At 38.3% G+C, this 68,381-nt stretch overlaps 1 protein-coding gene across 5 annotated transcripts; it reads right to left on the reverse strand.

Annotated features, from left to right (window-relative positions):
- Positions 1-3,548: 3,548 nt before the first annotated feature.
- KIAA0513 (KIAA0513 ortholog) lies at positions 3,549-59,583 on the reverse strand. Of its 5 annotated transcripts, XM_031950185.1 has the most exons (15): positions 59,408-59,583; positions 52,424-52,528; positions 36,268-36,313; positions 28,035-28,524; positions 27,565-27,664; positions 27,343-27,416; positions 25,337-25,407; positions 22,832-23,039; positions 21,690-21,727; positions 21,029-21,107; positions 18,388-18,465; positions 16,470-16,499; positions 10,858-10,938; positions 9,603-9,697; positions 3,549-7,835 (listed from the first exon to the last, which is right to left on the reverse strand). In XM_031950185.1, the coding sequence occupies exons 4-15, from the start codon at positions 28,361-28,363 to the stop codon at positions 7,786-7,788; spliced, it is 1,233 nt and encodes a 410-aa protein (XP_031806045.1). In that variant the 5' UTR covers positions 28,364-28,524; positions 36,268-36,313; positions 52,424-52,528; positions 59,408-59,583; the 3' UTR covers positions 3,549-7,785. The 5 variants fall into 5 exon arrangements, with proteins under 5 accessions (XP_031806045.1, XP_031806042.1, XP_031806043.1 ...); XM_031950182.1 differs by lacking the exon at positions 36,268-36,313; XM_031950183.1 differs by lacking the exon at positions 36,268-36,313 and having other exon boundaries at positions 59,372-59,583.
- Between the last annotated feature and the right edge of the window lie 8,798 nt (positions 59,584-68,381).

The raw sequence follows: 68,381 nt of genomic DNA on the forward strand, positions 1-68,381 counted from the left end.
TCTTCAAATATCTCTCCATTATGACCAAAAAAAAAAACCCCTTAAGCAGGTTGACTTTTTTTTAAAAGATAATTTATTTCTGTTCCCTCCCTTTGACAGTCCAAGGAGCTATATATATATATATATATATACATATATATATATATATATATATATTTTTTTTTTCCTTCACAACAGTTTGGATTCAAACACCGCTTTGCAGATGACCTTGAAACTGTCTCAACAAAATACAGCTTCCCTCCCCCCCCCCAAAAAAAAATCCAAAAAACAAAACACCCAGTATCCTTTGGGACACAGATTGGTACAATGGCAATATACATATCAATCCTTAACCAATGGTGGCTAGACTTAGAGAGGCAATTTTGGGATGTGGCAACACACAAGGTTTTAGTTGAGTAAAGACAAAACTCAAGAATGACTTGAGCAAAGAGTAAGGAAGAAATGCACACAGAAAAGACAAATCACAAACATCTCAAATAGGAACCACAGTTATAACACAGGTAATTAAATAATCAAACTATCACACACAAATTTGAACTTTTTTAAAGGGACAATAGTTCCCTTTGCTAGTGAGCAAAAAAACCTTTCAATTACTCTCACAGAAAAAGATCCAGTAAAATGAATACCAAGTCCATTGTATCTTTCATTCACTCGAGTCAGAGGAGATGGAAGAAACTTGGAAAAGTTACCTCTATTTCAATATGACTGTTACCTTTGCAGCCTTTTATATTTAGTTTTATGCATTTAAAGAACATTATTCTGAAATGGGGTCCATTCGCTTAACTAGATGCCAAAGGGTCCAGAAAACAAAGATGAAGCCCTGATCCAGTCCAACCCTTTAATTTTAGAAAAGAAATCGATGCCCAGAGAGAGAAAAATCTCTGGCTCAGGTCCAGACCAATAGAGGTGGGACTGGAGAAAGGAAGAAGCAGTAGAATCTTCGAACAAACCCAGGTTCTTTTTGGTGTCAGTTTGTTACCGGTCCCTCTCCAACAACCAACCTGAATCAGTAGCTCTCTTGCCTTAAAAAAAAAAAGAGCTGTTCAATTGTATTACTATTCCACATTCTTCTATCTGGGACAGGCAGAATATTTTCTTCTCATTACTGTGATAAGATATTCATACCGGGTTCCTGTTAACTTTCAGCACTTAGAAGTTGTCATAGAATTCAAATTGCAAGCTAAGGTCAGAGGAAGTGGAATATGCAAGGGAGTTAATGACTTCTTCCTTTATTAGGCTGAGATGTGATTATACATCTATTAAAGCGGGGTATTTTTTTTTTATTTTAATAGTATTTTGCTTTTCCAGTTATGTGTAAAAATAGTTTAACATTCATTATTGTCAGATTTTGAATTTCAAATTTTCCCCTCTCCTTATTTTTCTTTTCCTCCCCAAGACAGCAAGTAATATAATATAGCATTATTTTATAATCCAGCATTATTTTATAAATCAAAGAAGAAAACAATTGCTCGACAATTCACCTACATCATGGCATTTTATATTCTTGTATTAAAAGACTTCTTTAGATAATTACATCACCTACCAAATCGAGCTAGCACTATGTGGCTTGGGCAAACTACATGCTCAATAGGATAGAAGACAGGTTGGATTGGCATTCTATTAACCCCGTTATATTTTCACCTGTCTACAATGGGATTCAAAATAATAGCACTGAATGAACCCGGATTTCTTCTCTTGAGTCCAAGATTCAATAGAATTCGATGTGATTTTGATGTCGAGTGATTTCCTATTATGTTCTGAAAACCAGTCATCCATAGGTAACTTTCTGTTAACCTGAGTATATATTTAATTAACAAGCAATTGTATTCCCAGTCACTCCTGGTAACAAGGGGTAAGCTTTGATTTATTATTTGTACTTCTAGAAATCAGAGTCAATCTTACTGGCAAACTGGGAAATTTTAAGGTGGAAAATGAGTTATTAAATCAGTTGCATCTGACGCCTCCCAATATGCTCCTTCACCCAAAACTAGGCTCCGTGGAACTGGGCTGGGAAGAATGGAATCACTTAGGTTGAAAGTGAGACAAATAAAAGGGTGGCTGATGCAAGGTGAATGCATAGCATAGCAAAAGGGTTTCAAAAATGGGCAATGAAAACCTAGACTTGTGTATTGTAATTCTCTACTTTTGGTTCACCCAACCTTTTCATAATTCTCCTGTTTGACCCTCACAACAATCCTATGAGACAGGGCAGACATTTTCCCTATTTTTACAGATTTAAATAAAAATGCTGTTCCTGGCATTTTATGAATAATCCTATTCTGGAATATAATGGTTAGTGGACAACTCCACAACTCGCCGTTTCTCAAGAATGGATTGATTCAAAGAATGGATTGATGGATTATTGAAACTGGTCAACAGTACTGTGGTAAAGAAAATATCCAGGGGGCAGCTAGGTGGCAGCTAGGTGGCGCAGTGGATAGAGAACCAGCCCTGAAGTCAGGAGGACTCGAGTTCAAATTTGACCTCAGACTTTTCCTGGTTGTGTGATGCTGGGCAAGTCACTTAACTCCAATTTCCTCAGCCAAAAAGAAAAGGGGGGGAGGGGGGCAGAGAAAGATAAGATGCCCAAGTGGCTTCAGCCTTCTAAAAATGAAAACAGACCAGCAGGATGAATACCGAGAGGATTGGCGAGACTTACATGAACTGATGCCAAGTGAAATGAGCAGAACCAGGAGATCATTATATACCTCACCAATGATATTGTATGAGGATGTATTCTGATGGAAGTGGATTTCTTCGACAAAGAGAAGATCTAACTCAGTTTCAATTGATCAAGGATGGACAGAAGCAGCTATACCCAAACAAAGAACACTAGGAAATTAATGTAAACTGCTTGCATTTTTGTTCTTCCCAGGTTATTTATACCTTCTGAATCCAATTCTCCCTGTGCAACAAGAGAACTGTTTGGTTCTGCACACATATATTGTATCCAAGATCTACTGTAACCTATTTAACATGTATAGGACTGCTTGCCATCTGGGGGAGGAGGTGGAGGGAGGGAGGGGAAAAATCGGAACAGAAGTGAGTGCAAGGGATAATGTTGTAAAAAATTACCCTGGCATGGGTTCTGTCAATAAAAAGTTATTAAAAGAAAAGAAAAAAAGGAAAAAAAAATAAATATCAGAGGCAAAAAAATAAAATTAAATTAAAATTTAAAAAATGAAAATGAAAACAGAGCCCTTTGATTCAAGGGGTTGGAATGTGTGGGATTAAATCCTAGGGAATTTTACTGTGAAGAAGAGCAACTGAGTGCTGAGAGGGGCAGGAATCCTGATTTTGATTTTAAAAAATTCAATAACTCAACACATTGCAGACACCTCGTAAGCCTTAAATAAATGTTGACTGACTGAGAACTCAAAAAGGCAGTCAACCTGATTTTTCATGGCTTGGAACACACCCACCTTTATGACTGGTTCAAAGACCAGCATACTGCTTCCTCTAACACCAAGCTTAGTAATGTCAATAAAGAATGCAAAAATATTCCTACTTTCACTCAGCCCCCTGACTGCCCTTTTTTTTAAAACTCCAAACCTCCTCTTCTATTAAAAGAAGAAAAACCCTGCTATCAGCCAGCTACTTTAACAGCTAATTTAACATTATCCTAGAAAGGACAATGGTCTTTCTAGGTTAAGATACCTTGAGGGCTTGACTCTATACCTGGTAAAATGACCAAATCATACTGATCTGACCAATAAAAAAATCAAATCAATAAAACAATCCTATAAAATCTATAGGGGTAAAATTCATTTCAGCAATCCTACAATGTAAGGATACAGGTTTATTCTACAATATTTAAAATTTAAAAAAAAAAACCTAAGTATCATGTAGATTGTATAAGATTTTGCTTTCTGGAAAAGCTGACTGAATTGGTTGGAACAAAGATGGTTCCCCAAGGTCAGACAATGAAAATCTCTTACTGGCAGTGTTTGCACTGAGGTTTCTGAGCAGAAAGGTGCAAAGCCCTGAGCTCTGAAAGCTGTTCTTTTCTTGCCCTCAGAAAAGACATCTCCGGTACTGTCGGATGCTTCTCACACGGAGCCAAATGTCCCTGAGTTTTGCAACAACGGGTTATCACATACACTCATTCCAAAACATATGTATGCAATCTGCTTTTCTACAAACAGAATGTTTTTGAAATCTGCATTTGTTGAAGAGGAACATCCTAGGAAAGGGCAACTGTTTGGATCATCTGGATCTGTTCTGCCTAGGGGTAAACAAGGCAGAATCAGATTCCTGGGTGACATGACAGGACCGAGGAATGTAGATCAGCATATTTTGCACTACTCTTATTGTACAGAACAGCAGGCAACAGAGCAATAAATAGCCCTTCTCAAGGAGAGCTCGATTCCCAGCAGTCAGCACAGTCAAGCTCAGGCAAGCATCTAGCACAGGATTAATAGATTTTAAGCCAGAAGAGACTTCAGGAAGACCCAAATAAAATCCTGTACAAATCTCCCTTCCCTAGCCTTTGGTGCCATCCAGAAGCATGGACTGAATCCGGTAATCTATCTTTCCTACCCAATTCTTGGTTTCACTGGAGCTTCTTGGAATATGATTTAGATATAAATAAGGATCTGACAGAAGTAGCAACCAAGAGAAAGCCTTTTTCCTCTATTCTAAATTAGTTTCTAAAGATGTGCCTGAAGGCTATACTAAGGTAAAGAGGCTTTATTAAAAAAGAACAAATGTTCGAAATGTTCTAAAATGCAAAGGAAAATGGGAGGATGTCCAAAATCCTTTCCAAAGGGCAACTGTCCTTAGCACCCAGTCTCTCAATGGCAAGCTGGGTTTTTATAACCCATGAAGAAGGCATCAGGAGGAAAGAAAATCCAAGGAGATCCAATAAGAGAATCCAAAACCTGACTCAAATGTGCTTATGGATACAAAGCATTCACAGGGGAAAACTTCAGAGCAAAGACTAAACGCTATGGTAATCACAATAACTAGCAATTCTTCTATGGAAAACAGATCAAGACTCAGAGAAAGACTCAGAGGAGAAAGGGACTTTAGAGATTATTTTCCCCCAAACTATTTTATAAGTGGGGTTATTGTGCATAGAACATAGATGAGAATTAATGCCATGAAAAAAGTTTCAAAAAGGATGTTGGAGAAGGCAGGGACCTGTTGACTTGTTGGGGGATTCCCTACCATTGGTTACAAGATTTTTTTGTTGTCATGGACTTAGTACTCCATCTATAGGGCACTAGTGCCCATCATGGGCCCAACAATGAAGCTGGCTCAAGAATATCATACATGGCTTTTTAAATTGTGGTATTACTGAAAAAGAAAAATGAAGTGCTTCAAACCCCCATAATTTCTGGAGGTGATCAATCATACAAATACATTCAGATTGGCATATCCCTTTCTTAGGGTCACAAATGCCCAAAAGATACATCCTATTTATTGCTTATTCACTCTGTGCTATTTGTTTTGGGCTCACCTGGCCATGGATTATGGTCATTTTTAGAAGTGTCTATCAGTCATTTGTCCACGACATTCATGGGAGGTATCCAGGGTATAAAGTGGCTGGTTTGGTGGGAGTGCTTATCAACTGGAAAAGGAAAGGAGAAAAGAACCCAGACAAAATTATTTTTTCTTAATTTCTATAGAAAACCTTCCCTTGAAGTGGGAAGGAAGATGACTAGCTTTGTAACCAGGGAAAGATAGGAGTGGGTCATCACTAGAAACATTTACTCAAGGAGCACAGAACATGATTCGGGGGAACTTAAACCTTAACATATAACTAAATGACTTTAAAAATAAGAATACATCATGCACCTAAGTCTAATCTGGTGCTTCAGGCGGAAACCGGAAGCCAGAGCTTCCAAGGAGTATGGAACTCACTAGCATTTGCAGAGAATTGGAGGAAATGATTCAAGGTGCTTGAGGTGATAAGCAAGGAGGATGAACAAGCAGGAAAGCAGAGATCTCCATTAAATACTCTCTTCCTCCCCTCTCCCAACTATGGTAAGCCTGTGGCTCAGTGATATGGAAAAACACACTTCATTTATGTGCCAACAAGGGCACTTGGGAAACCAGCTTTTGACTTTCTCCATAGGCTGTTTTGTAAGTAATAACTGGAATATTGGAAGAAAAAAAAACATTAAACATCCACAATAATCAGGGTCACAACTTAAGAACTTATTCCATATATACACTGGTTCAGATACAAAGCTTTGCTCCATGGAGTCCTCTTGGGGGGTGTCTCCCTCCCCAAATTTGGCCAAGTTCCACCATAAGTTGCTTCTCCTTTAACCATCTCACACCAAGATTAATGTAACACTGAACTGTTTGATACTCTATGTACATATATAAATATATGATATTATATATGAGGGGAATGGGGGAAAGGAGATTGTGCCCAACAAGGAAAATTGCATTGATGTTTGATTTCAGGAAGGACAGCAGCTCTGGGTACCAGAAGAACAGACAGACTTCCTCTTTTGCATCTCCTTCGAAGCAGGCAGCCCAGAGCTGCCCTCAATATGTCATATACAAAAGAAAAGGGAATCACTGACCCTGAAAGCTTCCAAGGCAGTCTGGCACAGACACATCTGTGTTGATAGGATTCATCTCAAATAAGTCCACACAAATCCTACTGTGTCTCCAGAGCACTGCCTCATTCACACATCTAACTATAATTCTCCACTAATGATAGCCTCAGGTTCAATCCTTGCTGTCGTCAGGAAGGAAATTTTTCTGCCCTTATTTCTGCAAAATTGGAGGTTGTCCTTTCTTCTTGTGACTTCCCCAACTTCATTCAAATGAAGGAGAAGGAACAAGCAAAGGGGAGGTTTGCTGGGTTCAATGCTTCTCTCCTCCCAGGTAAGACTTCAGTGAGAAGTCCAGCTATTAAAGATGGCCACAATTTGGAATAGGGTCATCTGCCTGGTTGGGAGAGAGTTGACATCTCAAGCCTGTGGGAAAGGATGCTAGCACTCCAACACTAACTTATGGAATGTAGTCTTTCATATTAGTGGGCATCAGAGCTGCAATATCCCAAACCTGTAGACCACAGATTTATCTTTACATAAGAGACACTGAGGTACAACTTAAAGACCAAAAGGCCAGGGCTCAGCTCCTCTGATTCCTAAATCAACTTTAATATAAACAAGTCACTCACTTTCTCTGGGACCAATTTCCTCATCTGAAAAAGGCGAGCTTGGGTTAAATCTCAGGGGAAAGTTCCAGTTTTAATAATCTACATTGGAAGATCCTTTCTACAACATTCTATAATCTTACAACTACATGGACATGCATGCATTACATTCCCACCAAATCCACTCCCTCACCCCCCAGTTCCCAGCATTCAGTTTTGTTGGTCCAATGATCCTGCCCCCTCTTCCAAAGTCTCATAGCCAGCAACTAGCAAGAGTCCTTCAGGACCCTGTGGCAGTAAGGGGTGTTGCCCCATGACTTGCCCTTGCAAATAGTCCTCCCTTCCTCTTCTTTAAAGGTCTTCACTTTTTAGAGGGGATGCTTGGGTCTGTAAAGACAGCTCATCAATTCTGCTTTCACCATAGAAACTGAGGAGGGTTTCTGGTGTGTAGAACACACACAAGAGAGGATGAGGCAAGGGGAAAGGACAAAGTTTTTCTTCACTCCTATGTCTACTGGCAGATCGGGGCTCTAAGTATGGCTGACAGTCATGCAGGTTAATTGCAATGGTGCTAAGAGCTGGTTGTTGGTCCTGGGTGTTTGGGGAGGAGACTTCCACCTGTACTCCTCCCTCAGTAGATGCTGCAGATTTGGTCCTCGTCAGAGCTACTCCATAGTCATTTGCTCAATATGGTCACTCAGCAGCTTGTATTGCTCTGGAAGAAAGAATATTTCACAGAAGAAATTTCAGTCTACGTACAAACCTCAGAGAGAAAGAGACAGACTGTACGGAGGTGGAGACTCTCTAGGAAAACAAGAACATTAAGATGATGTTCAGTATATTTGGGATAGAGACTTAAGGTGCTTCTTTGTTATTAAATAATTAAGGTCCTGGAATGGATATATAGTAGGTGCTTAATGAGTTAAGAGTAAGTTAATAAGAGTTAAATTAGTAATTATCTTCATTAGAACCACTAGTTCTCCAACCAGAAAATGGGTAGTGTTGCCAACGGTTTATTAGAACATTACAGATTGAAGCTTGCTTTTTTTTTAAACTTTCTGTCATGGTTTTTTTGGGGGAAGGGGAAGGTGGGAAGATCTATGTTTTCTTTCAAAACATGACTTATGGAAATGTTTTCTATGGCTTCAAATGTGCCTTCTCAAGGGAGTGGGGAAGAGAGGGATAATCTGGAACTTTAAAACTTTAAAAAAGTTTTTAAAACAAATGTTAAATTGTTTAAATTAAATTAATTTGTTTTACATTTAACTGTGGGGGAAAATAAAATTTTAAATAATAAAAGTTTTTAAAATGAAATAAAAATATTATTTTCATTTTTTCTGTATTGTACTGATTCTTCCCTCATTCTGCTAATCAAAGAGGTTTTTTCATGATGGTTTTCATAGGGATGGGGGAAAATTTCCAACTTGTCTGTGTAGCTGTAGGATTATAAAATGCTGTAGAAAGGATCTTCCAATGTAGATTATTAAAACTGGAATCCCAGCTTATATTTTTCAGATAAAGAAATTGGTCCCATAGAAAGAAAGTCTGAAGAAAGACTTTATGACTGGAATGGGTACAGAGATATGTGATAAGCAGGAACATATTTTGGCAAGTAGAGGTCAGCAGGTCAAAGACTATCTGGTACTTGTTAACTGAGGTCTCCAACCACTCCTACTGTATGCCAGATTTAAATAAAATTGGGAAATATTTAACAAAATAAATAAAATATAAAAATTATTTACATTTCAAAACAAAATCATATGAGCTTTCAGGGATCCTTTTTATGGTTTGGTGGCCCATGTTTGTATTTGAACTTGACACCATTGATATAGAGGTATAAGATCTAATAACTAAGCATTCAACCTACAGTATTATGTGACTTCTAGACTGGAAGCTTCTTGAGGGTAGAGACAATCATGTAAATTCCACCTTCCTTAGCTTTCAGTCCAGTGCTACACAATAGGCTAGCAGACTAGTAGCATTGCACCAGGTCACAAGGGAGGTATAAAGTTAAATTAAAATTAATTTAAATTAAAATGCCTGCTTTAAGAGTTAAGGAGCTAAGAATACAAGTACAATCTCCACTGATAATAAACATGGAAGAGACAAGAAAAATATATAAAAATATCAAAACAAGGGAGTTGTTATACACAAGGTAGTTTGGAAAGATGGACAATTAATGGCAATCAAGAAAAACTTCATGTTGAGGGTGGTAACTATTAAAAGAACAAGTTTCCTTGCAGGGAAACAAATCTCACTAACTAGAAATGTGACTCCCTCAAAGGAAAACAAAAACCAACACAACCCCATTAGTCAAGTTTTCTAGAAAAATTCTAGAAAAAAAAAGAATATTTTTCCATGTATTCTTTTGCTTGGTCCCTGCCCACTTCCCCCCTTAATTCTCTATATACTTCTATATGTTATACTTTCATATATATATTCTCAGCAGCAATAGAGCCCATTCACAAACTGGTCCCCTTACCTTCATCCAGATTGCCAATCACCGCCTGCTTCTTCAGAAAGTCATTGCACAGCTTCTTGCTCAGCCCAAAAGCCAACATGTTGTGAGTAAATGTGCTGGAGGAAGGAAACCACACATTACACCCATTGGGATTCCTACCTACACCCTTATTTATACCTTTCTCCAGTGAGAAGCAGAAGATGAGTTTCTCATTGACCACCTTTGTCCATGGATAGATCCGGCCCTTTTTCAAAAGACCACATTGCTCCTTTTCTGAATTCCATCTATAGAAGCCCCTTCATTAACTTCAGGACACAGGAAATGAAGTATTCCCAGAATACTCCTATTTCTACTTCCTTCATCAGTTTCCCGTATTCCTCAAAGGGAATGGCAATTCTAGCAGTTTCTGTCAAATTGGACAGGACTTGAAGCCTACCTTTTTCAATCAATCAGTAAACATGTATTAACCACTGACTGTGTGCAGGGCACTAGGCCAAGTACTGGTGATGTAAAAGATTGCTCTGTCCTCAATCTAAGCCAGTGGTTCTCAAACTTTTGTTTTCAGTATCTTTAGCCTATTAAAAATTATTGAGGATCTCTCCAAAGCATTTTTGTTTATCTGGATTATATTTATAAACATTTACCATATTGGAAATAAAAACTATTTTTAAATTTGTAGACCCTCTAAAAGGATTTCAGAGATCCCCAGGATTCTCTAGATCACACTTTGAGAACCACTGATCTAAGCTATTTAAAAGCTAGCTTAATTAGAGTTAGAAATGCTCATCACCAGAGACTTAGCCAGTGAATTATGATTTGGAAAGGAGTGCAATGATTAATACAATCCACTGAAATAAGGAGGGATTGTGATTAGCATCAGGAAAGTTAATTCTGTCCCCTAGAGTAATAAAATGACAGATCCATGAAGTATATAATAAGTTAAGAGGATCATCAGTCTGGACCATCAAATCTAACCCACTCATTTTAAAGATGACAGAGCGCGATCTCACAGCCAGTAAATGTCCATGGTAGGATATGAACTCCCTTATGTCACCTCTCAAGGTTACCCAGTCAAAGGACATGGAATTGAAAACTGAATCCTAGAAATAAGAACTAGAATGGATTTTTCAGGAAGTTAAGTGAGTTTTTCCATTACATTATGAGTTCCTTGAGAGCAGGAACTGCTTTGTCTTTCTTTGTATCTACAGCATGGTACCTAGCACATAGTCGATGCTTTATATATGCTTACCAACCAATTGCTCGCCCAAGCTCTTACCCAAGCTGCCCAAAGGTAATGTTCTCATTGAATCGAAGACTGTCAGCCCTTTCCTCTTGGGTCATGTGACACCACTTCTCCCTGCAAGCACAGGAGGTAACAAAAGAGCAGGTTTTTGGAGAACTTAACCCATGGATCCAACCACAACCCCAATAATATTGACAGAAATTAACACCTACCCCATCATCCCCTGTACCACCAAATAGTTCTCTTCATGGGAGATCTTTTCACTTTGCACTGAGCAAAGAAGCTACTACTAAATTTACAAAATATACAACATCTAAATACTAATGCAATAGTGACCTGTTATTTTACCAATGTGGGAGCCTCCCTGTGTGGAAACTCCTTCCACCATTGTCTGTTACTTTAAAATTTACAGACATAAAATCTCTTGGAGAGATAAAGTGAACTGCTTGGGTCCACAAAGCTAGTATGTGTCAGAGGTCTTCCCAATTCCAAGGTTAATCCACTGTCCTCTCTAGCATGATTTATAAGAACAATAAAATTAGCAGATATTATTTCATCTCTTCTCTCTCATTAATCCATGAATTAGGGGAAGATAAGTTGGTGATTTCTCTAGTTCATAGATAGGGAAACTGAGAGAAAAAAAAAAACCCAGTGCCTAAGGACACATAGGGCAAGTCAGTTGGGGTGAAGTCTGTTATGGGTTCCTAGATCCTGGATTTGTGAATATTTACTGGTTTCCTCGTATAATAAATGTTGCCTCCTGTTTAGGAGGATTCAAAGAGAGACATAGATAGAGCCTGTATTATACCCTAACTTCAGAAAGAAAACATGTTGGCTTAGGCAACCCCTCCTGTTGGAGAACTAGGGGCTGACCTAAACTATAGACAGGGATATCCTGATTGCCTATGAACTTCCTTTGATCTAAGAAAAGCTCATTTTTCCTAGTTTTGGCTTCTGGCTATATCCTCCTCTGGATGGTTGGGCTCCAATCCACACCCAATCAATTTTTCAAATGTTTGCCCTCTGCTTTTATCTCCTTCCTTCCAATTCCAAAGAAGTCAAACAAAACATTCTTTATTCTAAAGCCATTAGAAAATGTTAGTCCAATACAGCCTGAAGACCTGTTTAAGACCTTAAAAGGGGCAGGAAAATGTGCTGAAAACCCCAACTAGGAAACTGATGAAGTTCCTATGTACTTTTATAAGATATACCCTTGATTTTTGAGGTTCCAAGTGACATTCTCTCTCATATCTTTACAATTCCTCTTTATATATTCTCCAGAAAAAGAGCACTCAAGGTTGGGAGAGGTGGAGGAAGGAAATGATATGAGAGCAGAAACCAAGCATGTTGTCCCAAGAATCCCTCTATATAGATGTATAGGGAACATTGGGTCACCACCTCCGTAGTGTTGTAAGGTTACAAAATGTTTTCCCTCACCCGAGGTAATGGATGGTGTAATATTTACAAATGTAAAAACAGAGGCTGAAAGATTAAGCTCGTTTAAGGAACTAATGGACAAATATCCTCCAACTCCTAGCTGCTAGTTCAAGGTCTAACTGATGGTAAAGGGTAGACTGATCTCACTTGAAAAATTCAATAATAAGCTCTGGTTTAATGATAACTCTTTCACATATGATTCTCAAAACAACCCTGTGCTGTTTTTTATAATAATTTTTATTATCAATAACTTTTTATTGTCTCTTGTGCTATTACTATCTTCATTGTACAGACGTGGAAACTGAGGCAACCAGAAGTTAAATGATTATCCAGGGTCACATAGTTAAATATGGCATTTATAGCATTTGAACTTGGGTCTTCCCTAACCCAAGTCCAAATTTCTATCTACTGCCCTATGTATCTTTTTTCTCATAACATTGTCTCCCTTTGTCTATCAGAACTTAATAATGCCAGATGGAAATGTGGCTCCAGGCTTCCTGGGCTTTATTCATTTGTCTTAATGAATGAAAAACACCGAGTGTCAGAACCAAGGAATTAAGGGCTTCCAGGGAGGGCTGCTGCATTAATGAGAACCAGGGGGCAGGCTTAAAGGAAGAATGCATTTTAACACATTGGTTACCCTAGAAAAATAAAGCTCTCGATGGATTAGTCAGGACTATATATGAGCTAAAATCAATATAAAAGGAAAAAAGAAAAAATAGTCTGAAGAAATAGGGGGTATGGAGGAGGAATGCAAGCACCAGGAGAATGAATGCTCTGGGGAGGGCAGTATCAAGTCAATGAGGTTCTTGGATACTCTGTTACATAAGGCTTAACAATGTTGATTGTGAGGATGGGCAGAAAGTACAGAAATAGAGACATACAGTCTGGAGGGAAGGCATAAGTGTGGAAGCTGCTAACAAATGGCTGAATAATAACGACTAACTAATAGTAATACCAATTTTAAATTTCTAGAGACACCCCTTGAAGATGCAACTCAAAGCAATCTATTACCTATCTTGACAAGGATTTTTATCCCCATTTTTCAGATTAGAAAAGTGAGACTCAGAAAAATAGTGATTTGGTAAGTATTACATAGCTAATGAGCATAGGAGAGGGGTATCTTCTGATGTCTTTCCAAAAGTCAAAAAATTTCTCTAAACAGGAGGCATTAGGTCACTCATGAGAATTATATTAGCCTTGTTTAGAGTCCCTCAGCAGAGAGAGCTGACACTAAACATCACCCCCTCCTGTAATACTCCATCCCCATAACTTTAATCCCCAGAGCGGCCATTATAAAAAAAAATTTTTGCTTTTTCAGAAATATAAGGTAATAGAGGTGTCTTTACTCAAGGTAACTTTGATCAACTGATAATTCAATGAAAGATTGAAATTAAAATTAAAAAAAAATTTATGCACATTCAACATATCAGATTGCTTGTAGTATTGAGCAGGAGGGGAAGAGGGAAGGTTTTGCAAAGGTGAATTCTGAAAACTATCTTTGCACGTATTTGAGAAAACAAAATACTATTAGGTTGAATTAAAAATAAAAACAAACAATGGTAACTTTACTAGCATCTGGTCATCAGACTTATGAAAAGAGTCAGATGGTTAATGTGTACCACACATGATCTTAGTCATACTACACATTTCTAAAGAGGTCTCCCTGTGCTTTATAATAATTGTCAATTGTTGTCAATTATTTTTAGAGAGAAACGGAACCTTTGGGAACTGAAGTAGCCAGACCATGGTCTCACAGCTCACCAAATCCTAGCCAGGAATCTGTTCCTAGTCTTAAACCAAGTCTGATTCCAGTATTCCATCTACTTCACCTAGACTATGCATTCAAAACCTAAATCACACTTTGAAAATGGAACAATCCATTTAGAAATAATAAAAATTTGATATTTCAAAAAGAAAAAGAATCTCCCCATTGGAATCTCAAGCCCCAACTTCTTACATTTTTCAACTTCTAATATTTCGATCTTGGGAGTTAGTGATAAAAGGAATCATTAAATTCATATGGCCAAACACATTTTACAGATCAGGAAACTGAGGCGTAGAGGGATTAATTAGACAACCCAGGTCATATGGCTATGCCTTGACTCTCTGGTACTCTTTCCACTATAATATAGCTACCCAACCAGAAAATCATCATCTCCCTTCAAAAATACAATTTAAAAAATATTTCCTGTACAAAGCATGATTTCAGTTTTGCCCTGGAGCCAAAAATCATTTTCTCTGGCAGAATACTGCTAATTTTATAGAGGAAGGAGAAATTATTTGATTTATAGAAATTCAATTTAAAAGCCAGCTTTTCAGCAACAGTGGTAATCTGTAAAATGAGACCCACCGGATCAGGACCAGAACAGAACTTGTTTCAGGGAAGGCAGAGATGATTGCATTTTATTCCCTCTATGAAAATCCCATGAGGAAGTGACAAATGGATAAGGAAAGAGGACAAATTCATTTTTTTCCTCTCAATGGGGAAGGGAATGCTTCAGGTTAAAGAATAGTCAAAGGAATTGTTTTTCTACATTGATAAAAACACTGTGTGTGTGTGTGTGTGTACACACATGGTATGTACATGTACATACTGTCAGGTGCGGTACCATTAGAATGCTCAAATCCCATGTGAAAGGCTTCCCTGATAAAAACAGAGTGGGAGAAGGAATCCACCCTTCTTTTCTGTGGCTTTCAAAAGAAGAACGAGAAGGGAAGAAACAACATTTCTTCTGCTCCTAAGTTTCTAGATCTGTAAAATCAGTACGATGAACCTGAACTTCTCTTTGAACAACTTTCCTTCCCTGCCAGCTATTTTCTAAATACCAAGAAAGAGTCATAAAGGGATAACTCAATTAATTTTTTTAAATAAATCTTTTCTATTATTTAATCTAATTAAAAGATGAAGAATGAGGAAATAGGGGATTAGAAAGATTTAAAGCTTAATTATGCTTAATTAAAAGAGGCAAATTCAGAAATTCAGTTTGGATGCCTTCTAGATTGTCAATTATCCTGAAATTATTTTCTATTGACTTACACCACTCCCAAGGCCAGCCCAGTCCCACTGGAACAGAATGTAAGTTTTAGGAAGTTATGTTTTTTGTCTTTGTAGATAGATCAGAAGTTTAATAAATTCAAACAAGCTCGAAAAGTTCCCAGACCGTGGTGCCTTAATTTAACCCTCAAAACTAAAATGCTCTTCCCCATCTTTAATAATCATGACCAACTATAAAGATCAGGTGAAATTGAGTCAATTAGCTTAAAATCAGAATCATGGCCCCAAAGGTGTATCACTACCATTCAAAAAGCCAAGGAGACAGAATCAAGGATACAGAATCACAGAAACTTAGAAAAAAATAAAATGATAGACCTGGATGAGAACTTCCAAATAATCCCATCCCTGTCCTTGATTTTAGAAATGAACAAATACCCAGGAAAGAAATAAGAGACCCAATGTATACTTGCTAGTAAGTGGCAGCTGCGGAACTGGGCAGGAAATAAATAGGGTTTGCTGCAGGAGGAGCTGACCATTCCAAAAAGGAGCTCTCATGAAAACTGATTTTTTTCAAGACAATTTAGAATCATCACATGAGGGAAGTAGGGTGTCTATAATGTCATAGAAGGGGCCATGGAGGAATACCACAGAAAATAACACAACATGCATCTATTGTGTCTTCTCTACACTTGCATATAGATCTTCTCAGTGTCTAGCACTGGGCTCTGAAAACAATAGACGTTTAATAAATGCCTGTTATCATTTGGTTAAGATTTATGATTCCATCCTCCCTTTCTCCATCTAGTCCAGAGGCCACATCTCACAGAATGTGAAGAGAATTGGATTCCCTCATTAAAGGTTATTTGGCTGGGGGGGGAACCTTTACATGGGACAGTTGGTTGAGGGCTATGTGCCTCCCAATTGTGGCCATCTCCAACTCCTGCATGCCCAGGGCCTCCCACAAAGACTTGCTGAGTATGAGTGATTAGCAGACACCATCTCTCTGCACTGTCCTCAACTCCACAGGTAACATCTCTACTACAAGAAACAACCTCCTGACCTCCACCTGGGCCTGTTGGGACCACAACAGCTAAAATTGTACATTTCCTCCCCCGCCCCACATCCCGCCCCCTTAGTTTTGCCCTGAAAAGGACTTTAAAGTGGATCAGAAATTACTATCAAATGGAACAAAGACCCAGGGGACACACACCTCTTTTCTTCTTCCTCTCCAGCATTCCCTCTGGAGTGGCAGCAGAAACAGGGTCAACAAAGGGCACATGTTAAGATCATGCAAGATAAATGAATGGAAAAAGAGAACAAGTAAAAGAATGAATTATTATAGACACAGAGAAAGGACAGAAGAGACACACAGAGAGAGGCAGAGGGAAAGAGAGAGAAGACAAAGGGAGACAAGAGATAGAGAAGAGAAGGAGAAAGAAAGAAAGAAAGGGGAAATAAAAAAGGAAAAGGAAAGGGAAAGAAAAAAAGGAAGAAGGGAGAGAAAAAAAAGGAGAGGGAGTAAGAGAAATAGGAAGAGACAGGATATTTAAAATAAACTTCTTTCCTGATAGAGAAAAGCCCCACTTGCCCTTAATTATAAAACTTTTCCTCAACATTATTTCTAACATAATACAATATTTTTTCTCCCAAATAGCCTGCAGCGAAATTTCAGGGTAGTTCCCCACCCCTTTTCTTCTCCCAGACTTACCCCAGAAGGTTAAGGTCACCCCAAGTCAAAGAGTTTGGGATTTCCTCTGTTTTACCCCACTCCCATGACTACCCTCCCCCTATTCCAGTGGTCCAGTATGCAAAAGCTATGCTAAAAAAAAAATCAGCCATTGCCTCTCCTTGCTGGGGCCCCAGTAATGGGTAATAGCATCATACCGCTGGAAGGGTTCATACAGGCTATATTAGTCCAGTTGTTTTTCAGGCCAATGACATGCCCATGGCCATACAAGCTTACCTCTAAGACTCAGACCCAAGTCTTCCTCATCAGAGAAATGAGGAAGTTGAGGTTTGGTGAAGGGAAGTATCTTGCCCTAAGGTCACACAGCTTGCGACTGGCAGAGCTGGGATTCAAACACAAACTTCCTCACTTTTAGAATGGCAGCCTTTTCCACTACACCATACTAACCACCCAAGTAGTGGCTGGGGGACATCAAAGAGCTCAGCGTGTCGGGCAGTTCAGTTAGGAAGAGTGATCTTAAGCAGGGGACACCAGCCTGGTTATGCCATGCAAGCCAAGCACTAAAATCCCCTTTTCAGAAATTGAAATTGGCCTGTCCTCCCTGCAAACACTCACCTGGGGGAGCTACTCCTTAAGCCAGTCTGGAGTGTCTTTGGAATAACAGACGTTAGAGAGATTGCAGAGATCTACCCCAAAGTCCTCATTTTACATAATGGAAAAATGAGGCTTAAAGAATACATGTCAGCTGCTGTAAATTGCACAGCAGTTGCCAAAGCCCAGGTCTCCAGCCTTTCAGTGAGGGGTCTTTCCACTCCTCTCCCACCTATCCCTTTGCCACAAGATTCTTCTGAATCTAACAGCCATAAATCAGCTTCTGGAAGCCCAACTTTTCCCTCATGGTGTCCCCCAAGACAGAAGCAGTAACACCATGAAAAGCTCTCACATCAGCATCTCCCTATTGTAGAATACTGTAGCCAACCTTCTATATAAACCAGAAGAAGGAACTCCCAACCCCGGCCAAACTGCTAATCATTGGATCTTGGCAAGACCAAAAATGGCAACTGGGTTCCAATCGAGGTTAAGCCTCATGATGGCATCTCCTTACAAGACAACAAGCTAGATGGACTCCATTGCAATGGCTTCACCTTTGGGTTCTAGTGTCGTAGTGAGAGTGGGTCCGGAGGGAGATGGAGAAAGAAGGTGATGTTGTCATCCAGTGTCTGGGAGAGTCAGGCCAAGTCATCTAATACTAACCCCAGGCAAGAAAGCATACATGCAGCTTCTGGACAATCAGCCTCCGTCACCTCCTTCTCAGCTATGTGTCCTTCCAACACAGCAGACAGAGAAGGTGGCAAAGGGATGGTGAGAGGGACGAGTCCCTTCCCCCATCTTCCCACTTACACAGAAAGAGGAGGGGCCCATGGCCATCTTTAGGTCCTACCTAGTAGTAGGCGATCTTTTCCTTCTCTCACAGTGGACAGCATCAAAAAAAGCTGCGTTCCAGAATCTCAAGGTATGCCTGGAAGAGAAGAAATCATTCTGGTGAAGAATAAATTATTTATTCCTTTACTAATAATAGAATTATTTATTCTATTAAGACCGGTATAGATTTTTGCACATTAGTTTAATACATCAATATTTCATGTTATCCTATGGGTTATTCCAATGTGAGTTGAAGTTCAGTAGCTCTGTGATCATATCCCAGCACCATCGCTATATCTATATAAAAAGATGGCACTGGCCTAGATCCTTCTGACATGGTCCTTCTTATGGTCTAGTTAGTTAGATGGCATGAGGTCCACATAAAGTCCAAAAAAGCTTAGCTTAGGATTCTTTATTAGAGTCAAGCTATTCTGGGGGTTCAGTTCCAAAGCACCATCATTGTTATGAATCAAGGAAATGCCTACTACTTAACAGGCACTAGGGATACAGATGGAAGGAAGGCAACGAGCCCTACTCTCAATGAGCTTATATTCTTAGTAAGAAGATTCAGTTGTTGTCCTCCATTGTCCAAGAGCACCAACATGACATCACCATGTTTGAGTTGTGTCCGACTGGGCTGATCAGACCAATATGACCTCAGAATGCTCTATCACAGATCAGACACCAATAGTCCCTATGAACATTTCAAGAGCTTCTCTTCTTCTGAGTTAATTCAATTCTGCTTTGCTGAATTCTGTTAGAGTCCTTGAGAGTAAACTTCTATTGCTTTTTCTAGCCACTTTGTGAGCACTTGTCCTGTATGATTTCTCCATAAAATATTTTTTAAAAAACTATAAAAAGGACACAATGATCTAAAATATTGTGAACAATGATGAAAGTCAAATAATAATAAAAGCAATTCCACTCATGGGGGTGGAGCTTTCCAGTTGAGAGTAAAGCCTTCATTCAAGAACCTTCAACAAACATCCAAATCTCCCCGGCTTTATAAAGCCTTTGCTTACTACCTACAATTCACCATATTAAGCACTAAAGAAACAAAACATTTATTAAGCACCTTTTGTGTTCCAGGAATGAGGCTAAGACATGGTCCCTCATCCTCATGAGCATAAAAGAGATCTGGAAGGACAGAACAAGGTAAACTATTTCTACCTATCAATGTCTATGTGTATGGGTAAATTGTTTAACTGCCCTGAAGTTCGATTTCCTTTTCTGTAAAAGAGATATAATTGCCTTACATACATTGCACCAATAAGATACAAAGGTTTTGCAAACTCTGAAGAAAGGGAAGCCATGAATTATTAGCATTCTTCTTCAATGCAAAGGGTCAAGGTTTGATGATGGCAAGGAAAAACCTTGTGGAAAGTTACATCTATTACCCAAGCGATGATGAGGCAGCTAATTCCCTGAGCTAGAAGCAGAGACACTCTCTCTCAGGGGGACCTGGGAGCCATCCAGGTCAACCCTCCTCATTTATCAATGAGGAAACGAAGACCTTCAGGGCTTAAGCAATTGACCTGAGGTCACATCCCAACTCCTCAAATGCTTTCCTCCTTGGAAACATTATTAATGGAGTCCTGGGAGAGACATATGATGTGGGTAGTTTAAAAACTCAATGTGAGGGAATGAGTCTGAAAGAAAACAGGACAGTATACATGGAATATTAATATGAAAATAGCTTAAGGTATCCAAGTCTGAAAAATCTTCTCCCACTTCCTTTTTTCTCCTTTGCTTTTTCACCAAAACTTGACTAAAGCACCCATATATACCCATGAGACTTTTGCTAACCAGCCCAGCTCAAAGGATCTCTCCCCACTATGAACTCCTACATTCATGCCATCCAACTCCTATGTGTGAAGGATCTAAGGCAATCCCATCTTTTTACATAGGAAAAAAACTGAAGAAGAAATTCAATATTTAATACATAATACTGAGATAGCCATAGGATAACATCATGGATCCCTGAAATATTGATGTATTGAACTAGTGAGTTCAAATAAAGCAAACTTGCCATCTCTCAAAAGGATGAATGGCATTTCCTCCAGTGATTCATAGAATTATAGTCCTTAGAACCAGAAAGGATTTAATCTAGTCCCTCATTTCACTGATGAGGAAACTGAGGGTCAGAGAAACTAAGTGATCAAAGTCAGGGATTTCAATCCAGGTCATTTTACTTCATATTCCATGTTTTTTTTTTTAATTGTACCACACACTAGCTATCAATATTTAAATATTTCTGTAGCATTTTCTATATGTGAAGCACTGTCCTAGGCACTGATAACAAGATAAAACAAACTAAAAAGGAAAAGACAACATAAAGCATATTATAAATATATTATATAATTTATACAAGTTTATATTATATAAATTATAATATTCCAAGGAATATGACATAAAAAGAGTATTACAAATGTCATTTGAGAAAGGATACCATGAAGGACTTAGAGGTGATGGGATGTTTGTAAACAGATGGATGGAGTGCATTTTAGCATAAACAACAATTTACACAAAAGCATGCTGGCTGGTAGGAAATGGAATGCAGCAAGTAACCCAGGAGAAAAAAAAGCATTAAGGAGATCCCAGAGTCTACTTCCTTTCAACAGTAACCAGGTGGTATGGAAAAGAAGTTGCCCAGTGCTTACCAGATAGGTTGTTGCTTCAGGTGAGTGTACAGATAGATCTTCTCCCCTTTCTTTTCTTCATCTGGGCTGTACATCGTCACTGCAGGAAAACATAAGTATTCCTAACTGTGGTCTCCTTTTGTTTATCCATACTGGCATCGGAGTGGCCCCTTCCCAGTTACCATTAGAAGTCTTCAACTACAATCAGGATCACCCATCTGTGTCTATCTCAAAGCTTCTAAAACTGTGGACTGTGATTGACTGAATGTACTGATTTATTATAAGTAAATATTTTATTTATATACTTATTTTATACCCCTTAATATATCTGGAGTCATGTAAAAATTCCACATGTCAAAAATGGAAAAAAGTGGAAAAATGGATTTAAAATTAATAATGGATTTAAAATTCAACCTACTCCACCAAGTAGCAAAAGAAGGTTTTATCAAAAGCAGGACAAAAGGATGTTGCTCTCCAAGACTTCTCTACTGAAACACTGGTCTTTTAAGTCTGGCTCCAGTAAAGAGTCAAGACGGAGATTCCACATCAAAATAGCATTTTTCACACATTATATTGTTTAATATACAATGTCCTCAAATATAAGCTACAGGGAAACTATTTGTCTGTCTCTGCACTAGAGTCTGAGAATTTATAAAATTTACAAAAGCAGGGGGATTCTCACCAGACTTCTGCTGCTTCTTCGGTTTATCTTCATCCTCCCTAAGGAAAAGGAAACCACAGCAACCATCAAGTTAAAGAACCTGCCTTCTCCAAAAGATGAAACTTCCTGGTGGTCTCATTTTACCCAATTCTTGAAGTTGATTGATCCCCAAATGTTTGAACCATCAGTAGTGAAAATGCTAAGATGCTTTTGGCATCAATAATGCCAAATGTTTGCATGCATCACTGAATTGCAGTGAGAAACTTGAGAAACATGATATAACTACCCCAAACCATAAAGATCAGATTTACAGCTGGAAGGGACCTTTGTGGCCATCTACTTCAAACATAATCTCTAATGGAGTTTTAAAGGTGAAAGGGACATTATAAACCATCTTATTTTACAGTTGAGGAAACTGAGGGTCAGTGGAGTCATTAAAGGGCTGTCCTATGAGAGTGGGATTCACCTCAGAAGATCATAGTGTCATATAATCCAACCCTTCCATTTTACAGATGAAGAAGGTTCAGCGCAGTTCTGGGATCTATTCTTGTAAGCATCTGAGGCAGAATTTGAAATCCTATCTTTCTGACTAATACTCTGGCTCCATGTAATCTGCCTTGACTCCAGAATCAAATAGAACTATAGATACTGGATTTGGGGATTTCCAGGATGCAGATTTGGAACAAATTTAACATTCAGAACAACTAGATCATAAGTTACTCTGATGGATGAGAAGGTCCCAATCACTGAAGCTCAGAATCTGAATGACCTCTTGTCTGTTTAGGAATTGGTAATTCGACGATTCTAAGAATATTTAAAGCAGGAAGCTGGGGGCCTATGAATTTTTGTTTCTAAAAAATATTTTGATAATGGCATTTCAGCATATTTGGTTTCCTTTGTCATTCTCTAAATATTCTTCTGAAAAGGGGGTCCAAATGACCAAAAAGATCCCTAATCCACACCAGAGTTAAGAAAAGACACATTTCTTATGTTTAGAATTGGAGACCATCAAGCTCTCAGGAAGCAGATCCAGAACAAAGCATCTCACTGGCTCTTTCACATCGCACACAAGAAGCTAATAACATCTTCCCTAAGGTCTGACAAGCCCATGTGACCATGTTCTCAAAATAGACCCAACAAACAGAAAACTAGGACAAACTTACTCATTTCTCTTGGTCAGTGGTCCCTTTAGCTTGGTTTCCAAGCCTCCAAAGAAGCCTTTCACATTTTCCGTTTTTGCAGATGTGTTCTTCAGGAGACGTTCTGCGATGTCCTTCTTTTCCGCCAGCCAGCTATTAGCAGACTTCAGGTAGGAGTCGATGCTGCCTGCAGGTTTCTCCTTGGATTCCAGAGGCAACATGTGAGGTTTACCTACCAAAAAAATACCCCCATAAACCTTCTGTTCTAAGAGCTCCAGTGATTAGGAACTCTCTACCCAATGGAAGAGGAAAAGGGAGAATTGAAACCATTTTTTGTTTTACAAATGTTTTCATAATATAGTTTTGGGTGGCAGGGAGAGCTGGGTACATCCTTGTCCAGCCTCCTCATTTTATATGGACAGCTCCTGAGGTCCTGAAATGGCAAGTGATTTGCTTAGGATTGCCCAACTGGTAAAACAGATCTCTCTCTGCACTGTATAAGACAAAGGGTTAGAATTAGAATACTAGACTTCAGAAAATCATAAGATTGATTAATGTAAAGATCATTCATCTTTGTATTACTGTGTAAACATATCATTGTATTATTCTATGACCACATAGAACAACAGGACTGCCTATTCTATGAGATAAACCAGGATAGTTCATGATGCCCTGGGATTGGCCATAGATTCCACTTATTAGAACGTTCCTGGAAGAAACATGCTTGGGGAAGATCACACATTCATGGCACTGCCTAGCAAAGGGGTCTTGTATTTCCATTCTCTACAGTGAATGAGTCTTACTTACTCCTCCTTCATCTCTCACCCAGAGGAGGGCTTATTTTGCAAGAATATAACTCTCCCATTGGTTATCTTTCTCAACCTGAGTATATCCTTTAGTTTCCTTTAAGAAAAGCTCAAGAAACTGATACTGGGAGAAGTAAGCAGAACCAGAAGGAAATTGTGTACAGTAATAGCACCACTGTATGAAGAACTATAATAAGGCCTGGTGAGCAATACTACAATCCAAGACAATTCTAAAAGACTCATGATGGAAAATACTATCGACATCCAGAGAAAAAGCCTTTTTCTTTCTCTGTTTTCCCCTTCTTGTTCTGATTCTTCTTTTACAACATGAATAATATGGAACTAAGTTTAACATGATTGTATAGCCTGTTACACTTCATTGCTTGTAGTCTTGAGGGAAGAAAAATTCAGAGCTGAAATTACATTTACATGTAATTTGAAAAAGATAAAATATTATTAAGCGAGGGAGAAAAAAAATCTCAAAGATGTATTTTCTTTTCTGGACAATGAACTTTTTCTACATCCTCCTGCCCAGGGAAATAGAGGATAACAAGAAAGATCATATATATCATACAATATTCACAAGAATTCTCTTTAAAGTACTAAAAAACTGGAAACAAAGCAGGTGCCTCAGTTGGGAAATCCATGAACAAATCATAAATATAATGAAATATTATTCCATTAAAAGAGTATGAGTATGAGGCATCTAGATAAATATAGGAAACACTATTTAAAATGATTCAGAGCAAAGAAGGTAGAATCAAGGGACCGATATACACAATAACTGTAATAATGTAAAGGAGAACAACGGTAAAATACTGATGATTCAGAGTAATTGCACTGGGCCAGTTGATTTCAGAAGAGATGTAAAGAGCTAAGGATTACGCATATGCTGTCAGATGTGATTACTTTGGTGGTTAGGTTTTGCTTAAATTAAATCTTTTTTTTTTAATTAATTAGGGATGGTTCAGTGGATTCCTCATTTCTCTCTAGGCTATATTCCCAACTTCTTCTACCATGCCCCAGTTCTTCCTGAAGCCTTACTCGAGCCTTAGAATTTCCTCTCCATACTCCAGTCTCTGCCTGGATTGCTTGCCCATTTAAGAAAACTACATAAGTAAATCAGGTCTTCCATGTACTCCCAATCCCAACCACCAGTGTAATGGTAATTACAATTACCCTCCCATTACAATTTCCATAAGAATGAGAATTGGTGTTTTTTTCTGCTTGGTATTCTCAATGTTGGGAATTCCCAAAGCACACTGACTGACTTTCTTCCTTCCCTATTAGAATATAAATTTCAGAAGTACAGGAACTGGGTCTTATTTAAGGCTCCTATACATAGTGGGATATTCATTTATAGGCAGTGGACTCAATTGCCTGCCACACTTCCATTACAGCCAATAATAATTCAAAAGGTGACAAATGATAAAACCCAATTTGGGGCTCAGGGATTATGAGATCTGGCAACATAAATCTCCACATTGGGGAATGACCTAGAGCTAAGTAACAGGGTTATTGAATCTCCATCACATCTTTATTGTAAACTAAGTTTCTTGAAGGCAGGGACCACATCTCATTTATTTTTGAATTCACCTCAAAAGAAGCATTTGGCACCAGGTCTTGTACCTGATGGCTAATGAACAAATACATCATTTGGTTATCATCAATCAAGTCCTAAGGACTACTAGAAACCCAGAAAAAATAAAGCCCAATGACTTACCAATGTGGTAGTATGTGAAGCACATGGTCATTAGATTCTTCGCTGGTCCAAAGTCATCCATCTGATGACACCTAATAGGAGGAAGAAGATTGGTCAGTAAATTCCAATTCCAATCTTGATAGGGAAGCCTACAACCCCTTAAAATGTGTTTTTGTTAACCTCCAAAAAGATTGTCTTAGAAACCAGGTTCAGAAAATCTCTTTGCCACTATTATAGCTAAAATTCAGACCTCCATCCTTGCCAGGACAGAGGACCATTTCCAGAATACTTATATATGTTATATTATATATTATATGATTATATATCAAATTACATATGATATATAATCATAGAGATAGAAGGCTTGGGTCTAGTTTACCTTCATCATTTTAAATCATTCTAGGTAATAAGCTCAAGGTAGTAAGCAACAGAAGCAGGCTCTGAACTAAAAAGAACAGCATAAAGCTAACAGAACTTGGAATCAGAAAGACCTAGATTCAAATTCCATCTCAGTCATATCTTGCACAAATCATTCGACTTCTTTGCCTCAGTTTCCCCATTTATAAAAAGTTAGACTAGATGCCTTTTAAGGTCCCTTGTAGGTCAGGTTCCTACAATCCCTAAGTTAAAGAGGGATGAAAAGGGTATTGAAGTTCAATCCAATAGCCTCATTATGCCAGTGAGGAAGGTGAGTATTTGCCAAAAGGTCACACAGGAAGTTAATTGCTTAGGTAAGGCTAGAACCCAAATATTCTAATTTCCAGGCTCCCCTTTCTACCACTCCCGAGCCATTTCACAAAAAGCCTGTTGGGGTGAAAGCTTCCCGCAGAGACTAATTGATACTGGTGGAAAAAGATTTATGCCTGTCTGAGGTCATCAAATAACACTTCTAAAGCATCTATTTGCTTGAAGGCTGGGCGGTACCTCATATAAAGCCCTTCACAACAGGAAATTGAGACAAATTCTAGGTCTTTGCCCAGGAAGAATGCAGCACAACTGCATGTAATCATTACTTAGCCTGAATGCTTCTCATAGAAGAACTTACTCACACCCCAGCTGTTTCTACCCTCTCCTTTCCACTGTCAAATTTCTCCTTCTGTTGCAAAGAAATGTTGATCTCTACCATTCTGTTTAGGTGATTCTAGATTTATCAGAACAATTATTGTTCAACTCTTGGTGATCCCATTTGGGATTTTCCTGGCAGAAATACTAGAATGGTTTGCCATTTTCCAGACCACTTTATAGATGAGGAAACTGAGGCAAAGAGGATTAAGTGAATCACTCAGGATCATAGAGCCAGGGAGTGAAGCTGGATTTGAACTCGGGGAAGAAGCCTTCAGAACTGTTGTCAATTGTTGTCAAGGGCAATGGGGAGTTTTCTAGGCTTTATACCCCTCTACTTCTAAAAAGGCATCTATTAGGAGAATTATGATAGTTTGTGGCTAGTAAAAAAGCAAAAGTACACACTTAGAGCTGAAATTGTGAAAACTTCCTGGCTTAGGACAGTATTTCAAATTGAGTTCAGTTTGTGAAATAGTGAGAAATGAGTACGCCAGAGTTCCTGATTTAACCCTATATTTATATTTTTCCCCCAGAGATTTATTTTAAGATGTAAATAGAGAATAGCAGCATGTTTGGTACCATATAGGTTCTGCTGTTTAATACTCAGTGTCTGAAAAAGGCTTCATTCAGTTCTGGGCCTTTTTTTTTAAGTTTTAAGAAACTCCCTATTTTAATCACAAATTTCTCCTTTTCTCATCTAGTATAAGCTACCACCCCCATATTTCCAATGGGGTCAATGACAATGAGTCAGCCCTTTAAGTGAAAGGTCCTTGAGGAGAATCTGTGTTTCTGGTTTCCCTTTGAGGGGCTGTTTCTCCTTGGCTTCCAGCAGTATTGTATGTCCATAACTAGCAGCCTCCTGAAAACTGCCCCTCCTGAGTTTTCATAGAAAACAGACCAGAGTATAGCAGAAGGAAAGGCACTGGACGCAATCACTAAAATCTTAAACCAGCTGCCCAACTTACTCAAACAGCACCACTGCAAAGGACTGCACCAGACGGTAGAAAGTCGCCTCTGAGACACACTTGGAATAGCAGCGCTGTCCAGGAAAAAGGACAAAGGGAGGCAGAGGTCAGTCTCCTTATGGAGTGGGCCAGGCTGCTGAGCAGCTTGCCTTGAAAGAACATCCATTGCTCCTCTAGGCATCCTGTTCTCTTGCATCCCTTCCCCTATCTCCCAGTTCTTACCTGTGCACTCACATATCGGGCAAACCACTCGCGACCTTTTCCATTTTCACTGCTGCAGAACTCTCCAAACTTGGCTTTCTCTTCTTGGTCCAAATCTTCTCTGAAAAAAAAGGCAGACACATCATATTCCTCCCTATAAGAGAAAGGATTTCACAAACCCAGGATACCAAGTTGCTGTGTTATCTTGAAATTTCATTGTGCAATCAAAAATAGTCTTCCTCAGTTTACAAAAAAGGGAATAGAGAGAGATACTTGTTGTACACCTACTCACATAGGGAAGGGGGCATTTATTCTTGAATAAGACCATGGCATGAAAGTGAATAGGATTTGAATGAGAGGACTGTGCAAGATTACCAGCTTCACTTTCTCCTCCAGAAGGTCATAGAGTTAGCTAGTAGCTGTAGGACTCCACACCAGAATTATGGCCCTTAATCTAAAATTCTACACTGCCCCATAATATATCTTCTTACCCTCCAGAGAAGATCTTTTCAACATAGTTACGCATAAATTCCCGGAGTCCCAGAGACTCCTCATCTTTGGCTGACTCCGTACTCTGGTTGGAAGAGAAGGACTCATTGGACGATGAGCGGTGATAATGGTCCCAGGTTGGGTGAGTGGGGGACTCCCCCATATCATTCTCACTATCTGCCGATTCTGTGGTGTCGCTTTCTGATGCCCCATCACCAAGAGAGTTACTTCCATCTCGGGGTTTCAAAGGGTGTGATTCTGAGGGGGCCAGGGTCGATGGCTCACTGTCAAAGTCAATCAGAGATGCCACAGCAGCATCGGGGGCATCCATGGCTCAGATAGGATGCTGAGAGGACAATCAGTGGGCAACTGGACTTCTTGGTTGGGGGGAGTGGGGGAACAATGCAGCAGTCTAGAGTACCAGAGTCACTTGAGATATGTGGGCTACAAAGCACAGGACTCACAGGACATCCTCATGTTGTCCTAAGGCATCTGGAAGAAGAACACAAATAGACAAAACAAATCAATAATTACTAATTACACTACCAATAATTCTTACTTGACAGAAACTCCAGAATTTTAAGTTAAAAATTAAGGAAAAATGTATAGAATCCAAGAATATTAAACCATTCTCTAGTGTACAATTATGGTAAGACTTTTTCCAAGTGCACCCTTTGTATGAGCTGACCTCTCTCAATAGGGACATCAGTCGCAGGAACAAACCATTAGATTGGACATAGAGTAGTGCAGACATGCAAAAGAACTGTGTTTGAAATCTAGCTTTCTAACTGTGTGATCTTGGGAAACTCGCTACCTTCCTCATAGGGATGCTATCAAGAGGACTCCTTATTGAGATGGAGTGTTGGATTTAAGTCAGGAAGAACTGAGTCAGAACCTTGCCTTAAACTTGCTGTGTGATGTCTAGTATCACTTAACCTCAGTGTGACTCAGTTTCCTTACATGTAAAATAGAAATAATAGCACCTATTTCTTGAGGATTTTGTCACCATCAAATGATAGCTACTTCTCAACAAGGATACCCTCTCTTTTTGTGCCTTTTATCCCATTCCTCTCCTTTTTCCTCTGGGATCCTGCTCTTTCCCACATATAGGCATCTTTTCTGCAAAAGTGCCCAGGTCTTCCCCTTCCTTTAAAAGACAAACAAGCCCAAAAACCCCACAAATCCATGCCATTCCCATTCACTTGGGTCTGTCATCCCCTTACACTATTATCCTGCTTGTCTTTCTCTTCATAACCAAACTTATTAAAATCCATCTGCATTTTATTTCCTCTGCTTCTCCCTTATCATGAGGTCTCCCTACCTCACCACTCACTTGAGACTGTCCTCCCCAAGGTTACCATTGAGTATTTTAATGGTCAATTCCAACAGTCTTTTCTCAGTCTTCTTCTGCCATAATCCCTCTTTGGCTTATAAAACTACTGACCAGCCTCCTGGATACTCTCAGATTCTCATAGCACAGATGTGTTCTAGTTTTCCAGTCTAATTCCTCCTTATCTTTTGCTGTCTCACTCCCTAACTCACTCACTAGTGGCAGCTAAGTGACCCAGAGTCAGAAAGAGTTAAAAAAAAGAAAGACACATACATTTGATGAGCCTTTATAATTTCCTGGGTTGCAGGCACCATATTAAGTGCTGGGATACAAAATAACACCGAATATCCATTGAGTATGTCCAAATGGATTAGGCAATTAGGCATCTAAACTCAGAATTCATTGGTTTCCCCAAAAAAACTTACCCTTTTCCCTAACTTCCCTATTTCTATTGAGGGTACCACCCTTCCTGTTTGCAACCTTAGAGTGATATTTGACCTTTCTCTCCTTCACTATCCATACACAATGCCAGACCTCGTCTATTCTTTCTGCAGTATCTCTTATCTCCATCACCCTCTCTACACTCACATAGCTACCACCCTAGTCTCATTTTCTTGCCTCACATCTTTCCTCTCTAATCCGTCCTCCCAGCTGCCAAAGTGATATTCCCATAATATAGATTGCTGTGTCACTTCCTTGCTCACAATTCTTCTAAGAATGATTCTTGTATACAAAGAAGCTTTCTATATCACTATGTTTCCAACCTATATTTCTATACTTTTTCTACATTTTTCCTTGCTTATTTGTTGTCCTGTCCAACTCATCATCCTGCCAGGATTTTTTTTTAATTCCTACTGCTCTACAGTAATTTCTACTGCAGAACAGCCGACTTTGAATCCAGGAAAATCTAGCCTATAAAATATCTCAAATAAGATCAAATAGGATGCTCCCAGAACTCAGCCTTTTAGCTAGAGGGAGATTTCTTGGGCACCTTCAGCTTTAGGGATGATCTTGAGAATAACCCCATGTGCAAGAGATGAGATCTTCCTAGAGAGAGAAAATTTCTTTATTTGAAGCTAAAGGACCAGTTAATAGTTAATGTCATGTAAAGGAGAAGAGAAGAAAGGACATGGGCTGCAAGAAATTGAGACCTTGCTTCTCTTCTTCTCACCCTTATTCTTCTTAGGACAGTGAGTTATTTGGACAATATATATCTCATAGGAAGGGCATTGCTGGTTTAATAGCACTAAAGGGCATTTGCCTTATAAGGAAAGACAAATCCACAATATGATACCATAAATCTTTCAGAGGACTGGGGAAGACCTTGTAGGAGAATTGCTCAAACGGTAAACATGAGTTCAAATCCCTTTTTTATGCGTTACTAAGGATGTTTCTTTTTTTTTTTTAATATCAGTTTATGGGCTTCTGTGAATCCCTTGTACTTTCTACAAATGACGTGGGTTGAAATAAAAACTGTTTACCCGATAAGCCTTTATTACCTTGAGAGCTTATAGTGTAGTAAGGAATCTTTGTTACCCACTTATGGTAATTTAGACACAAGCACTATCTATTTGCCCCAGACCAAACAAGATAGCCACCCAATACTGAACTCAGTCAAGTTTAGTTTTCAGTGCTCTTCTCCATCAACTTTTATTATTGGTTTATATTTTTTATTGACTGTCAATATTGTCTCCTCAAGAGGATTTAATAAACTCCTCAATGGCAGAGTTTTATCTCTGTTGAGTGACTTATGCAGAGTCATACTAATAAGTGTCTAGGGCTATATTTGAACTCAAGATGAGTCTTCCTGACTCCAGATGTGGTAATCTATCCACTTTTTATCACCCAGCTTCCCCTTTCTTGCACATAGCAATAATAAATGCTCATTGAAGACAAACTAACTCAATATCTCTCCTGTAGAATGAGACAGCCATGTTCTTTTGTGAAGTAGGGAGCTAGGAAACACCAGGACTCATTTATCTCTATATCTATCTCCCCTCCCAGAAGACCTAACTAATGGGTCTGACATAGAGTAGGCCCTTGAAAACCAGTAATCCAGTTTCCATCTTCATAACTTCATAATCTCCCATGTTTAACCCTCATTTTCTTTCACAAAAACCTATAGCCAGACAGTTAATTTGGTTGCATTTATTAATGTCCTTTCTTAAGCCAATTATCCTTCTCTATTAAAACCCAGTAATCTCAAAGGTCCCTTTTAGCCCTGCCATCCTACATTCTAAGGATGCTTTCTGTTATGCTTACCATACAGTCCGAATGGTATGGTAAGGATGCTTACCATACAGTCCGAATCTATAAACTCTCCTCTTGCCCCATAACTTCCCAATGGTTAGGAGGGATTGAACCATAGTTCTATGTAATGATTCCATTGCTATAGCTTTCCTGTAGCAATATCCTTCCAGCTTCATTTCTTGGTATTCTCCTTTACTCTTTCCTCACCCACAAACTACTGCAGGGCTCTCTATATTGTGGCATCCTGGGTGGGAAATATTGCATACCAGATTGCTCGGTATGCAATGGCTCAGCCACATCCCTGAGGAGGTTGGTTCATCAGAAACCAATCTGCTGTAACTCTGATTTTCTTACCACTTCAGAACAGCCAAAGTCCCACCTCCCTGTCACAGCTGGCCAGCCTTGGAGAATCAGCTTAGGGGATGGTCAACGCCAAGGGAAGGATCATCAGTCCTTCTCCACATTTGTGGGCCACAGCTTCCAGCCATAAGCCACAATGCTGAGTGATGGCCCTATTTTGTTCTTCCGTGTTCCCAAGGACAAAAGAATATGTCCCCCACGGGAGCAAAGTATTTGTGCAAGCCAAGCTGTACACACACATAATTCATATTTATATTGTGAGCTACAAAGTGTTCTTGGATGTTCCCAGGAGTGATGAAAAAACATGGTACCTATCTCCTCATGCAAAGGTCATGGGCTGAAACCATTTGAGGCATAGCCACCATGTGGATTCATTTTTCCTGGTTATGCTTATTTTTTGTGATGAATAATAATAGCATCCACATACTGCTTTAACAAAGGATTTTACAAACATTAGCTAATTTTAGCATTACAGGTAGGTGCTTTTATTAGCCCTATTTTAAATTTAAGAAAACTCAGCCAAACAGTCTCTGTGGGTACCTAGGTGGCACAGTGCATTGAGAATCCATTATGGAGTTGAAATCTAACTAGCTGTGTGATCTAGAGCAAGTCACTTATCCCTATTTGCCTCTCATCTGTCAGAAAAAAAAAAGAGCTGGAGAATATATGGGGCAGCTAGATAGTACACTGGATAAAGCCTGGACAGGAGAACCCGAGTTAAAATCCAAACTCAGACATTAATACTTCCTACCTCTATGACTCTAGGCAAGTCACTTAACCCCAGTTGCCTCATCAAAAAGCTGGAGAAAAAAATTGTATCTCTGCCAAGAAAATCCCAAATGGAGTCACAAAAAGTCTGGCACATAGTGAGTGCTATTTAAATGTTAGCTATCATCTTTGTTGTCATCATCATTTTAGACTTGGCAATCACTTTCCTCATGAACTGTCAAATAGGCTTTCCCATCTTGCTCTTATGACACTGTTTATCATTTTCACTGAATCCCATCTATTTTACAATAAAAGAAATGTGCCCAACTCCTTGATCCTATAACCCTACTTACTACACTTAATACAGTAGATATGACTATATACTATAATTCTATATCCTGGGTTGTTTTTAATCACTTCTTTTCATTGAATTAGACAAATTCTTGAAAAATTGAAAATTAGAAAAATATACCCATTCCTTGATGTAGTTTTTTAAGTCTTTACCCTAAGAATATTAATGATAGGAAGAAAGGACCCATCTGGAGAAAAATACACACAGCAACACTATTTAGAACATGTGCTCTTCCAAAACTGAAACAAATGTGCCCAGTGGTAGAGGAAGATCTAAAAAAATGGTGGTACATGAGTATAATGGAATATTAGTTGTGTTATAAGGAACAAATACTAAAAATAAGAAATACAGGAATACAGGAAAGATGTTTAAAAAAAAAAAGCAGAAACAAAAGAGCAATCTCCAAAATGACTCCATTTGCATAACTGAAGATAACATCAAATTCCAGCAAAGCCAATAATAAATACTGTGGACAATACTGATGAGTCCATGTCAAAGTAGAAGCCCATGCTCTTTGTTGCTTTCATCAATAGGAAAATGGCATAAGGGGATGGTGGCAAGTACAATAATTGGATTGCTTTTTGGAATTGGGCATTTTTTTTTGTTTATACAATGCTTGGGGAAATAATTAAAACAATAAACATAAATCAATTTTATCTGCATGTGAGAAGTCTTATGAAAGATGATGAGGACATGTGACTTAAACAGGAGGAGACAGTTTCATTTATAAAAATGAAGACAGAGCAGCTAGGTGGTGCAGTGAATAGAGCACCAGCTCTGGAGTCAGAAGGAGCCAATTTGAAATGTGGTCTCCAAACTTTACTAGCTATGAGATCCTGGGCAAGTCACTTAACCATATATAGCAACATAGCATAACATAGCAACAACATAGAATAAAGTACTTTAGCCCTTTTTAGCGGGACTTCTTTTGGAGGATTTGTGAAAGGATTGTTAATTCACAAAGGGCAGAAGTTTGTGACATCTATAAATATGCAAAAAGGAGAGTTGGAATGTTGGACAGATCACTGTGTGTCAGAAAGGTGAAGTCCATCTTTGGATTTTCAATATGAAAAAAGAATTTATTGGGATTTCACATTAAGATCCTTTTCCAATTAGTCCCCTTCAGTTTTGTCAATTTAAGTTCTGAGGTTACTTTCCTGTTTTGACATCCTACAGCTCAGGGCCTCTTCATAACTCCTTTTTGCCTGAAAAAATTTTACATGATCCTAGCATATGGGTATATAAGATAAAATATAATACAATATAAAACATTAGAAAAAAGAATAAATCATAATTTCATATTCCCCATCAGTTATGAGACCCCATGAGGGGACAACCCACAAAAGCTGGCCTGGCTTTTTAATGAATGGAATTATCTAGACCAATAGTGTCATCCTTAAAAAGAAACAGGGTTCCTAAATGAAGTGCAAGAATCCCAGTCACCTGGGAAAACCACATATTAACATTATAATATATTTTATTTATTTATTTTATTTTGCAGGCCTTGGATTGATCATTTCCTATTTTTCATTCTCATTACATAACTGGTTTATCTCTTTGGATCACAAGTCCTTGCTGTCTTTCCCATGACTTCTTACATGCAGATGAAATTGATTTATGTTCCATTATTTCCCTTTGCTTAAGAAATGGATTTATGAAGTAGAAATACATTGAATTTAGAACTGTAAACTGTGGTTCAAATTCTGATTTTGTTTCATACTCCTGAAGTCAGACAAGTCATTTTCCCTTCTTCCTGGACCTGTTTTCTCTTCTATAAAACAGAGGTTGAATTAAAACATTTTTAACTTTCTGGGATCCCTGAGACTCAGGGAATATGGGAAATCAAAACTAATTTTTTCCAACATAATTCAGATAAACAAAACTCTTTAGGAGCTTCAATAATTTGTTAAAAAAAATTCTGAGCCCCAAAAGTATCACTGAAGTCATGTCTAAAGTCCTTTCCTGTCCTACATCCTGAGCCTAGAACAGTGGCGCTTCCTGGAAGAGGGAATCTGGGACTCTGGAAGCCTTGCTCACGCTAGGAAAACATCCCATTAGGAACCTGAGCCAAGAAGGCCAATATGTAAATTAAGAAAAACCTCATCAGCCTCTCCATGCCCACTCTCCCCAACAACGGTTCTTGCTCCAGCAGGGCCTCCCAATCATGAGGAAAAATTACTTCCACATCTCTCCTTCTGCATGCCACAAATAATTAGCATCAGCAATGAGCTGGCTGTTCCCGCAGTGCCCATAGGCATCTGTTAACACACTGATGCTCCCCCCTGTAATTCCTCTCCCTACCCTTCCAAACCTCTTCCCCTCCCATTTCCCCTTTCCTGTCACAAGTGAAACCACAACATTAGTAACCCTGCCTGTGGGGTCCAGGTTGGGCTGAACATTTACATAATGATGCTGTTGGATCCTTGTCCAAACCAGGACACTGCGGAACCTTTCGGTTAGAGGCCATTAAAAGCTGTAATTAAAAATATACCCCATGTTGTTTCCTAGTTCTTGTTTTGAAACCACAATGAGAGCTTTCAATTCAGTTTCTATCAGATGATGACTAGCTCAGCTCAGTAGTTCCTAACAAAAGAAACCTGCTTATTGCTTTCTGCCCGGGTGATAATTGCTTCTGCTTCAGATCTGGAGTGCTATGGGGCTGTGAAATGATTGCCATCCAAATGGCAGTCCCTGTGAAATTCAAAATTCAACAAATTAAAAAGAAATTCAGGTAGAGGGTCTAGTTTACTAGTATGTTTGGAAAGTTGTGTACTGGCCTGAACATCTGTAGAGGCACCTGTTTGTGCACAATATTGTGCCAAAATTCCATGACCTTTGCCAAGAACCCCCTTTAACACAGGTACCCCAAGAGATCAAGGAGGGGAGCAAAAGTTATGGTTAAGGAAACGGCTGCCATTGTTGTCATCCAAACCCTTAAGTGTTTTCTATGATTTCTATCCAATTGATTTTTACTATGACTTCCATGGCTGTATTAGCTGGTATACTGAATGACCCATTTATCAGTACTTGGCTTGAAATGGAAATTGCTCTATAACTTCCAATAACTTCTGGAGGCTGTGTAAAGTAGCCAGAGAAGTATTGGACCATCATTTGGGGAGCCCCGAATAAATTATGGCATGAACATATAAGATATGACAAGAGAGATGGTTTCAGAGAAAAGGTAGCATGACTAGGATAATTTAAACAGCAACTACACAAAACTGCAATAACCAACCATGAATTGGAGATTCCAAAAATGAAGTTTGTATCCCATCTTCTGCCTGGAAGAAAACAGACATAGAGTGCAGATAGAAACACACATTTTAGGAGCTCGCCAATATAGAATTTTTTTTAAAAAAATCACCATTTTATAGTATTTTTTTTTCAAATACATGCAAAAACAGCAATCTGTTTTCCTTTTCTTTCCAACCAGTTTAGGAGATGGAGTGGAAAAGGAGGTAGGCATAAGATAGTTTTGTTTAAATAAGGAAAAATCAAAGCATTTTTTTAAATCAGAAAAGAGAACAGATGAAAGGCCAGATAGAATCCCAGAGAAGTAGGACAGCTTTGAAAGTTACTTATCAAATTTATTATATATTTAAAAAGAAAAGAATGGGAATCGTGTTTCATGTAAAGTCCTCTTTTTCTGTTTTACTGGGCACAAGAAAATACTTATTTCGTTTGGTATTTAAGTTCAAAACAACCAAAAAAGTTTTAAAGGTGACATTTGAACTGAGTTTTGAAGGAAACTAGGGCTTCCAAGAGAGCAAAGTGAATGAAGAATCACTTGATTTGGGGCCAGAGGAAACAGACAAAAGTCCCAGATCTGCTTCCCACTATGCATGATGTTGGAAAAGTCCCATTCCTTACCTGGATCTAAATTTTCTTATCCCTAAAAATGAGGGGATTAGACTTTACTATTCATACCTTTTCAGTTATGTCTTATACTTTATGACCCTTTGTGGGTTTTAGTTCTTTCTTCTACAGTTCATTTTACAGAGGAGGAAACTGAGGTATGAGGTTAATTGACATGCTCAGGGTCACACAGCAACTAAATGTCTGAAGCCAGATTTTGAAGATAAATTTTCCCCCGATTCTAAGCCCAGAGTTCCACCTAGTTGTCCCTTTCTAGATGTCAATCCTTATGCTGAATGGTGAGTCCCTGTCTTCATAGTCAGGACTCACTGCTCCCAGCAAGTCTTTTCAAAACAATAATCACCAGCCTTCTGGTAGGTGTTTGCTACTACCCTATTGGATGGACAAAGCAAATATATGGTGTCTTAACCAGATCCTACACCTATTACATGCTGTGATCTTATTCCTAGAAAGGGATGACATAGTTCTAAGGAAAAGAAACTATAATAATACTGCAACGTCATTTGCTTTTTCAATCAACAAAAATTGAAACACCTATTAAGAATCTAACAAGTAGGGGCAGCTAGGTGGGCAATGGTTAGAGCACCAGCCTTGAAGTCAGGAGGACCTGAAGTAAAATCTAGCCTCAGACACTTAACTGTGTGACCCTGGGCAAGTTACTTAACCCCAATTGCCTCAGCAAAAGAAGAAGAAGAAGAAGAAGAATCTAGCAATTAATCATCAAAATCTTCATAATAAAATAAAATTTAAAATCTTCACAATAAAATTAAAAATTTGTATGAAAGATTCTCAAGTTAAATGAGAGTTGGCCTTTTGTAAAGGCAATTTTTCTTCTGTATTTTTGACCTATGTCACTTTTGTTTGTTTAAAGGGTACAAATTTTACAAGTAGAGAAGAAAAATAACCTTTTGAATTTCCACAATATTTAATTCTTTTATACTTGCACTAGATTTGAGACTATATGAATTCAATCTGGACATGATCATGAACAGCACAAACCCTAGAAAACTAGGGCCACATTTGAAAGGAAAGGATATTTTATTTAAAAAAAAAAAAAGTCTAGCAATTAGATGGTACAGTGGATAAAGTACATCTGAGTTCAAATTCTACCTCATTTACTAATTGTGTGACCTTTGGCAAATCATTAATCCCTTTTAAAAAAAAAAAAAGGTTAAGTCTAGCATTGTTGAGAATTAGTAAGCCATGGCCTCTACCATCATGGGAATTCAAAGTCTGGCTACAGAGAGTATATATAGATACAATATCTAAACAATGCAAAATGTAATTAAGGATTCAATTATGCATGAAGGGAGAAGGGGAAAATTCAGAAGAGTATGCTCAATGAGGGCTAGAGTGATTAATGAAAGAATAGTGGAAGGAGGTCGGGCCTGGCAATTGAGAAACCAGTGTTTGAGTCCAGGCCCTGCTATACTTACTAGTCATATATCTTTAAGTATTTCTGGACCTCAGTTTCCTTATATGTAAAATGTGGATAATAACACTCCCTACAAGTAAGTCAAAAGTTCCCCTCTAACCACTACTAAAAATAACAGCTTGGAACCTTGTCCTCTAACTCAAGGACAAAGCCAGGATCATCATGACACACAATACTGGCCTTGGACAAGTCATTCAAAATCCCTAGGGCCTCATTTTCCTGAGAATGGGGCAGTTAGTGCAGTCCAGTAAAGCCTGGAGTCAGGAAAACATTCATAAAAAAATTCAAATTCAGCCTGAGACACTTATTAGCTGTGTAACTCTGGTTGCTTAAACCTATTTGCCTCAATTTACTCTATGAAGTATATGTGTGTATATGTGTGTGTGTGTGTGTATGTGTGTATGTGTGTATGTGTGTGTAAAAAAAAAAAAAATATATATATATATATATATATAAAAACAAATTTGTATCTATAAAATGAGCTAGAAAAGGAAATGGCAAACCATGTCATCTCTGCCAAGAAATTTCCAAATGGGGTCAAAAAGTCACACCGAGTTGACCCCATTTTTTGAGTAGAAGGCCCAAAGGTCTTTTAGTCCTAAATGAATGATTCTAAACTCCCTGGTTCACTTTCCCTTAAAGTCAACTGCCAAACTATCTGAAAATGACCTTTTTCAGCTAATCACTGTTGACTTCCCCCTAAATTGCAATTCTCTCCATTTTACTTATAAACAAAAATTATTTCTATGTTTTAGGTCAGAGGCAGAAAGGCCACTCGGAAAATAAAATTAAAGGGTTGAATGGGATCTTAGAAATTACCCAGCCCATACTCATTTTAGAGATGAGGAAATTGAGGTTATATATAGTGAAATGAATTGTCGACAAAAACACAAATCCAACCCCTGCTATGCTCACAAATGGTAGGGGGTCTAATTCTTTGAAATCTACCGACTTCTCAGAAGTCTCCTCAACACAGGATTGAACTACTCAAAAGTCACTTCACACATAATCATAAGCATCTGGTTATTCATTTCCCATCCCACAGCTGTTCTGTTTATCATAGGGAACTCCTGAGAAAACCATCATGCCCTTTGGTTTAGCTGAAATGAGGTGGAATCTGATAACTGCTGCTTTTCATTAACTTCCCCAAGCCAGCTGAAGAATAGGGGCTGCTGTTATTATCATTCATAAAAAGAAGCTTGAAAAATTACCCAACTGTGAGGATTTGCTCCAAAGCACAGGACTCCCTTGTGGGAACTAAGGGAGTAGCGCTGCTTATAATCACAAAATCACAGACTTGGAACCAGGAGGTCCATCAAGGCTTAACTTTTTGTGTGTCCTGTTGGCAGTCTATGAACCCTTCTCAGAATCATGGTTTTCATGTGTATGCCTCAGTTTCCTCAACTGTAAAAAGGGAATAGTAACACAACTTCCAAAAATGTGGTGAGGATTATGAGATAAAGGCACTTAGCACAGTGCCTATTAACTGTAGGTATTTAATAAATGCTTATTTCCTTTCTCCTTTCAAGTCAAAGGCTTAACCTGAAAGGTAGGATACCATTACCTTCCCCTGCTGACCCCTCACTGTTTACAAGCTTAAAACCAAGTCCTTAGCTAGCTCAAGGCCTTCCCCAATATTAATCTGTCTGGCAGTCTGGGATGATGGGCAAAGCAGGAGACTTAGATTGGAGAACCTGTTTAGATGACTACCACAAGTTCAGTTTTATCTATAAAAAGACATATATAACAAATATTGTTTAAATCTTCTGAATATGCATCTTACAGGTTTACCAGTCCATTAGTAAAATTCAGAAAGGTCCTGCAAGCCTTTGATCACCATGTTTCTCAGAAGCCAGCTTTTTCAAATTATTTAAACTCTCTTTTCTATCTCCTCCCATTGTAGATTTTCCTGAACTTCTAGTCCCTTAGAATAATTCATATCCCACAACTTTTCCTGTTCGGCAGGTTCCTGGAGTCCATAGAGAGAATGGTGTAACCCAATTGATTACTTCAACCTCCATGGCCATAGGAAAGGCAACATGTTTGTGTTTCTCCCTAATTAGACCATGCAAATGATGTGAATAGCTCCTGGCTCAGCAGGAAGTTTTACTGGTTTTATCTCCCATTGCTCTTGGAAGTAGGTAGCTTTCTAGAAAAGATATGATTCTATGAAGAGAGCAGGAGGAAGGAAGCATCATTTCCTACCTGAGTTTAATAGCAGGGTTGGGGCCCTCAAACTGGACTCAGCCAGTTGAATTGAGCCATAGTTCCCTCACTGCCTTTCTGCTACTTTTATGTTTTTTTTTCCTCCAATAATAACTCCCCAAGAGGGAGGGTGAAAAAACACAAGGTTTTGCAAGGGTGAATGTTGAAAGTTTTAAAAATAAGAGAAGAGTAAAGGCAGAAGATCTGGATTTTAATGAGGAAACTGAGGCAAACTGGGTTAAGTGACTTGCCCAAGGTTGTTTACCCTTCTTTCTGAAAGAGAACATTAGTGAGGTGATGTCATAACTTACAAGTGAATTTAAGTGAGCGAGAGCAGTGCAAGAGTAGGACAACTGGAGATTCGATGAGATTTTGGCCTTTTTCAGCTCAAGTCTTCACAGGCCTCGGTCTGACTGAGGCAACACCCATTCAGTGATTAAAGCTAGGTAGCAATTGAGGCAAAAAAATCTCTTGGTACCTAGTTCAAATATGAGAGGTGAAGCAAGCAGAATTTCAAAGCAGAAATGACTGCAATATACATTCAGTCTAAATATCTGGGGCCAGATTTGAAATCAGGAAGATTAGTCTCTGACTCCAGACCTGGCATTCTATACACTGTGCCATTTCTATACAATTCTAAACACTGTACATACTATACACTGCATCAGCTACCTGCCCTATTTCTTAATAGCTAGCATTCATATAACTACAAAATACTTATTTATAAACATAATCATTTGATCCCCACAACTTGGAAAGATAGGTGCAATTATTACCCTCATTTTATAGGTGAGAAAAATGAGAAGGTCACATAGCTAGTAAGTAGTTGAAGGTTTGAATTCCGAGATTTTCCTAGACACCTAGTTTATCTAGGATTCAAGCTCAAGCTTTTATGTCAAGTAGCTGCCTTAAGAGCAGGGCAAATTTTATTTTTGTTCCTTTTTTTTTTGGTGGGGGGGGGAGTGTGAAGAAGAGAGGTTTATTACGTTTAGATTTTTTTTTTTTGCTTTTCTTTGAATCCCTAATAATTTAAATTTTGATAACATAACACACACATAATATATATATATATACATATATATATATATTTATTTTTGTTTTCTGACTTCATTTTTCTATCAGAGATTCCTACTGAACAGATCTCATACTATGGAGCTGATAAGTGCATCCCTATAAAAGCCTTCTCAGATCAATGCAGGTGTCAGTAATCATCCTTGCCTCTACATTTCTACAACCCTGATTTATCTATCTCATGTCCTGGTTTCTCACCTTGGAACAGGTTCCTCTAAATTCTCCTTTTATAGAAATGGAATCTTTCTAAATCCCAAGGCAAGCTCTAGTATTCTTAGCAGTTAAAAAAATCCCATTGGACAAATGACTTCTCAAACAACTACTCCCTGTGGTTTAACTGAACTCAGACTCAGAGAAATTCCCTAAGAGTTTGTTAGTTTAGTTATAATAAGGGATAATTATAAGATGTTAAGATGGCTATGTTTCAGTGGTTTTCAGACTAGAGTTCAAAACCAGCCCCAGTTTTTTATTATTAGTTCTATCCCCCTGGGCAAATCACAATCCTTGTTTGTTCATTAATAAAACAGTCTTCTGAACCATACTCACCTTCCATGGTTTTTAGTGAGGATCAAACAAGATATATATTAAAATATATATTATATCAAACAATTTAGTATACCCATTCACATTGGGAATGGGTTCGAAAAGCAAGACTACAAATATACCATGAAGGGCATAACACTCTCCAAAATCTATAAAGAAATAAGGATGGGTGGGTGGGGAAGCAAAGGGTGAGGGAAGAAGACAAGAGAGGGATCCCTGGATGGGGGGAGGTTAAGTAATAGTAAGACAAGTTATAGGCCAGAATCTAATGCAGAGATGGGAAAGAGTTGTGTGTGTGTGTGTGTGTGTGTGTGTGTAGAAATATATATGTATGTATACATATGTATACATAAATATGTGGTTTGGGGATGGGTGGGAGAATGAAAAGGTATATGTATGTCTGTGCATGGGTATGTGTGTTTGTGTATATGTCTATATATGTGTATATAAATAGATCCTTTAACTGTAGCCTGCTTGGGAGTATGGGGAAGTTGAAAGGGGGGAAAAGTAAAAAAGATGCACAGCAGAAAACAAAATAATTTACAAGGAAGTAAAGAAAAGATGGACATACATGAATATAATTTCTTCTACACACATACTTTTAAAAATTGGTTTAAAAAATTTTAAATTTGTTTATATACATACATTAGGGATTCAATATACATACATATATATATATATATTGTTTATATATTTGGAATCCTCCCTCTTGTTCTGCTGGACATGACAATGTTTTCTTTTGTTTCATTTTGTTTTGAATTGCTTTTCTGTTTTTCTTCTCTTATTCTGTTTCTTCAAATAAAATAATTTTGATCAAGATATTTCAAAGTCTATCACTGCATTTCAAAGGATACATTTTTAATATGCTAACTAGATAGAGTCAATATGCTCACTAGTTTTAGAGGGAATCCCTAAAGCTTTTTATTTTGGCAAAAAGAGTATTTCCAGATTTCATAAAACCTGGTACTACTGCTTCACATGAAAATTCTCAGATTTGGGGCCTGGTATGAGCTACTTGGACTAAAAATTATAAAGCAAACCAGTGCCACCTGCTAAGAGAGGGATGGAGGGAGGAAGAAAGAAGGGGAGAGAGACAGACAAAGGAAAAGAATCAGAAACGGAGAGAGGGAGAGAAACAAAAAGAGACAGATAATTGTAGAGACATATATGCTATATGCAAGTGACTTGGACTCAGATTCAGCTTCATTTGTGGAAACTTATACTGTCCACTTCCCATGAGAAGTTGTGACTCGGGACACAACATCTATGTCTAAAGTGTTCTGTGACCATAAAGTATCAATAAAATGGAAAAAACTACACTCTTTTTGATGTCATTTTGTGTAATGGCACAGATGGCGGTGAATAAGGTTGTAATACTTCCTAAGCAGAGTATAATGGTTAGGGCTGTTTGGTTAGATTCTATAAGGGTTGGTTGAAGCAGATTAGGAGGAAGATGCCTGCAACAACCATTGTGCAATAGTAGCAATAATAACAATCATGGAAAGATGCACAGAAGGTATAGATACATTTTTGCCAAGGATGACTGGCCCCCATTTACCTCCAAATAGTTTCTTTGTATTCATTTCATATACCTTTTAATTGGCCATATTTTATTGGCCATTTATTTGGCTGAGGAGAATGTAAGCTCCCTAAGGGCAGAGCTTTTTTAAAAATCCCCAGTAGCCTTCTACCGTAGTAGGAATAAATAATTTCTCAACTCATTCGGGGAAACACAAGGACACACTCATTTAGGTAGCAAGAGTAAAGTATACAAGATGTCAAGCCCAAAGGTTGTGAAAACATTAAAAGAACAGACTTCCAAGCCCATTGGATGATCCCTCTGCAGGAAACTTAGAAGCACTTCATAGATAGGAAAGCATGGGGAGAACTTATGAGTACAATACAGGATAATACCTACCAGACAGCAGATGTTTTAATGCCCAAGACCTTGGATTGAAGAGAAGATAATTAAAGCAGAGAACCAGACTACAAATGATCAAGAGATCGATCATCCAATCAGATCTAGGTCAGGAAGGGATCTAGGTCAGGGATTTTTGGAATTGTAGATTTTTCCAGTCCAACTTTTTTTGTTGGGGAAACCGAGTTCCAATGAAATAATTTGTTTAAGGTCACAATCAGGATTTGAACTTGGAGTCTTCTGACTCTGCTCTGAGAATCTACCTAATCATAATGATAATGGAAAGTAATATTAAGATCCTCGTTGGTTAATTTCCCTTTAGGATTTCTAAAGAAAGGACAGATCAGGTGCTTTTGTTTGGCTGTGCACTAGGAACCCAATTAACCCAGGCAGGGTGGAGCAAAGTGAACCCTTTCAAAAGTATCTGAAGACAAACATTCATCTGGGTGAGGCACTCAAGGAGAGAGAGATGGTACAAGTACAAAACCTATACTTGTCTCCCTCTTCTGACATTTAATCTTTAGTTATTTAATTTTTAGTCTTTGGGGAGGGGCAACAAGCCCAGGCTCTCTGTTTCTACCCAGAACCACCAAGTTCTCAGAAAGGTCATTTAATGTCTAGAGGAAGAGATAACAAGACGATTAAAACTGACAAATATTGCAAAACCTTAAAAAAAAAAAAAGATGTATATGCTGAAGTGAAAAATATCTGTGCTTTGGTTCACCTCCCTTTTCTTGCAAAGCCTTGTAATGGCAGATTTTATACTATAAGCCTGAGAACCCAGAAAGCAAGAACTGGGAGGGATATTTAGAACCAAGACTTGCTTGACATGTAATGCTGGAGAAACTGAGGCAAGATAGAGATTAAAGAGTATTTAATATTTTATTTGAAAGGGAGACTGACATTATTAATCAGACAAATGCAAATTAAGACAACTCTAAGATACCACTACACACCTGTCAGATTGGCTAAGATGACAAGAAAAAATAATGATGATTGTTGGAGGGGATGCGGGAAAACTGGGACATTGATGCATTGTTGGTGGAGTTGTGAACAAATCCAACCATTTTGGAGAGTAGTTTGGAACTATGCTCAAAAAGTTATCAAACTGTGCATACCCTTTGATCCAGCAGTGTTACTACTGGGATTATATCCCAAAGAGATTATAAAGAAGGGAAAGGGACCTGTATGTGCACGAATGTTTGTGGCAGCCCTTTTTGTAGTGGCTAAAAACTGGAAACTGAATGGATGGTCCATCAGTTGGAGAATGGCTGAATAAATTGTGGTATATGAATATTATGGAATATTACTGTTCTGTAAGAAATGACCAACAGGATGATTTCAGAAAGGCCTGGAGAGACTTACACGAACTGATGCTGAGTGAAATGAGCAGGACCAGGAGATCATTATATACTTCAACAACAATACTATATGATGACCAGTTCTGATGGACCAGGCCATCCTCAGCAACGAGATCAACCAAATCATTTCTAATGGAGCAGTAATGAACTGAACTAGCTATGCCCAGAAAAAGAACTCTGGGAGATGACTAAAAACCATTACATTGAATTCCCAATCCCTATATTTATGCACACCTGCATTTTTGATTTCCTTCACAAGCTAATTGTACAATATTTCAGAGTCTGATTCTTTTTGTACAGCAAAATAACGTTTTGGTCATGTATACTTATTGTGTATCTAATTTATATTTTAATATATTTAACATCTACTGGTCATCCTGCCATCTAGGGGAGGGGGTGGGGGGGTAAGAGGTGAAAAATTGGAACAAGAGGTTTGGCAATTGTTAATGCTGTAAAGTTACCCATGTATATATCCTGTAAATAAAAGGCTATTAAATAAAAAATAAATAAATAAATAAAAAAGAAAGAAAGGGAGACTGAGTCAGGATAATAAAAGAGAACTGTGGCACAACAGGAAAAGGTGTTAGAACAGACTAATGCTTGGCACTGGAGCCCAAGGACTTTCTTCAAGGTTTACAAAGCATTTTTGTCACAAGCATACTCCAAAATTATATCATCTAATTTCATTCTTCTATAATTGGGGAAAACTGAGTCTGGGGGAGGGGGCTGTCTTGCCCAAGGTCACATAGCAGACTGGGCTAATGCTCCATTCACCCATCCTTGATATAATCATGCAAAATAGGAAAAGATCCTCTTATCCCTTGCCAATCACATCCTGGAAATTTTCCCTTTGTCCTTGGCTGCCCTATCCCCCAAAAATACATTACCCCAGAAATACAGACTGCTTCCATGTTGTAACTCATCCTTGTCTCTAAGGGAGGCATTTACTCTCAAATAAGAAAAGAGCAGTTTTCTTGGCCCAGATCCACACACTGAGTCAACCACACTTTCTCCCAGTTAGCTTCTTTGCTTTCTTTTGTTCCTTATATTTAATCAGTGACCAAGTCTTGTTGATTCTATCCCCTTAATTTCCCCTCAAATCAACTCCACTACCTGGGCCACCACCCTAATTCTTATCACATCTCACTTGCACAACTGTACAGAGATAGAAATGACCATTATACCACACATGATCACATATTTCCTTAATCCAGGCCACTAAGTTGGGGTCCAGAGAATTCTGGATGGGAGGGTATCTCTAAAATCCTTTCAGAGGGTCTACAAATTCAGTTAGAAATAAAAACTAATATGGTAATATATATATATAGGTAATATGACCGACATAAATAAAAACTCTTTGAGGATAGATGCTCAATAGCATGTTTTAATAACATAAAAGGATATTGAGAACAAAAGTCTGAAAACACTGATATTCTAGGCAACTTTCAGAGTGGAAAATTTCTCTGCCAATGGAAGTTGGCATTTTCTAGACAATTTATAGTGTCAGAGAGCCATCTGAAAGATTTATTGATTTGCCCAGGTCACAGGGCCATGTGAACCAGTTCCTCCTGCTTCTGAAGTCTGCACTACCTACCAGACCATCTTACCCTATTATAATTGGCCTTCTTGATTCTATTCTCTACTTCAGAAACCATCCTTCATACTGCTGCCAAAATCATCTCCCTAAGGCACAGAGCTGATGTTATTTCTCTGCTCAAAGAACTTTCAACAACTCCCTGATCTTTATTCAAGGTGTCCCAAAAGTGTCAGTGCCATTTTAAGCTACTAAATTTTAAAATTTTGAACTAAAATTAAAACAGCACTGACACCTTTGGGACCAAGTGTTGTACTAACCCTTAACTAAGACAAACTCATTAACATGAGATTTAAGACCCTTGACAAGCCGCTTCCCAAAGTTATTTCCCTTTGAAAGCTCCATGGTCCCAGTCAAAATGAACAAGCTGTTTCCTGATCTCTGCCCTGTTTTTCCCACTCTAAGACCAGGAATGTACTCCCTTGGCATTTTTGCCTCTCAATATCCTTATCTTCATTCTTCCAGGCTCAGCTCAGGTACCATGTGTTCTGCAAAGCTTTCTGATTCCCTCCAGCAGTCACTACTTTCTCCACCCTCAATTTCTGACTTATTTGCGTGCACATTTTTAACACAATTCCTCTTGTAGTAGAATGTAAGCTGTCTATCCCTAGTACATAGCTAATGGTAGATGCTTGTGTTTATTGAACTGAAATGAGTCCAGGGATGCCTGAATTCAAGTCAATTAAGTATTTATTAAGTATCTACTATGTGCTAAGCACCAGAGGTAAAAACACAAAAGGAAACAGTCCCTACTTGCATTCTATTTAGGGGAAAGCATGTACATCAGTAAGAAATCAATGCAAAGTAATTTTTGGGTGGGAGGGCACAGAGCTAGTAAAAAGCATAAGTTTATTAAAAATAGATATTCCAGAAGGCAGGATGAAAGGATTGGCGAGATATACTAGAGACATGGGGACTGGTGTGAATAGATATGATAGAGCAGGGAATGGTGGTGAGGAACTGAACATAAATTACAGTACAGATTGCCATGAATTTCACAGCAACAAAAGTAAGATTGATCATTCTCTGGAAGCAATGGAAAAGGGAAGGGAGGAATAGGTTTATGTCAACAGAGTAGATACCCAGTCCCTGGTTCTGTTTGACTGGTAAGTGTGGTGCTGGGTCCAGGTCTGAAGTATCTTCAGAAGCAGCTAAGTAGCACAGTGAATAGAACACTAGCCCTGGAGCCAGGAGGACCCAAGTTCAAATTTGTTTTCAGACACTAGCTATGTGATACTGGGCAAGTCATTTAATTCTGCCTCCCCCCATCAAAAAACAAAAAAGATTTAAGAAAAATGTCCCATTCTCTACTCTATACCACTGCCAGAGAGGCTTGCCTAGCAAGCCTAGGAATAGATGGAGTTTTCCTTAAAATGATAAGTATCTAAAACCATTAGCATGTAATAGAGATAAACTAGAAGCATTCTCAATAAGATCGGGGGTGAAACAAGGTTACCCATTATCACCATTACTCATATATACATATATATACACATATATATTGTACTAGATATATAGTACTTTTTTGCTCAAGAATCTACAATGGTTCCCTATCATCTACTAGGTCAAATCCAAATCATCTCTATTCTCCAGAAGGGCTTTCTGTTCTAACTAAACCCATCTTCTCACTGTTACTTCAAGTATGTCATACCAGTATTTCCAAAACAAACTCTTTCCCTTCCCCTCTACAATATGCTTTCTTCAACATTCATATACCACAACTTATTCGTATCCTTTGCCCATTTATCAATTGGAGAATGGCTTGATTTCTTATAGAGTTAATTCTCTATATATTTTGGAAATGAGGCCTTTATCAGAACCTTTGATGGTAAAAATGTTTTCCCAGTTTATTGCTTCCCTTCTAATCTTGTCTGCATTAGTTTTGTTTGTACAAAAGCTTTTGTGTGATATAATCATAATTTTCTATTTTGTGATCAATAATGATCTCCAATTCTTCTTTGGTCACAAATTCCTTCTTCCTCCACAGGTCTGAGAGATAAACTAATCTCATTCTTTATGCCTATATCATGAACCCATTTTGACATTCTTTGTATATGGTGTTAAGTGTGGGTCAATGCCTAGTTTCTGCCATATTAATTTCAAATTTTCCCAGCAATTTTTGTCAAACAGTGAATTCTTATCCCAAAAGCTGGGGTCTTTGGATTTGTCAAACACTAGATTATTAAAGTTATTGACTATTTTGTCCTGTGAATCTAATCTATTCCACTGATCAACTAGTCTTTCTTATATGCTTTCTTAAATGCCCAAATCAAGGCTCATTTTTCAAGACTTGTGCAGGAGGTATGTATATATAGAGACAGATATTTATCTATATTTTTATACATACAGCAGTAAGCTGGTTATCTATTAAGAGCAAATTTAATGGACTGGGATGGGATGATATTCCATGATTCCACGAATGTCTTAAGAACCAAAGAAAGGCCTCAAATAGATTATATAAAGGATTTTTGGAAACATAGACAAGAATCAGACAAAATCAGAAGCCAAGGACAGAGAAGTGGAAAATCTTCAAAGAAGGCTGTACCTGCACTGATAAATCCATGATTTCATCTAAGGGCACAAGCACAAAAAAAAAATTTTAAAAATTTAAACATTATAATTGCACTAATGGGCTTCAATAGATAATCGAGTTTAAAATTAAAACACCACCATCTTTTTAAAAATACCTGGGAACAAGGAGTGAACAGAGGCTTATGTCTATATAAAAAGCAGCCAAAATAAATATATATACTTAAATAGCTTTAGAAAGCTTGCCTTAAGTGTATTGATGCATTAAGTGAATTGGCTATCTCCTTGCAAGGTCTTCGCTGTGTCTCTTCTTTCCTCATGGGATTTTAACTTATGACTTAAAATTGGAGCCAATTTTCTGATTTAACCTCATACCCATCCCTGTTTTTCTTAGGTTATTTAGGTTTTTCATTTTTCTGTCATAATGGAGGCAGTTAGGAGAGAGTTAAAATAAATTTTTGTGAAAAAATTTGTGTTGTCTAAGATCCAAGAAAAGGATCGGTAAGATGATGGCAGCAAGAAATTCATAATAGACCTAGAATATACACTTATGGAAGATATCCAGTTGGATGTTTCTAAATCATTCCCTTAGTAATTTTCTTCAATCCTTCTAGGATTCATTATTTTAATCAGCCTTGAGGTTCCTCCATCTTTACAAACCAAGACCTTTTTATGCCTTGGATCATTATTTTTGAGTTAATCTGACTTATAGATATTCTAAAGACAACTTCTTCACCCTTGGTTCTCAGGCAACAATACAAGACTGGATCTTATCGAACATCTTTCATGCTTGGTCTACCACAAGCTACCAGACAAGGCAGTCCATTACCTTAGTCTGAGTAGCTAAGGTCACTACCTCCAAGCCACAGTGAGATAGCACAAGGCTTTAGCACAAGTTGCTCAAGCATTAAATATATAAACTTGAAACTACAAAATGGCTCTAGAAAGTCAGACTGACTTAATAACAAGGCAACAATAAAATCTGCAGACTCTCAATTGCTTCAAGTGTCCTAATCAAAAACCATTTCTTCTCTTAGGTATGACTTTCTGCACAGAAAGTTATCAATTCACAGAAAGGCAGATAATAATGACTTTAGGGTGAAGCATGGATATCCAATTGTCAGAAAGAAAAAATTAGACCATCTCTGATCCAAATTTTTCCTTTGATTTCACCAGCATGAGAAATTTCCATTTTGGAAGCCTTTTCTGCCATTATAGATCAGCAAATCCCAAGGGAGGCACAGAGTTTGAGTGATGCAACCTACATCTTCCACGGTCCAAAGTTTGTCCTCTTTCTAACATAACATGGCCCCAAATAATAAATTAGTAGAAAGTACTGATTTCAGTCAGGAAATCCAGCCTCTGTGACCCTGGGCAAGTCCCTTAACTTAGTAGTAGTACCCCAGGCAACTCATAATCATAATTTGCAAAGCACATACCCTGAATCAAGAGGGAGTAGTCCCAGTGGGAATTCTCCACACAGGTGCCTTTTACTCCTATGGAGTTTAACAAGCAAACAAAAGAGTTTCATAGTTACTGAACTAATATTTCAGAGGCGAATGTTCAACCAAGCTTTTTCAACTAAGCAAGTGTGCTTTGCTTTCATTCATTTACAAACCAATATGGCACCCTAGCCAATCATTCAATTCTAATCATAAGACATGATAGGAAATAGAGACTGAAGTGATTTCATTGTGGCCAGAAGCTCCCAATGAGGAAATTCTCTTTATAAGTGCAGCACTCTTTCTGGTATACACTGTATAGTCTTGTCTCTTGTATATACTTATATATAAAAGATACAAGGTATACAGTGTGTGTGTGTGTGTGTGTGTGTGTGTGTGTGTGTGTGTATATATATATATACACATATATTAATATTATTTATACTTGTATAGTCTGTATAGTTGCCTGGGACACTGAGTAAGTGGCTTGCCTAAGGTCACACAAACAGGATAGTGTCACCTTTCATGATAGTCATCTACTATTCTCCACAACCTCCTGAAACTGGTATTAATATTTTATATAGCATATAAACATGTAACATATTACTCCACAAGAACCACCCAAATATAATTAGAGTGGATAAGAGTTAGGCAAAAAATAGTCCTTCCCCTTTAGTGAATGGGCAATATAAGCATAGAAGGTATTCTCTAGCAGAAGTTAAAAGAATTAAATTCAATAGATTTTAAAGACTTCAGTTCAAGATATACTGGAACCACCAAAGCAAACACTGTCTACATTGACTTTGTGACAAATCATGGATAGGATTTAAAGCTAAAAGGGACCTTAGAGCTTATCTGGCCCAAACCCCTTATTTAGAGATGCTATAACTGAGGGCAAGATTGTGTAACATGCTCAAGGACATACAGTAAGTGATAGTGTCAGGTTATACATCCAGGTCCTAATACCAAAATTAATACAAGACTATTTACCCCATTTCTTCACATTTTCCCAAAGCAATCTACCCACAGCTCTGTGTCTGTCAATGTCCATCATTTTCATATATCTAAATTTTCAAATTTAATTTACGTATGTCCCTAGAACCTAAGTGAGTAAGAATTGGGATTTTTTTTGGCATTTGTATCACCAGTACCCAGCACAGTTCCTGGCACACAGTAGGCCCTTAAATGCTTATGGAATTAATGATAGTTCCTATCCTCAAGAAGCTCAAAATCTAGTTGGTGAAGTCAATAGGTCAAAGTGTTCACTTTGTCTTTCTAGTCTTTATGGTTTTTTATTCAACTCAAAAGAAAATAAAAATCCAAGAAAACAAATGAAAAAAAAACCATCCAATCTGAATTCTGTGTAATTATAATGATCAAATCTGGTTCCAAAAATGAAATATGAGAATACACCTACCTCCTTTCTTTGAGGAAATGAGAGGCTTTGGATAGGGAAGATGTGTAGATTGTCAGACTTGACCAATACTTCCTTCTTCCTTCTTCTTCGTTATGAGATGATTTTCTGAATAGGGAGGAATAGAAAGAGATATGAATATAATGTAAAAACAAAAGATAACAAAGTTGGAAAAAAAAGTTGAGTCATAAATATGATTTTCAGTTTTCAAGATGGTTGTCTACTCCCTTATACCCCAGATGGCTTGGCCTGGCCTACCTTACTTTAATATGAACTGAAATCAAGCAGCATTCCCAGGATTGACTATTGAATATTCTATAGCAACCAAGTGACTTTTTATAGTGAATTAAATGTCAGTCAGACATTAAGAATTTGCTCCATTCCAAGCACAGGGGATAAAAAGTCTTAAAATCTGCCCAAGGTCACATTCCAAATAGGGAGGCAATATGCAAAAAAGGACATACAAAAGCTATGTACAATGTAAATGGAAGGCATCTTTTTAAAGCTTCATTTCTATTTGGTCAATAGACCCAAGGATACAACATCTATTTTGACTTGCTTTCCCAGAAGACTTCTGGACTGCAGACAAAGAAAACTTAAGTGAGACTTGTCTTTGAATAGTAAGTAATAGTAAATAATATAACAATTAATAAATAGTAAGTAACAGTAAACTCTCTCCAAAGTGCCTTTTTTTTTTTTCATCAAATGTCTTAGATTGGATCACAGTGGGTCAATTCCTAAATTACTCCACTTTGCTATCATTCTTGTCCAGAAATCCAGTAGCTACTTCTTTGACCTTTAGCTTCTAGTTGCCTTTCTCCTGAACGTAGAATCCATGAATGTGTGACTGCTTTCTTTTCTAATTCTAATTCTACAAAAATCTTAATAAAAGCATAATGCTCAGAAGGGTTCCACAGGCTTCCCCATACTGTCAAAGGTATCTGTGGCACAAAAGGGCAGTTAGGTAGCACAGTGCATAGTGCCCTGGCTTTATGCTCAAGAGGACCTAAGTTCAAATTCGGCTTTAGACTACTAGCTTTTAGACTTTACTAGCTTTGATTTTACATATGATTTATATATTTATATGTGATATTATGTGGTTTTAATATATTAGCATGCTTTATAAAGGTGTGTTATATAATATAGGAGTAGATAACAAAACAGTGATTTCCCCATGTTATAATTACCCTTTTTCAAAAATCACAGTACCAACTCTACATGAAATCTGGAAAACATTTTTCCCCTCTATCATTTACACAAAAAAGCCATTTCCTTTTCTTCCCTGGACCCCATCTACCCTCCCCTACCTCGTGTGTATTTATAATTAAATGTTTTCCTTGCATAGCAACCAGGATTGTTTATCTTGAGGACAAACAGCTTGCTACTCCTCAATAGGGTATCACTAGATTATAATGTGACTGATTTGTGAGCTAGGTATGTCTATTTCTGATATCATACTGACTGGGAGACTATGGGCAAATTATTTGTTTTCAATGCTCTTGGTATTTCTAAGGTTATAAACAGTACAGAAGGTATGCACTTGTATCTTAAGATAATTAAAACTCTACAAATGAGAGGAGGGGTCCAATCTCCATTATATCAATTACAAGTCACTTCCAGTCTTGGGCTGTGTGTTTAAAATGGGGGTAACACCTTTTCTATCTTATAAGGGTATGGGGAAAAGTAAACCTTCAAGTGCTTTCAAAATTGGGGTTATTATTTTATTTTGATAATGATATTATTTTATTTTCTTCCCCATTGGAAAATTTATTTTTTTCCTATTTATCCTTTGTTCTCTCCTTTGCATTTAGCTTCCTGTAACTCCCTGTCTCACAGGAGGTATAGTAGCAAAAGAACAAAAATAAAATGGAAATCTGGTTATTTGGGCTAAAGGAATATTATGTCAGATCTCATTTCTATTTATTTTACATTCTTTATTTGAGCTTTACATCTTGGGCTGGCTACTCCATTTCTGTTCTTGGTGGCTTAACAATGAGGCTTTATTCTAGCATTTTCCCTGCACCAACATTAGCTTCTCAGTGGGCTCATTTCAGCTCCCAAGTAATGATCCCTTGAAAGCTTTTCTATTCTCTTTTTAAAATTTTTTTCCAGCTCATTGGCCATTTTAACCACTGTTGAGTCATTTCATCTGAGTCACGACTGGCTGTGGTACAGGGCCCAACAGAGCTTCCTCAAACCGCACCTGGTTGGAGTGAAGCTATTGCCAAGGAATATGGACCTCTAGGCTCTATGCCCATCAATTTGCCAATCAAGGATATTAAAGTGGATTTATTTTAAAAGGGAAAGGCCTTGATTCTCTTTCCTCTTCCCTATTTATCTCTCTTCTTCGAGTCATCTCTCTTCTCCAATGAGTCATAAAATTCTAGAGCTTTCACTACTCATACTGATGTCTTTAGAAGTTGCAGAGCATCCTATGAATCAGTTTCCCAACCCCCTGAGGATGAAAATGGTTTGGCTTATGTAAGGGCTTCCCATTTTGTTCTTAAGTACCTGCCCTGACATTTCTTCTACCTTTGAATCACTTCCTCTTTTGAAGGAGTAAATTATCCCACAGACCAGAAACATTAATCCCAAATATTATGCTTTTTACATATGAGAATACTATTTATCCACTCTAATTTAAGATAGTGGGGATAATTTGTTATAAAAACATTTCAATGTGCCCACTGTGGAACCAATGGCAGGTATTTGCCAACAGGGCTCTGAGTGGCAAGGAAACAGGATACAAGCCCTGGGGATCTGGTACAGATGGTGAGCTCCAGGAGTAGAAAGCCTCAGAAAGGAAATATGGAAGAGAATCAAAGATAAATTCTGCCAACTTCACCATTATGTCAAGGGTCTGCCTTCTACAATCCCATTGGGCAGCAAAGTGGCAAAGTGGATAGAATGCTGGGCTTGGAATCAGGAAAACTCATCTTCATTTCAGCGGTGCAAGATATCCCAGGCAACATTTTTCCTGAGGCACAGATTTACCCACACAATATGTGTCTACTGCCAACTTCAGTGAAGTTCTCCTTTTGCAAGGATGAAAGCAAAAAGTGATTAACCTCACATCATAAAACAGAACCCAGTTCAGGTACCCTACAAGCGTAATTCCAAGTCACTACGTGATCTAGGTTGAAGACCTTTCAGGATCTCCATTCTTATAGAGGTCAGACTAGATCCAAGTTTTAAAAAATATGAGTCACCACTTCTTATGGAGTCACATAACTGAATGTGGAGGTGACAAAATTATGATTATCAGTAAATGTGTTATTTGCATACCTATTTTATCTATCTATATTCTCTGAGCTGTGTAAAAATTTCTTGAGTGAATTTAGGGGTCACCAGTGAAAAAGTTTAAGCCCTGAACTTTAGGATTTAAACCACAGAGCTCCAACTTTTATGAACCAATGGGCATTTTATGACCAATAGTGGCATTTGGGCTTATCTACCCCTCCTAACACCCCCAGTGACACTTGTAGGGGGGCCATGTTCTCCTCCCCCAGTCCCTTCCTATCACTTCTTCTACTATCATCCTATTCTTTCTCTATCTCTCGCCCCCAAACCCCATCTATTTCAGAGATAAGGCAGAGCCAGGTTTAAGATTCTGGCATTCTTCTTCCCAATAGTTGCTATTCCTTGCATTAGAACAATGAATTACAGACTTAAAAAAAAAAAAATCCTCCTTACTAGCCAGTTTCACCATCCTATACTATTTATTGAGTAATTTTCCTTTCTTTTATGCAACCTCAGCTAAGTCTCTTGATTTGCATCTCCAAATAACAAAGAAAGTTATTCTTCCAGTGAATTACCAGCAAATTCTATTATTTTCCTCACAGATATCATGGGAACTTACACACAGAAAGACTCTTAGAAATCTCATTCTGTCATTCTACATGAGGAAACTGAAATTCAGGAAATTTAACTGAATTATCCAGTAATTGAAATTGATGTGCATCCTTTTCCTTCCTCAGCCCCAACCCCAAATCTGTATTCTGTGACATCTATGTACAATTCAATTTTTATTCCCAATATTGTGAATTTGGAGAGTGGAAGGACTTTAGAAACTAATCTAATCCAACCATTTTATTTTGCCAGTTACTGATGTTAAATGATTTGTCCCAAGATCATATAGTTAATTCTGTCCAGGCAGAATTCAAACCAGGTCTCCAACTTCAAATCTAATAAAATTTTCACTGTCTTGGGGTATTTGCCCTAGAGAATATAAGCAAAGGCAGCATGCTATAATAATAGCACCACTGGCTTTGGAGTTCAAATAATACATGAAAGTTTATGTCTTAGCTCTGTCATTTACACCCTGTGGGAACTTAGATAAATTTTCATTTCCTCTTTATGGAGATCCATTTTCTCCTATTTCTTCTGACTCAAAAAAATCTATGATCTCAAATGAAAACTGGAAAAGGTAGCTAAGAAGGCAGCACCTTCAATTTCACAATCATCTGTTTCTCTATAGGGTGGAGGACAAGAAAAAACATCAGATGTGTTGAGTTACAATTGAAATGCTCTATTTCATCACTGTTCAGAAGCCATCTAGACTAAATATTTGGAAATTCTGTTCAGTTAAGCAAAATGAACTTCTCCCAACTACTTCCTTCTGGGTTTCTTAAATATTCACAAATAAATCTAATCAGAAGCAGTGGAAAGCAGAATGCTGCCTGGAAGTTAAGAGGGTTGCTCTACTCCAAGGTTAGGAAGTTGGCCAGTGACTCAGTAAGGAGGGGAGCTCTGCCAGCTGGGTACTTTTATTATTATTATTTTAAAGACCTAAGACTCATAGGAATACAATCAGTCCCTAATTAGTCCTCCCACACACAGAGGGCCATACCTCCCCATCCAATTTGTTCCACACCCTATTGAGGGGTGCCCTTTAAAGACCTTCTCCTTCAAGGCTCCCCAAAATGTACAATTATCATAATGGGGCAAGTGCACACAGTGTGATTTGCCCTAACTCTAATCCCCACTATCCTCAATACAATGATCCCAAAGTGAATTTCCTTGAAGCCTGATTTAGCTGTAATCCATTAAAACAATGCATGAGGAAGGGTCTTCTAGGTTAGGGTTTCTTAAACTTTTTCTACCCCTTTTTACCCAAGAAATTTTTATGTGATCCCGGATATATAAGTATAAAACATTTACTGAGAATAAATCATAATTCAGCTAGGAGATTTTAGAATTCTTCAAGTATTTGGAGGGCTTTCAGGAAGGAACAATCAATTTGTTCCATTGCCCTCATGAGATTGGAACCAGGAGAAAAAGATGGCAATCCATAGAGGAAGTAAGCTTCACGGTCAGAATAAACTTACTTCCTAACAATTAAAGCTGTCCTAATGTGGATACACCTTCCTCAGAAAGAGGTAGGGTCTCCCTGCTTTATCCAAGAAGGTACAAGACAAGTTTGCAATAGCGGGGAATTGCTTTTATTTTATTTTTGGTCTTTTCTTTGTATTCCCTGCGCTTAGCACACAATATGTATTTAATAAATCCTAGAGATCAGTGCCGCTTAATGGAAAATATCCCAGGCAACATTTTTCCTGAGGCACAGATTTACCCATACAAACCGGGTTCTAACTCTTCATAAAGGGGAGGCAATACTCAAAAGCTGTCAGCGTCCACCCAACTGTGAAGGGAAGGTGTGAGGGAGGACGATGGAGAGACCAGAAAGGGAACTGAATCTTAGTATAATGTTGGTTTCTATGAAATGTTTCCCTTTATTGGGCTGAATTAGGCTAGTGGGAAGTTAGACCAGCTTAGGTCCGCAGCGTGATCTAAAGCAGCTGTGGCCTGACAGCTGTCGGCCTGCGCAGGGAACACTGACTCACCACAGGGACAGCTTCCACGTCAGTGACACCTCCTCCTTCACCTGGGCCAGTCAAGAGGCGGGATTCTGCACTTGGCCTTGGCACGGAGGAACAAATTAAAGGGGGCTCAAGGCCGACGTTTCACACGGCAAAATCTAGCCGGCTCTCCCGACCCTTGTTCCCCCCCTCCTTCGAAAATCCTACAAACTTTGGAAAGCAAACCCAGAACAAGAGAGAAAGTGAGCGCTCTGCTTCGCTCCCAGAGGCGTGTGTCTGCTTGGGAGGCTGCTCTAGCGCATTCGCTAACAGCTGTCCCGGGGCCCTGGAGGAAGCAGATGGAGTCCTTCGTTCGCGAGCCCCCCAACACAATTTAGGCAGGGCGGAGAAATGGGGAGCGGGGAGGTTAGGCAGCCCGGCTGGAAGGCGGGGAGAGGAGAAACTTGGAAAGAAAAATAAGGCGAAATACCCCGCAAAGCCCTAGATGTTGCTTTGTAGACTTATTCCTAGTGTCCTAGGGAAGCACAGGACACCACGGGGCACAAGATACCCCATTGCCCAGGCATTCTGCCCTGTCTCCCTGGAAGATCCGGTGTCTCCCATCTCCTCCTAACTGCCCTTTCCCCCGGCCAGTCTCATTAGCAGCATGAAGGGAGCGCTGCTTTGACATTTCCAATTCCCACGTTGACCGGGATTTTGCATAGACCCTTATCCCCACAAACCCCTACAACCTTTTCCCCCCTAGCCTCCCAAAACACTCCTGGTTCCTACAGCTTCTCGTGACCCCACTTTGCTCCCCAGTAGCGCGGAATTCTTACGGGGCCACATCGCTCCTCATCATAGTCCTCCTCGGGAACTATGGTCGCCCCCTCTCACAACCCCCCCAAACCCCAAATGCCCTTTCAACCTTCCCGAAATCTTTAAACCCTCAAGCCATCTACGAAGTCCGGGGTCACCCCCAACTCCCACTGATCTCTCCGCTCTCAAACCCGAAATCTGCTTCTCCATCTCCCCCCCCACCAATCCTCTGTACCATTGCCTGGGCTGGACAGGTCCCTCTTCCCGCCCCCCACCGCACTGCGCTACGCTGGCTCCAGGCCGAGTGAGCCGGGCAGGGCAGCCCATCTCCCACCTTCCGGCTGCGGCATCGGTTTCGAGCCTGGCTTACCGCGGCGGGATGGCCCGGCAGGCTGCTTCCAGTTCCCACGGCCGCAGCAGCAGCAGCACCCAGGTTCTCCCAATGCGCACCGCCCGCAAGCCCAGCTGTCAGTCGGCCGAGTTCCTCCGTACTGCGCAAGCGCCTAGGCTGAACCCCTTTTCGCAGGAAGCCAGCCAGTGCAGGAAAGAAGGCGTGGGGACGGAGGAGGGAACAGTGGAGTAGTAAATGGTCTCGTGTCACATGATTGGGGGAGGTGCCAAGATTCTGAGGCTGGGACTCACCTGCTGATGTGTCCCGCCCCTTGCCCCCTCCCCGGTTCTTCTCCGGTTATTAATAACATGTTATAAAAATTAATACCATTTCTCTAACTCTTTTCACGTCTGCCCTGTCTTTTCTGCCACCAACCCTTTCCCAGTTTCTAATTACCGACCCCTGCAAGAGTCTATGGGGCTGGATAGAGCACCAGCCCTGAATTCGGGAGGACAAGAATTCAAATCTAGCCACAGACACTTAACGCTTTCTAGCTGTGTGACCCTAGGCAAGTCACTTAACCCCAACTGCCTCAGAGGAAAAAAAAGAGTACATAGGGTTTTGGTCTTGAAATGAAGAAGAGGGGTTCAAATCCTTCGAAAGGAGCAAAGCACTATCCTACATTTTTGTGCTTGTTCTGCAAAATGAGGGGTTTGGTCTTCTAAGATAGTCCTAAGTCTACCTGCTTCATCAATCCATCTTTCCCACAGTTCTCAGATCGATTTCCTTGCCTTGCCTTCCTTTGCTACCTACATGTCATTCATCTACTCTGTTACCCTCACAAACGGTTCCTTACTGCATACCAGGTAAAACTTAACAGTTCAAGACTAGCCACTCTCTTGTGCTATCCTACCTTTCCAGCCTTATTCTACAGACCAGAGGTCCAGACCATACTCACCCTTCCCTTCCAGCTGGTATTTTTGTAAAATAATAACAATCTAATGTCTTTCTTCTTCAGGATGTTTCCTGTTCCTGGAATGCTCAGAGAACTGTCACTCCTCCTTATGTTCACCTCTTGAATTGAATATCATTTTCTCCAGGAAATCTGTCTTTCCCCTGGTTTCCCTCTGGCTTTATCTATCTGGCTCCTCCCCTTGGATAGCCCCACTAGTATTATTGTTATTGTTGTTGAGTAGTATCCTACTCATTTGGGGTTTTCTTGGCAAAGATACTGAAGTGGTTTGTCATTTCCTTCTCCAGCTCATTTTTTGCAGGAAACTGAGACAAACTGAGGCAAGCAGGGTCACACAGCTAGTGAGCTGATTTGAACTCAAGAAGATGAGTCTTCCTGCCTCCAGGATAAGTTATCTGTGCTATCTAGCTATCCACTTAGCAAACACTGTACACCAAACATTTTATATATGTATATATATATATAGTATACGCCAAACATTAAGCATTAGTACTAAGATAAAATTGAAAGTCCCAATCTCAAGTAATATGCATTTTATGGAGAGAAACAATACATACACAAATAAGTAAATATAAAATTAAATAAAATTTAGTTGGGGAAAACTGCTGCAAGATACTCGACTAGGTAGATGTATCTGAGCTAAGTCTTTGAAGAACCTAAGGATCCTAAGAGACAGAAGTGAGGAAGCAATGGGAAATGGCCAAGGTGAAAGCATGTTGATGACAGATGGATTGTAATGGGTGAATAACAACAAATACATCAATTTGGGTTGTAATGTAAAGGGCAAAAGGGGGAGCAAATCAGCTCAAGCCAGATTTTGAAGAGCTATAAATACCATAGTAGTTTTTATTTGATTCTAGAAGCAATAGGGAGCCACTTGAACTTTTTGAGCAAGAGAGTGACCTGGCCAGTTATTGAAGAATGTATTTGGTAGCTTTGTTGAGGATGGATTGACAAGAGAAGACATTAGAGGCAGTAAGACCCAATTAGTGGCCAGTTACACCAGTCTAGATGAAAAGTAATAAGGGACTGAACTAGGGTAGTGTTTGAATGAGAAGAGAGAAGTCAGTTGGATATTCCTCTCTAATGTATTTATTAAGTAATGGGGTTCAATCTAATTATCTACATTGATGTTTTATCCCCCTACTAGATTGTGGCCTCCATGACAACAGAGATGGAATCTTATCATAACTATGTATCTTCTAAACCTAAATATAAATTATATACCATAAAAAGTTAGGGAATAGAGATATATTTCACAACTATAAGTAAAAGAAGAATTCTCAACTAAAAAAAGGATAGAGATATTCACAAATGATAACACGTAAAATTAAAGGGGTTTTGCATGCAAAATAAAACCAGAATGAGAAATTGTCATATGGCTCAACTCTTTGCAACAAAAATCTCTGATAAAAGCATGATATCCAAAATATATATGGATATGACCCAAATATATGAGATCAAGAGTCATTCCCCAAAGGAAAAATTTTCAGAAGAAAAAGAAAAAGAAGTTAAAATAATATTGAAAAATACACAAAATCTCTTATTAACAAAACAAGTTAAACAATACCAAGGATTTACGTCTTTAAAGCCTTTTCCAGGATCTGTTAAGGGCAGTTGATATTCTTAGTCCCTTAGGTTCCTAAGGGTAATTTCTCCCAGTACAATTGCTTAGGAGCTATCATTAGTATGTTTTCTATTAATGGTCTGCAAGGAGACAAAAATGAGCTCTTTAGAAAAAACATTTACTAAAATGGCATAGTAGTTAAAAAAAATTCTCCCTGATAAATCTTGGATGCACTTTTTACCAAATATATATACAGGGTCCATTAGAAGAATGGGCACAAACTTATACTACTTTGATAGTGAAGCCCACATGTGACTAAAACAGCTTGCACTTTCTGAACTATAGGACCTCAGTGTTCTTTTTCTCCTTGTAGGATTTCCACAAAAATTTGTATGAATTGATACAGAGCAAATGGAACAGAATCAAAGGAATGATTTATACAAAGACCACAATAACATAAAGGAAAGCAGAGCTGAAAGATTTCAGGATTCTGATAAATAAAACAACCTCAATCCTGAAAGAAAATCTCCTCTCCTTAGGTAAGTGGGTACTATAGAAATGGGTGGACCATTATTTACACTGTTCAATAAAAATGAATGATTTATACAAAGACCACAATAATGTAAAGGAAAGCAGAGCTGGAAGATTTCAGGATTCTAATGAATAAAACAATCTCAATCCTGAAGGAAAATCTTTCCTTAGGTAAGTGGCTACTACAGAAATGAATGGACCATTGTCTACACTGTTCAATAAAATTGTTGTTGATTGGATTTACATAATTGCTTCTTTTTATATATATATATGAATATATATATATGAAAATATATATATTAATAATAGCTTTTTATTTACAAGTTATATGCATGGGTAATTTTACAGCATTGACAATTGCCAAACCTTTTGTTCCCATTTTTCCCCTCCTTCCCCCCACCCCCTCCTCCAGATGGCAGGTTGACCAATACATGTTGAATATGTTAAAGTATAAATTAAATATAATATAAGTATACATGTCCAAACAGTTATTTTGCTGTACAAAAAGAATCAGACTCTGAAATAGTGTACAATTAGCTTGTGAAGGAAATCAAAAATGCAGGCAGACAAAAATAAAGAGATTGGGAATTCTATGTAATAGTTTTTAGTCATCTCCCAGAGTTCTTTCCCTGGGTGCAGCTGGTTCAGTTCATTACTGCTCCATTGGAAATGATTTGGTTCATCTCATTGCTGAAGATGGCCAGATCCATCAGAACTGATCATCATATAGTATTGTTGTTGAAGTATATAATGATCTCCTGGTCTTGCTCATTTCACTCAGCATTAGTTCATGTAAGTCTCTCCAAGCTTTTCTGAAATCATCCTGCTGGTCATTTCTTACAGAACAATAATATTCCATAATATTCATATACCACAATTTACTCAGCCATTCTCCAACTGATGGGCATCCACTCATTTTCCAGTTTCTAGCCACTACAAAAAGGGCTGCCACAAACATTCTTGTGCATACAGGTCCCTTTTCCTTCTTTAGTATCTCTTTGGGATATAAGCCCAGTAGTAACACTGCTGGATCAAAGGGTATGCACAATTTGATAGCTTTTTGAGCATAGTTCCCTATTGCTCTCCAGAATGGCTGCATGTATTCACCATTCCACCAACAATGTATTAGTGTCCCTGTTTTCCCACATCCCCTCCAACATTCTGCATTATCTTTCCCTGTCATTCTAGCCAATCTGACAGGTGTATAGTGGTATCTCAGACTTGTCTTAATTTGCATTTCTCTGATTAATAATGACTTGGAGCATCTTTTCATATGGCTAGAAATAGTTTCAATTTCTTTGTCTGAGAATTATAATTGTTTCTTTACTCCTAAAAAAGGGCTTACTACGGGAGGGCTGCAAGTTAAGGTGAAATGAGGGTGGTCTGAAAGAAAAAGTAACAATGAAACTTTTAAAAAATAAATTAATAAACATAATGCATAGCTTCTCCCCCTCAATCCTAGCACAAGATTTTCTACCCAGCAACTAAGTAATAAATATTTCTTGTATAACTTAACAACAACAATAAGTTATCTAGTGCTTTAAAAGTTCCAAAGAGTTTTCTACAAAGCTACCATGTAAAGTAGGTTCGAATAAGTAGTTTTTATCCTTGTTTTATAGATGCAGAAACTAAAACTTAAAAAGGATAGTAATCTTAGAGGTTTCTTCCAGATCTAAATCCTATTCTTCTAAATAACTTGTCCTTTACTAATTACTCTTTCTCCTCCTGTGGATGGTTCTTCATTCTGTGGTGGAGGGTCCTCCATTCTTTATCTCTTCTCTCCAAAGTCTTTCCAGTATTAATCTTATCTATTCCTATCTATTATCAACTCTATTTACAGATAATTCCAAAAATCTATATGTTCAAGTTCTCTAGCTATATTCCCTATATTTCTAACAGCCAGCTGGACCTGAATACCTATTAGCATTTCAACCTCAACATGTGTGGAATTTAGTTTAGTATCTTCCCTATTAAAAATTAATAAATCTCCTTAACTTTAACTATTTTGGTTGACAATCCTCCCAAATACCCAGAACTTGAAACCTTAGAATTATCTCTGATTCGTTTCTGTCTTTCCTATCATATTCAACCATTTAACAAACCCTGCCCATATTCTTTCCCACGAATGAAGGTGTAGGAAGAGGAGGGGTAGGAGATTTGTAATCAGATTACCTAGGTCCAAATCCCATTTTTGTTACTTATTACTTACACCACTTTAAACAATTCATTCAATCTCTTTAGATCTCATCGGCCACATCTGTAAAATGAGATGAGACTAGATGATTATTCAGGTCCCTTCAAGCTTAGGATCCATGGATTTTATCTGAATTTTTTGAGGACAGTTTGACTTCAATTTACAAAGAACAGTTGTAAATTGTTGTTAGTCCTTTGTTCTCAAAAGAACCAATGACATCAGGAAAATGACGTCTTGACTTGCAAGTAAATTGGTTCTAGGTAAGGCAGGGCTGTGCAGAGTCATCAGCCTCACCCTCCCCTTTAGGATCATCTGAGTCCCTTAGCAAGACATAGGTCAGGGTGACGAAATCACCCCAGATACAGTGGGAAACCTTGTCTTATCAAGATCTTAGGAGATACCCTTTTTTCCCAGAGTTAAGACCCAACAAGCAGGCTGTACCCCAAGCTTAACATAACAACAGTCCTTTGCCTAATACTGGGTACTTCTGACCTCATGTTACAATCATGAAGCCCTGCTTTGAATCAAACTTGTCTCATTGTTGCTGTCACCCCTCATTATCAGGGGCACTGCTCATTCGGTTAGTATAAGTATTAAGACCTCCTCACACAGCCTGAAATTGAAATTAAACTTCTGTTTGATTCCTGACGCTCCTGTCTCTAGCCTGTGTTGTCCAGCTCCTGAGACCCATAGGTAAGAGGCTCTTTCTTTCTAGTTGACAGCCTTTTTAGGCTATGATTTTTCCTAGGTCTCAGTTTGTCTCAGGCAAAACCCATTCAGTGATTTAAGGCTAAGTAAGAAATGAAGTAAAAGATGGCTTAGTTTGCCTACTCAAAAAAAAAAAAAAAAAAAAATCAAACTGGTAGGAGAAGATCCTTGGGGCCAGAAAAGAAAAACAAAGTAAAGTTTATATCAACAAAATGACAAACAGTTTATACAACATTCCACACCACTCCAACAAAAACAGACAATTTTTTTTCATTTTTCAAATGAAATATTTGCAAGGTTCTTAGCAGAGGGCCTGACATATAATAGGCATTATATAAATGCTATTCTCTTCCTTTTACCACTTATTTAAGGTCCAAGATTGGACAATCATTCAACTGAATTCTAATACCTTTTATTATTTTTTAAAATTTATATTGTTATAGTTTTTGTGTGTATTATTTATTTTACTTACCTCATACACATCTTATACAAAAGCTTTTACAGGAAATGACCTGTGTATTTTGAAGGAACTATTTTTTATTTTAAAATTCTTGTTAATTTTTGCCTTAATAATAGCTAACATTGAAATGTGCCTACTGTGTCAGAAACCGTGCTAAGTTTTTTATAAATATTATCTAAAGTGATCCTCACAAAAACCCCATGAAGTATGCCGATCTCCAGATTTTGTTGTTGTTGTTGCTGAGGCAGTTGAGGTTAAGTGACTTGCATAGGGTCACACAGCTAGGAAGTGTCTGAGACCAGATATGAACTCAGGTCCTCCTGTCTTCAAGGCTGGTGTTCTACCTACAGCACCACCTAGCTGCCCCTATTCCCCAGATTTTAGAGGAAGAAAATGAGGCAGAGAAATTGAGTTATTTTTCCAAGGTCACATAGACAGTAAGTATCAAGAAGTCAAATTTGAGTTCAGGTTTTCTTGACTCCAGATCCAAAGCTCTATCCATTGCATCTCTGAAGGTAGTAGGAAGAGAGAAAAAAAAAAATCCATAATAAATAATGTAAGTCAAAAACCAACATTATTTCTTAAAAAAAAAAGTCACAATTGTAGGTAAATGAACAGCAATGAAAAGATGTATGGTAGGCATAAATAATAGCAAAGTAATAGCAAATTACTAAAGGAATGGTATAAATGATCATAAACAATCTCAGCCAGGGCACACGTGAGTACAAAAAGAAGTGGATTGATCAATCATGCAGCAAGATTGCTAGACACGAGATGAATAGGCTAAATGCTGCACCAGTCCAGGAAATGTGAACAGAATTAGAAGAAGGCCTTAAGCATGATGGATGCAGCTTCCATGTGGGATCTGAGGAAAGCGGGGGCACAATGATCTTAAAAATGAGAAGCTGTAGTTGAGTTGTGATTGATTTTCAATGGCAAGGTGGAAATACCCGTACCAATGAGGTCCATTCAGTGGTTGTTCAGTCATTTTTCAGGCATGTCTGACTCTTTGTGATCCCATTTGGGTTTTTCTTGGTAAAGACACTGGAGTGGGTTGCCATTTCCTTCTCCAGATCATCTTACAGATGAGAAACCTGAGGCAGTGACTTGCCCAGCATCACACAACTTGTAATTATCTGAGCTCAGATTTGAATTCATGAAGATGAGTCTTCCTGACTCCAGACCTGGTGTTCAGTGCACTATGGCACCACTTAGCTACCCAGATCCACTCAAGTAGGATGCTAAAGCCAATATTTTTTTATAACATATCAGGGTTTATGTAACTCCTTCTTCACAACAACCTAGTGAGCTAGGTAATATGACCAGTCTTAATCTTCATTTCATAATTGCTGAAAATGAAGACCATGAGATTGGCCCAGAATAGTACAAATAACAGGCATCCGAAGTCTTTAAAATCTCTTCTGACTGTCCCATACCACCTGTCAGTGGAATAGAAAGAAACAGAATGGAAACCCACATGAGAATATTATGAAATTCCCAAGCCAACAGTACCTGTAGACATAAGGAATGTAGAAGGAAGCCCACATTACTTCCAGCCCCATGGTTTTGGACAAAAACTATAAAAACATAAATTTAAAAAAATAATAAAAGGTATTAGAATTCAGCTGATTGATTGTCCAATTTGAACACAGATCTAGAGTACATCCCTATTTCTAGATTGCCTATTTTTTTCTCCAAAAAGGATTCTAAAAACTCATAAGAGCCATTCTGGAACTTCTTCAGGAGCCTATGCTATATGCTTTGCGTTAAGTGCTTACAAATTTTTTTTTAAGAATTTCCTATTAAATTCAGAAGGAAATGTCTTAGGCATCACATTTCCTGATGTTCCATGAAAATAGGAACACCCCATTTGTCTACTCTAATTTAAAAAGGAATAAATATTTTCTCCATTTTTTCAGAATTATATGTGCATTTGTTAGCATGAAAGTGAGTTGAAAGCAGGGGCTACTTTTTGGCTTGGATCTGTATTGCACAGTGCCTGGCACATAAATGGGCAAATAAATCAATGATGTAGTGTGAAGAAAAGAGCCCTGAATTAAGGCCTAAAAGACCTAATTTTTTTTCTTTCATTTTTAACATTTTAAACCTAACTATAATATGAGAAACCAAGAGAATAAACATGTCCATGTATACAGCAAACATAGAGCATTCAATATAAAACCATTAATTTCCATTTTGGACTGTTTATTTAAATAAAAATCTATGTAACAAATATTACACTTTTTCATTGCTATCCAGGTTTTCTATGTTTCCTTCTGTTTTCTTTTCTCTGCTGTGCTCTTTTTTTTCTCCGTCTTCTCCCTACCTGAGAGGAGGCTTTTCTTTGGAAGTGAGTAACATATTCCTTTATAGGTCTAAGTTATTTCTGTGATTTTCTAAAATCAACCAGCTCATCATTTTGCACAGCAATATTTCATCACAATCATATATCACAATTTATTTAACTATTCCCCAATTGAAGGGCAGCTATCATTTTAACCAATCTGATAGTCACAAGATAATATCTCAAAGTTGTTTTTATTTGCATTCCTCATCAAAATAATGATTTGGGACGTTTTT

The sequence above is a fragment of the Sarcophilus harrisii genome, chromosome 2 (genome assembly GCF_902635505.1).
Source record: "Sarcophilus harrisii chromosome 2, mSarHar1.11, whole genome shotgun sequence".
In the NCBI taxonomy this organism is placed as follows: Eukaryota; Metazoa; Chordata; class Mammalia; order Dasyuromorphia; family Dasyuridae; genus Sarcophilus; species Sarcophilus harrisii.

Coding starts and splice junctions, on each gene's coding strand:
- KIAA0513 (XM_031950182.1), bottom strand. CDS start 28,363: ATGGATGCCCCCGATGCTGCTGTGGCATCTCTGATTGACTTTGACAGT. Junction 21,108..21,689: donor GAAGAAGCAGCAGAAGTCTG/GTGAGAATCCCC, acceptor GTTTTCCTGCAG/TGACGATGTACAGCCCAGAT. Junction 9,698..10,857: donor ATTACCTTTGGGCAGCTTGG/GTAAGAGCTTGG, acceptor TCCTTCCTCCAG/CACATTTACTCACAACATGT.